At 32.3% G+C, this 72,089-nt stretch overlaps 1 protein-coding gene across 1 annotated transcript; it reads right to left on the reverse strand.

The window, feature by feature from the left end:
- Positions 1 to 4,480: 4,480 nt before the first annotated feature.
- LOC129223104 (uncharacterized) lies at positions 4,481 to 33,197 on the reverse strand. Its single transcript, XM_054857671.1, has 6 exons — positions 28,124 to 33,197; positions 19,147 to 19,284; positions 9,540 to 9,626; positions 7,173 to 7,372; positions 6,209 to 6,722; positions 4,481 to 4,506 (listed from the first exon to the last, which is right to left on the reverse strand). The coding sequence occupies exons 1-6, from the start codon at positions 33,195 to 33,197 to the stop codon at positions 4,481 to 4,483; spliced, it is 6,039 nt and encodes a 2,012-aa protein (XP_054713646.1).
- Between the last annotated feature and the right edge of the window lie 38,892 nt (positions 33,198 to 72,089).

Raw genomic sequence — 72,089 nt, forward strand, 5'->3', positions numbered from 1 at the left:
ATAATCAGCCAAATGCATGTATTATTTGCCTGTCTTGAGCAAAAAATCTCACTTTAAAATTTGACTTGAGAAAAGCCTTGAACAGTCAGATGAAAAGCAAAAATAGTCGACAATACAAAGGTTGTCGCTATCGACAGGGAGTTGAGATGATACCCTAAATACTATATTCTGTTGAGGAAAGCCTTCGAACATGGAACTCAAAAGCTCATAACTCGTTTTTTATTCTACTTAGAAATTTGGAATAGGTGCCATCTTCAGCAGAAAAATCAGAGCTTTCGATGGACATATAATGCTAATATGTGCAAGTATTTTTTCATCCTCATATTAGAGAATTTATACGGAAATTCGGTTTAATCGCCCCCCGGTGGGGGTTTTTCCCCCCGTAACGGGGTGAAAGCTACCCTTTGTGTTATTCTGATGCATAAATTATATTATTGTAAAGTTTCATCAAAATCCATTCAGTAGTTTTTGCGTGAAAAAGTAACAAACATCCACATACATTCATACAAACTTCCGCATATATAATAGTAGTAAGATATATATACACTTCTCGACATTGAAAATGCAACACCATGAAGGAGTGTTTAGAAATTTAGAGTAGACATACATCACTGAGTTATGTAAATGATGTGAAATGCGCAGCTCTCCGAACCCGTGTAGTAAGATGTAAGAGAAGGAACTTGCAGAATGGGCAATATTCGTGTCGTTATTTCTGACTGGAGAATTATCAAAAGAATTTTGTTTTCGTCTAGGAGGATACGTGTAATACGAGAGAATGCCAGGCCGCCGTTAACGAACTTCCAACAGTTAGACGATTTTACGAGGGGTATGGTGATCGGACTGAGAAGGGGAGGTTGGTCCTTACGTCAAATCGCAGCTGATACCCGCATGGATGCGAGCACGGTGCGTCGGCTGTGCTGAAGATGGTTGGAACAACGAAAGGTGGTAAGATTGAAGGGTGCAGGGACAGCCAGAGTGAACGTCAGAACGCGTGGATTGACACATCTACCGACAAGCTGTAGCAGCTCTACAAGTCACTTGTTTGGTCGCACGTGGTCTGCAATCACAGCGTCCGCTAAGAAGACTGCCATTGACCACACAACATAGACAGCAACGTTTAGTATGGTGCCGGAGTAGAGCGACGTGGATGACAGAATGGCGAAATGTCGTGTTCTCAGATGAATTCCGCTTCTGTTTATCCAGTGATAGTTGCCGCATACGTGTGTGGCGTCGACATGGAGACAGATCTAATCCGGCAGTAACTGTGGAACGCCCCACCGCACGACAACGTGGCATAACGGTTTGGGGCGCAATTGCGTACAATTCCATATCACCTCTAATTTGTATTAAGGGTACTATGACGTCCCAACGATACTTGGATAATGTGCTGCGGCCGGTGTCAATCCCTTACCTTAAAGGGCTACCTAATGCAATTCTTAAGCTGGATAACGCCCAACCACCCAGTGCTGCCAACATGCTCTCCAAGGCACACAGATTTTTCCCTGGCCACCATAGTCTCCTGACCTGTCACCAATCGAACATGTGCGATATGTGATTGGACGCCGTTTGCAGACTGTATCCCTGCCTGGTTCAGAAGACGAACTGTGGTAAATGGTTGAAAGGGAATGGAGAGCCATCCCTCTGGACACCATCTGTACGCTTATTGATTGTATGCCTAGACGTGTTTCTTCGTGTATCGCTGACGAACGGTGGTTCTACGTCCTACTGAGCCGACGCCGTTCTGGCTCTGTATTCTGCCTATCATTTTGAAATTAAGATCATTTATTATTCCTTGCTATCTGTGTCTTTTTTATAAATTTCATCATTTTCTGACTACTCCTTCTTGATGTTGCATTTTCAACGTCGAGCAGTATATTATATATATATATATATAATTGGTTAAGAATGCTGTTTACCAATTTTATTTATCATAGTTACCTTTTCAGTTCACTATTTTTTGGGTAGAAAAAGAGCCTGTAATGTAGTTTGAGCATGTAGAAGTTGCTAATCAGATGCCAGAAAACTATCTTTTATAGATAAATCTCTAAAAATAGTGGGGGTATAAAATGGTTAATCTGTAAAACTGGAAATGAAAACTAAAATCCTTTCAAAAATGATCCGAAACATAAGTATTGAGACTCATTTTTATTTTCTACAAAATGATAAGAAATCGATAAAAAATTCTCTAGTGCTCAAATATTGCTAACGGCAGTAAGTATTGCTTTTGGTTTGAAGTGAAAGTACGAAGTGAAAATGAAATTTATTTTCATTTCAAAATGCAATACATATTGTACGTAAAACAACGGAATAAAAGTTTTTCGATAAGTAAAAGCGAAGAAAGATTTTTTCAGACTAGATATCTAAGCTTTATTATCGTGATTATTACATGCTTTAGGAAAGCAACGTGTAAAATATTAATAATGCAATTATTGTACATAACTTTTATTTGTGAGGGAAATGCAACTTATAATTCTTATTCTATAAAAAACGTATTTGTTACGAATAAATAATTTAGTATTCCATTAATCTTGTCATATGAACACTGTTTTGAAAAAACATTTAACAGAACGAATGTTAATCATTATTCATTATTTCTTTTTATTAAATAGAAACGAATGCGAAAGCGCATTTAAAAATCAATCGAAGTAAAAGTGCTCGAAGTTTAAAATATATTCAAGGGGAAGAAAAATGTGCGTTAGAATGTTTTTACGGAGATATTTTTTTACAACATTTTTTTTTTTTTTTTGCAGTAACAGTTAATAAACGAATATTTTATTAGAAACCTGTTTAATACTGCTGAAATGAAATCTGGAATGAATCATAAAATGTTTAGCAATATGGGCATAATATTTTCGATTTATTGAAGAACTTAAGTTTGCTTAATATGTAGTACAAGCAAAAAACCGCTATAGGGGTAAACGTTTTAAAGCGAAAAAAAAAATAATAAATAAATAAACAAAATTAAAAAAACTGTAGAAAATTCATCTTAGCATGTTGAAATGCTGCAAAAAACAAGAAAAAATAAAACTTTTATGAGCTAAATTTTAAATTTTGGAGAATTTTTTTGAAATATTTCCCTTTTTATTTTTTTCTCTTTGTCTGCGGAGAGGAGGGAAGGATCTTTTTAAAGAATTTGAGGGTATTTTTTTTGGGGGGGGGGGAGGGGGGTATCCACTCTTTTCTTTATAGTAAAAGAACTGCTCATCACTCCAGATATGTTTTAAAGCGTATTGTTACCTCTTTTTACCGCAACATTCAATGAAGTTAGTGAAACGCTGTCATAAAAACAATTATTATTTCTTAGTTAAGAATGACTAATTATATTTTAAAAGTATTTCATACTACTTCTGTAAACTCTAAAAAATTATATTATATCCAAGTTCTTTTTTTATACGTATGAGAGAGACCTTTGTAATAAGATACATTATGTTCGTAGGTCTTCGCCTCTTCATTTGAAGCTCTAAATTTTATTATTCAGTTGGGTGAGTCAACATAATAATCGCTAGTTTTATAGCCATTTTAAGACCGCGGAGTGGAAAGTGACTGCAAGTAACAAATCAATATCGGGTAGCAAAGTTTTCAACCAGCCTGTGATGCAGATCCAGAAGTCAAAAATAATCTGTAAGGTAAAATAGTGTTTTATTAGTCGCAACACTTATTAAAAATGGTCAAAACGGAATGCGTGAAGATATAATGCTAAACTTAAAAAGTACAAGTAAAGTTTCGGCTAAATAGCTGCAAAATAAAATGGAAATGCACCAGCTGACATTCTTTTGGGCGGTGACTTCCAAAATACATTTAAGAGATTTTGAAAAAATAAGCAACGGTTCTAAATTTGTTGATAGAGATTCACAGGTTACTCGTTATTCGTTAAATCATTTTTTTGGATTGACTTTTTAAAGGCTTGTTTTAATTTCGTTTTTAGAGCTTTTATTTCAACAAAGTGTCGGGCATCTAAACGCTCCTAAAGATATCCTACTAATGCGATTTTAAGAGTTCAATTTCGAAAATGGCCATGGGTGGGCCCCCGAACATTTTAAACCCCTAATATTCTCCAGACTAAAGATAGATCAAAATGTCTAGTTCGGACTAGAAATTGAGAAATTAAAAATTTTCGGAGTTGAGCCCTAGAACTTTTCCTCCTGCTCCCCCTCCTCGTAATATCATCAAAATGTTTTTTAAACTGTGTTTTAATAGCAAACAATTTCAAAAAATGTCTACGAAACTTCCACCGTATCTCTTCTCTCCCTAACAGAATCAAAGCTTATCTAAAATGCGTTTTTAAAACTACAAGTTTGAACATTTTCCAGGGGAGCCCCATTATTTTCCCCAATGTTTGACATACGTTTGAAATAATTAAGTGACCATCAATTTCCTACACTTTTTGATCTATCGACAGTCCTACATATATGCTTCTAGAGCAAGTTATATAAAAAGTGTTCACAGTTTTTGTCTTTTGTTCATTAAACAACCTAAAAGTTCATTGCAACACAAATGTAGTTGCATCTGAAATTTATATGAATTTCATATTTACATAGAACATTAAAAGGTTCTAGGTACTCATGTATAAATGTGCATAATGTGCCTGTATATAATGTGCGTGTGTGTATTAATATGTCAAAAGCTAAAATTGAAAAATTGCACAACCGTTTTAGTCTCTGGTTTGAGATACAAATACTAACGAATCTTTTGGCTTTTTGCAATAAATTAGATTTTTTTACGAGTATTAGTGCTAAAAGAACGTTGAATATTTTAGTTTTCTTCCATTTTTGATTCTAATTCACATTTTCTGCGTAAACAAAATGATCACGAAAATGTAATTATAACCTAAACTCAAGTTTGAACTTTTCAAAAAAGATTTCCCGATACAATCGTGATCTAATATACGAGCACTCGTTCCCTTCAAAACTACATCAAAACCCATCGCCCGAGAAAGACAAGAAGAAACCAAAACAAAAGGAACAATGAACATAAAGACTGCAATTTAGAGTGAGAGATATGGAAAAGATAAATCTCGGGAAAGATTTCAAAAGAAACTGTACAAATACGTCATTCAAAATCTCCCAATCAATTCCGGTATTATGCTGACATCCTTCAGGAAATAATTATCTTCTTTTGAAGGGTGAGTTTCGATGAATGAATTCCTTTAAAGATAAATATTAAAGGTGGAGCGCAAAGAAAATGAAATCACGGAGACAGAAGTTTGAGAAGGGAAATGTAACAAGCGTGACAGAGAAGCTTATTATAGCCAATATGCGCACAAGAACATTTGTTTTGGTAAGTTAAGTTAGACGGATGCAACATTAAGCGTGAAAAGTTATTCGATGACTGATTTGTGAAAATTTTAGAATTTTGGAACTTTGCCTTTAAACAACTAGGAGGCTCCGCCCCTTGCTCGTTGTCGCTTGCCAACCCCGAAAGATTGCTTTGCAATCTTATTTAATTCGCAAAGATTTAAATCTTCTTTTTTAAAGAATCAGATTAAAAAACACGTAACGAGTTCCCTTTCAAACAAAATGAAAATCCCTCTCTCCCTCCTGTATTGCTTGTAGTAGTAAATTTATCGATATAAGCGTTTGTAGTTTGAAGCTTGTAAAGGTCCCTTGAATTGATCTTCACTGTCCGTATCCGATAAAAGAGATGCGATGAAGTAATGATACTAAAACTGTCTTCACTTTCTTCATGAGGCTGAAACTGCAATTTCTCTCAATCTCTCATATTTTTTTCCGGACAAATGTAGTCATTAATATTTTTGCATTTGCAAGATAAAGTGTCAAATAGCAATTTACTAGCTTGGTAATATGATTCTGATTATCTTCTTAGTTACTTTCGGATAGGACTTCAAAAGATAGCTGCTGCATTTCAAGAGGTGGATTTTTAGCATCTCTTACTCATTTACGTTGACTAGGCAGGGAGCCTTTGACCTAATTCATACATTTCAGCATATTCTAACACCTAAAATGGCAAGTGAATTTTAACCAGGAGTAAATCGAAAGTTTCATCACTTGTTTCAGTAATTTATAATTATTGCAATCTTACATGGAACGTATCCTATTTGGGTAAGGAATTTTAAGCTTCAAACTCAATCCGGAGGCAAAAAGACTTATCAGAATGGAATAAAATTTCACACATGTTAGTTTGAGATCACTTAGCACCTTTTTAATTCCCTGCTCATTAACATTTAGAAAAAAAAATTTTTTTGACCCACACTCCTCCACAGCCTTTTCTAAAAGAATCATATCATTTGGGTCATCCATACTGATCTTGAGAAGCCTGGCCTGAATTGCTGGGCAGGCGAAGCCATACTGAGGAGACAGTTGAAAGTCAGGGCAATGTGGGCAGTGAATTGAGTAACGTCTTACTCCGTCATTTGATATTTTCATGCCCTTTACATATTTTGTTCGAAGCCTGGTTATTATCGATGCTATTGTTCGATTACAGTTTAGGATTACAGTTAGGGCTGGAATGGAAGTTTTAAAACTATTGCTGATAAATCTACGGCTGGCCACAGCATCGGCATCAATTAAAGGGAGGTTCGATGACAGAGGGTAGAATCTAGACTCCTTGGCAACCTCATCGGTTTTCTCATTACCAAGGATATTTACATGGGCTGGTATCCATTGTAACGTGCAAGATTTATTGGTTGCAATGACTTGTCGATGGATTGGATGATTTCTTAACTTAAGTGGCACTTGCCCTTCTGAATGACTTGCAGCGCCGATCTTGAATCAGAGAGGATAATTATGCCACTGGCACTATGGATGCTTTTGGAGAGGAAAATCTCCAACGCACTTCTTATAGCAACCAGTTCACATGTGTGCCGGAAGCTATTTTCCCCACTCGAATTTTTAGACACTTGTGTTTATCGTCAGGACCTATTATGAATACTCCTGCACCTCCCCTATCAAGATTAGAGTCTAAGGAACAGGCAATGTAGGCGATTAACAATTTTTGAGTATGGGTGGTGATTGTATTAATGGTATGGTCGTTTTTTTCTTTTATAACAGAGACAGGTTCTTTCTTAGTGCAGGGTCTTAGAAGGTTTAGATTTACAATTGTCTGCGGGTGAAGGTTCAAAGTGTGTGATGGTTCTTTCATAATTTCAAGTGTATCATGCTAAAGTTTGATGTCATTTCTAATTCTTGGTTCTTTTTAGAATTTTTGCTTCATACTCTGAAAGTTCTGCTGGAAATATGGTATTCAGGTGGGCTTTGTATCTTATTCGTGAATTTAACAACCGAGAGTTTTCTTCTGTTATCCAAAAGGGTGATGCCACATTCTTTTCCAGCTTTGATGTTATTTGTAGATGATGTAATGATTTTCGGGGCCCTGTACTGAATCAAGTCTATCTTTACTTTTGAAGTAGGCAAGGCTGGTATTCAAATGGATGCAGCGTAGTTCAAAATGGGTCTGCCAATGGAGGTATGTGTAGATAGAAGGGTCTTTGGGTTTGATCGCCCGTAGGCATTGCAAAGCCTCTTAAGAATCTTAAGCTTTTTTAGCACTTTGTTTAAAATTTGAACGAGATGTTGCGAGAATCTCAGCTCTGCGTCAAGAATGCAACCGATATACCTTGGATTGGACGTTTGTTTGATTTCCGAGCCAAATAACTTGATGATGGGACGGAATGAGTTTTGATTTTTCCTATGAGTTGAAAAAATGCAATTGTTGGTTTTATCTGGACTAATAGTGAGCTTAAGCTCCTGTGACCACGTTTCAATATCTTGCATGCAGGCATTTAGCGCTATTTGTGAATTTACTAAGCAACCCGCATGCGTATGCCACACTGCGATGTCATCGGCGTAGCACGCCACTTTAACGCCTTTGCTTAGGTGGTGGACAATCGTATTCATGTACAGAAGAAAAAAAAAGTGGGCTAAGTACGGAGCCCTGGAGAATGCCTGCTTTCATAAGGTGGGTGTTCGAGAAGGCCATTCACCTTGACTCTGAATGTTCTTTTCCTGAGGATATCGTTTATCGTGATCAGAACATTTGATGAGATGCCCAGTGAATGACATGTTGATCAATTTATGCCTCCATAATCTGTCGAAAGCAGCATTTAGACTCGGCGCATAATGAATGAGGCATAATGACTGATATAGTTTACATTTTTCTTTGCCAAAGAGAAAACATCCGCTTCACTTGCAAAAAAGCTGGGTTCCGGTAGCGTGATCGCTTGGTGCGTTAGGCTCTGAGCAGTTCAGTCTAGGATTATTGCTTTAAAACAACCATAAATGTAATTCATGGTTTTGGTGATTTGTTTTGGAAGAAAAGACACTTTTGATTTGTTTTTATCCGAGCGAAATGTAAGACATTTTCCCTTTTTTTCTGACGATGATCTTTAAATGTTCCACTGGATGTTTTTTTCCGTTAGACGGATGGATTATGAAAGCGTGGTTTCTGGGCGAGTTTGCCGATAAACAATAGAGTTGCGGAACTATTTTTACATTTGGACGATATTATTTCATGTGTTTTTTGTTTATTAGGCGAAATATTTTAAATTGCAGTAAAAACCGCTTCACTCGCGGAGTAGTTAGCGCAATAGAGTTTTAAAACAACTGTAAATCTTATTTAATGATTTCACGGAAAGTTTTAAATTCCAAAGAAACTTCAATAGGGTTTTTTTCTTTGAAAAGGTGTGTGCGCATTTTATACAAAGAAAAATGATAATTTTACATCAGAGGGGGAGGGAGCGTCAACTTTTTTTTTTATTCAACGGACTTCCATTAAATTTTTAGCTCGGGCATCGCTGTGCGGGTACTGCTAGAAGTTTATAAAAGTGAGATGTATCTTGTTGCTGTTGGATATTGCATTATAGCAATTTAGAAATATGTATATGTTAGAAATTGCAAATTAAATGCCCCGATGCCTTAAAAACATTTTGTCCTAAAAAAGCAGTTTTTTTCAAATAAAAAAACGCTTGAAGTGCAGCAGTAACTTCTCGTATTTTCCTATTTACTTCCAATGATTCGAAATTCATTTCCTACAAAACGCGAATTTTAAGTACCGCAAATGTAACTATACGCTTTTTAGTGTGCATTCGAAAGTGTAATTAATCTTCGAAGTAAAAATCTAGTTCGGAGATGGTATTTACTTTCTTATTTAAACAAAACTAATATGGAAGGAAAAACGGTCTTCTTCTAGAACTGCGGGTATTATTTGCTATGCATTCAGGTGAATGATTCCTCTTTTTATTGGAGTTTAATTTGAAGAGAATTGGGGGGGGGGGGAACACATACAATAGTTTCCTTCTAAAACCATGCATTATTTTTATCTAAGTTAATCCTTTCAGTTCTGTTTCTCTCATTTATGACTCGTGTTGGGTTACAAAAAGTACTCACACATTTTTAAAAAAAATAAAATCTCACAGTTTTATTTTAAAAAATCTTGCAATTGTGTTAGTAGGATTAATAAACATTTGATATACATTGATTACTTAAATACATTTTTAGCCTAATAGGCTAAAAAAAAAAGAATTAACAAACAAATTATTACTTTTGACAGTATCTACTGCTTATCAGTATTTTTTTTTGTCATACCACTTCCTAATATAACAGCAACAGTGGCTACAGTCATTGCAACGTTAACAAAATCAGCAACAATTACATAAACAGCACCAGCAACAACTACATAGACAACATTAGACAGAGCAGCCACAATATCATTCGCATTAAACCATATCAGCACTATCAGTTCCAGCAACCGCAGCAGCACTTGTTACATGTCGTTTTAGCCTTATCGATAAGGTGCTGCAATCGCATCAAAACAGTCGAGGTTCAACGACTGCCGGTACGACATGTACGTTAATGTTAATGGATATGCACAAAATACTTGCAAAATTATTTTACATTAATTTCGATTGACTTTAATTATTTTTCAAGGAAAAAACTAATTGTTTCGAATTTTTAAGTTTATGAGCAATATTAAAATTTCGTTCAAACAACACAATAGTCGAAAATCAACCTATTATAAAATAGAAACTTTTCGATAGCCGATTGTTTTTATTTTAATAAAATGAGCAAAATGTAAGCCGCTTTGAATTTCCAATTAAACTTAAATTCGATTTTTATTTGCACTTAAATACTTAATCTGTGCTGCATTACGAAATTGCAAAAACATATTCAAGTAAAATCGGATCGGACTATTTCATGCTAACTGCTTAAAAAAAAAAAAAAAAAAAGTGTGCCTCGGTGGACAAGTTGCATTTGTTACCCGATTTTTAAGATTAATAACATACTTTCGTAATCCATTCCGCTGCTTTAGTGAGCAAATGTAGTGAGTTGACAAATTCAAGCTTTGAATCTCTTTCAAACCTAGGAAATATGATACGTAATATCATTTCCCTGCCCAAGTTTTCTGAAATTAATAACTTCGTCTCTATCCGTCGAAATTGTTAAAACAAACCGTTTCACCGTAATACGATTAACGGCACAGCCAATCGACTGACATTATCAATAACGGTTTCAATTATCTGCGACTATTTCAAGCTTTACTTTAATGAAAATCGGATTAGAGACTTTACGCGTTCAGCATTTCAAAGTACAATCCTAACATGGATGTTAAAAGTTTAAGACACTAATTCAAATGTGCGTTAAGTAGAGCAAACATTTCGGTGAGTAAATTTAGTTAATATTGTTGAAAATGGCTTTCGAATTTACCATTTGAGGCAAGCGAAGAACGCTGGAACGAAATCCTTGGAACAAAATTGTAATTTTTATGAGAATGTAAGGAATTAAGTAAGACTTAAAAGCACGAGCAGGAAGAAGCAGGGGAAAAACAAAACAAAAAACAAGTTGTTATTTTTATGCCTAACGTATTGTAGTTAGTTTTAATAGGAAGAAAAACTGTTGGTAGGGGAGCCCATGATGCTAAATGTGGATTTACTCGAGCGTTGCAGTCACCTATTGGATTTTGTAGTTTAGGTTAGAAGAAGAAGAAAATGTTGCATAATGTTCAACTTCAGTGGTGGGTAAAATGTCTACTGATATTCATAAATGTAAAAAAAAAATAAAACAGTTGCATGAACATATTCGAACGTGCCAGATATTGATAAATTTGATGCTCCAATGCGTCTCTAATTCTCAAGTCATGTTTATCTGCCGACTTGCGTTGTAAGTGTGGCCATCCGGAAGGATGGAAAATGAAAATATTTTTTTTTTTTTTCTCGAGCGCGTCAGATATTTAGAGGGGAGGTTAAGTGACCTTTAAAAAATCACCATTTAAAAGAATGACGTTTTGGAAGTGACGCAAGCTTGTACCGAATTTTTGAAAATGCAAAAAAAAAAAAAAAAAAGTCATATAGATTTACTCAAGCGCGTCAGATTTTTTACAACTTTGTAACCCTCCCACACCCTTGCATTGCACTCAAATCGTCCGATTTTCTAAATTTGCACTCTTTAACTTGTAATTAACCCACCTCGTATCTTAATCTGAGACTCTTCAATAAATCCAATGATCAATTTTTTTTTCACTAATCTTACAGGCTGTTCTAAACGCATCCACCAGCAAAAAAGGCCCACATTTGGTGTAGTACTCGGCAGGATGTAAGGTATCTCCTCTATGTTTATCTGTCGCGCACGAGTAAATCCCCAAAAATACTCTGGGCTCCCCTACTATATATCATTCGGAATGTAGGAGAGGAATCACGTTGCGAAATATATTTTATCAGTGCGTAATTTATACCACTATGAAAGTTTTAAAAGTTTGGTTTACAACCACCCATATTAGATCAATAAAATATATTTGAAAAGCGATTCTATTTGTAAATATCAGCAGCATAATTTAAATTTAATATATGAATGTATGGAATGGTTAGATAGTTAGAATTATGGTGGCATTATTTAAAAAAAAAAAGTTAAACATAGATCAATGTAAAAACAATTCAGAAACGTTCCTGGAAAATAATATGCAGCTAATGTGACCAATATCTGCCAATAATATATCTTGAAAAACACAGGAACGTTTCCTTTTAAAAGTCAGTAAACCTCCTGAAATTATCCTGGAATATTTCTGAAGAATTTAGAAATATCACCGGTTAAAGCCAGTTATGTTCCTAGAACCTTTAGAAAATACTTAAGCAGGCTTAAAGTAACAGCTTGGCACCTTCCTTAATTACCAAGATCCAAAAGCATTATTATGACCACCGCTAAAGCTAAGACGAAATTGCAAGTAAATACCAGGCATCTATCTTGCCTTCTATCCTTGCAAAGCTTTGGAATCCAAAGATTTATTCACTCACAATGGGAGCTAATTCAATCTAGATGTGTTTGTAATCGAACTGAAGCCGATGCACTAATACGTTTAGTTATATTTTAAATTGGTAGGTAAAATTATCTTTCCCAACGGCGAGAAATCTACATGCTCGCCAAATGTTGAAATTCAGGAAACTTTATGACAAAAATATTTGATTTTCACACGAAGTTGATGAAGATCTATGAAATCCAGAATCGGTTGATGGAAATGATCAGTGACGTTTTTATTTTTTGAATATTGTAGGAGATCATAATTGGAACGGCTGTTGTGTTCAGGTAAGAATGACAGCTACAGAAGTCAGTTTCTTTTCTGATGATTGGATCGTAAGCCAGCATTTTCTGCTAATGCTAATAGCAGTATCACTCACTCCTGATAGTTCTTGCAAAGTCGTTGATCGTTGCTTAAGTAGCGACACGTCCACCATCTTGGAGCTAAATGCCGCTTTCTTTCTACGTCTGCTATGAAGTAGCATGTTTTGCTTTTAGATTGCGGTGCTTCTTCGTTGTAGATTGAGACAGAGTCAATAAGTCATCACAATTACGAAAAAAAAAAAAAAAAAAAAAACCTCTGCTTTACCATAGCAGACATAAGGAAAAAAAATGCGGCATTTAGCCCCAAGATGGTGGACATGTCGCTACTTTTAAGCTACGATCTAGGGTTGAAGTACACTCGCAGGCAGTTTTAGAATGACAGTGGTGTACGTCTTTTGAAGTTGCTTACTAGCGACTGTCTACTAAAGTTGATCCATGATAAAGAAAGTACAGTCTAACCACGGATTGTATGGAATTGGTAAACCTGGAGTTAAAACGAGTTTATCAGAATGAGGGGGGGGGGGGGAGTAAAAATTTTGATGCTCGTGCTCCGCTCATTTGAATAAGACTCTGCTTAATTTAGCACATGCCAAAGCTGACATGTCTGAAAACTAATAAATGCGTCCCGTTCCGCTTGTTGTTGTTGTCGTGTGCCAGCTAAGCTGACAATTTGAGATGCGCTGCTTTACTTTTTCAACTGCACCGTAATTTGGTGTGCGGTCCAACTTCCACACTACACAAATTCCACTAGGATCCGTCCATAGGGTGGACAATTATTCACAGCAAACCAACACAATCACACAAATAATGGACAAGGAGAGGAGAGGGAAATTACATCCATGCCGGAGCCTAGATTCAAATCCGAAACCCCATATCCTAGTCAGACAGACTACTCTAGCCACAAGACAAGGCTAGCGGCATTTCCGCTTGTAAACCGGATGTTTGCTTTTCCATACATGCTGTGATCTAACTTCACATACATTTAAATACTAATCTTGTCGTCCAAATTAAAACTCATGAAATCCTGATTTTTGCAGACGTTTTTACAAAATTTTAATTACTCTAAACTATTTTCGGTAACTTAAAAAACCCTCATTTTAACCACAACATATACGTCTTATAATTTAGCAGGACAGTAAAATACAATTAACTGTAAAACTATTAAGTCTTCTTAATTCAAAATTCAGTTGATTTTCAAACCAGATTTTAAGGAGTATTTTTATTATTCACTGAAAGGAGCAAATCACTTACTATCTTTGCATTACAATTCTTTCAAACAGGTTACTGTTTTCCTCAAAAAAAAAAAAAAAAAAAAAAAAAAAAAAAAAGAGAAAAAAAGAAAGAAATCTCTTTCCTGTTAGTCCAAGCTTCCGAAAATGTTTTCCATGATACATGCAACAGTATTCTACTTCTGAATAATAACTATTTTCTTTAAAAAATTTTAAAATCTTTCAGTGGTTTTTAAATATTTTCAATGATTTGATAACAATATTTCGTAGAAATACTTCGCATCGAATCGAAAATTATAATCATTAAAAGCAATGTTATATTTGTAAATTCTCGAGAAAAGGATTCATTATTTTGTTCAAAACGATACTTTGTAATGGCTAAATGACTGAAATGGAACAATGCATAGTCTTCATTGGGAGATAATTTCACCATTATTAATTTCATCATTAATTTTGAATATTCATATTTTTTTATGGAGACACTCTCTTTTTATTTGCTTGATGCACATATATAACGGTAGATTTTACCTTTGAAATTAAAGATTTTTCTGAAACAGACTTTTAAGAAAGCTAAAAATAAATTTTCGTAAAAACATACGCTTCGTATTATTTTTGAAATTAAATAATAAAAATAATAATAATAAGATATGTTTTTAATGATTATTTACGAATTCACAGCAATTCATTTAAGTGTTTCTCCTACATGCTTTAATGTTTACTACTTTGATAGAAAAAAAAACAACGGGTGTGACTACAGGACTTATTATTATTTTTAGTAGAATTTCTTTAGGTTTTCGGAAAACAGAATATAATAAACGCCATCCACATCGCAGTTCAAAAATCACGATACAATTTTAAACTGCACAGTTTAAAACTACATAGCTTTTATAAATATTTATAAGCTCTTTACAGTATGTCGTAAGTATACTTTGTCTAGTATTAGTTAACTCTCTATTTCAAAAAAGAAAAATTCTTGGTTTCTTGCAGAGTTTTGTTTGCCAAATATTCTGGTATTCCACATATTATAGTTTATCTGCTCTTTAATAATAATTTGAGTAATACTCTATTCAATTAATGCTAATAGCTTAATGTACTGTAAATGTAAATATTACAATTGGGCCCCGCAGACGTTTACTAGACGTGTGTACCAAGTTGTGTTTTTCAAAAACTTTATTTTAATCATCATAATTATTTGTATTATTATTATTGTTATTATTATTCCTATCGTTCTTTTTCTTATTACTATTTTAGCTTAATTTTATTTACTTATTTATTTTCAGTATTTTGACATGAATTAGCACAATAGCGACAAAAAATTTGCATGACTGCAGACAAGTATTTATGTAATTACTTTATTCATCGAACAAGGTTTTTTTTTTTTTTTTTTTGTCATTTCAGTTATCTCATCGTCTTGTTTTTGAACTCACATTATTTCATAAATTGAGCTTAACATTTGAGCGAAAAATGATGAAAAGAAGGATACAAGATTTTAAATGCTTACTGATGTTGAAAAATGAATCATGGAATGTGGGAGCTAGGCTCGTTCGATTCCAGACGTTCTTCTAAAATTTACTGATGGCGATTACTTATAAAACCTTGCAATGATTTGCTAGGAGCGTTTTAGAAAAAAAAAAAAAACATTGAAAATACTCGATTCAAATTAATTACCGAATTCAGTCTTTGTGTCATAACTGTGTTATGTACTATGATGTAGTTTAGATAAGTATCACTTTTTTTCCTGCATATATATTTTAATGTATTGATTTAATTAAAAAAAGTATTTTTTTATTAGCATCAAGATCTTAAATTACGCATCTAATATTAGCCAATTATATCCGCAGTAGAAATTGTTTTCAGGATATAGTAAATTAAAAAAGTACTTTAAAAAAATATTTTAGGGGAGGGGTATTCAAAGTGGGTGCCGCAGCACCACGGGTTGTTAGGAAAAAGAGGCGCGAGGTGCAGCCGAGTGCCCAAAATGTCGTTCCAAAATATAAGCAGTCACGCGCGACTATAACTAAAAAGATATCGTAATAGCCGTAATTTCGTTATATAAAGTTAAATAATACGCAGTAAAACGTGAAGGGTTTTTTACATTCTTGCCAAGAAATTTGCTCTACGCGACTCCGCTATTAACTAGTGCAACTGCATCAATAAAACAAAGTGATTTGAATGAAAATTATAATTCTTCAAATACGCGTGCCACGTATCGGAAACGTTTGGGAACTCGTGTAACATATAAGTTTCATAGTATTAAAACGTTATTCTCATAACTTTTGCAGATTTTTAAGTCAACACTTGTAGTTCTTAAACTGTACTTTTTATTAAATATCATTACATTACAAATACAATTCAGATATAAATTATTTTGGTGTTATATTGGGATTGTTAAATAAGAACACATCTATTATTTTATCTAGCTATAGCTTTTCTTAAATAAACTGCTACATTAGTTTTATAAATACTTCTAAAAAGGATAAAAGTATCTAATTATTAATAGCTAAAATACTTAATAGAATAGATAATGCTATGAATTAATTTTACCTGTAACGTATCTACAGATATGCTATGAAAAATAAAAGAAAAATAGTATTCTTTCATTTATAGTTAGGGTACGTGACGCTAAGTAATTAACTCACTTAATTTATTTTGTAAAAGGTTTCATTTGATTTATTACATTACATTGATAGCATTACAAGCTGTTTCACATGTGCTTTCTGTATATGATTTATCTTTTGTGATTTTTTCGAACAACAAATTTATCTTGTATCTACTTCCTGCGCAAAAAAATAAAGATATTTCATTATCTTCTTGAACAAATACAGCGGTTGTTCTACGCAATAAAGTAATACAAAAAAGATGCTATTAGTTATTGTTCTTAATAAGTTATTCTAGTATTCTCTTAAGGTAAAATGCACGTGCTTCCAAGCCTAAAATCACTCAATAAATGAAGCTAAAATACCAAACTGAGTTCATTATTTCTATCACCATACCCTTGCTACATTAAAATAGTCCGCGGAAAAATGGCGAAATGTTTTTTTTTTTTCGTCAATAGAGTTTACATAATTTAATATGGCAGCACCGAGCGTTTGCAGAGTAAAAACTGTTTATATTTTTGAACAGGCGGTAAAGAAAAAGGACCAAGGCGAAAAATTACCCAAAGGTTTGCTGTAGAGGAGAGAAAGCCAGGGGTTTTGAACTTTCAAACATGATTTTCTCTAACACTGAAAATACAGACAGTTCCATCTTTCTTCTCTTTCCTCTGCATATATGTTTTGTTTTCTACAATAGATTGTAATGTTTCCATCGAGAATTGCACTGTACTGACATTGAATATTACTGTACATAAACTCTAAAAGTACATGGCTGAAGGTTATATATATTCGTTGGTTTGGTAAAACCATAAAAATTAGGAAAAAAGACAATATTAAAAAGTGATTTTGAATCAGAAAAACAACAAACAGAATTTAAACCACTGTAAATAACCGTAGTTTCTATAGTTATAGGCAGCCCTTTCTACTGTCATTTTTGATATTTAACTTAAAGGAATATTTTTTGAGTATGGATCATTCTCACGAAACATTATGCCCAACAATGCGAACTTGATTTCATTATTAAAAAATGTCAAATATTCATTTTTTAATTAATTTTTCACTTGATTATACGAGGGCAAATGAAAAAGTCTTCGCGCCTATTTTTTTAAGCCAAAATATGGCTGAGAATGCAAAGCGAAGATGTACATTCCCAGCAGTGAACATTCCTTGAACTGTACTAGCCGTATCTGCCTTTTGCTCCTATGAGCGGCGATGCTGTGAGTCATTTAAGATGGCGGTTGTTCTTCACAAGTCCACAGCTCATGAACAGCGAAGTGTTATTCGTTTTCTATGGAGCTAGGGACAAACGTAAATAGCAATTCGCAGGGAAATGCTCCCCACGCGTGGGGAAAAGTGTCTCTTTAGGACACTCACTTGAAGAGACAACAAGGGGCGTTTGTCCCTTTTGCGAAAAAAATCTAAAAAGTCAAAAAACTACATTAATATTTCAAAAAACTACTCTATTTTTTTTTAAATTAGCATCACGACGCAATCACTTCACGGCGCATTTTCAAAATGTTTCGCCAAATAAATCGAAACAACAAAGCACTGTTTTTCAAACGTTGCCAACACAAGATTGTTGAAGTTTAAAATGTAATGTTTAACTTTTATCTACAGAATGGGACTTTAACAATACTTAAAGTTTCACTAAAATGAAAAATGATCCATCAAATAATTAAATTCGCAAATCTACAGCTTGAATTCGCCGAAATGTGGTTAAGGATACACGGTGTCACCGACAAAAGAGTTCAGATCTAAACGGGTACCAAGTTCCATAGCATTTATTCATAGAGGTTGGATTTTTCTATGTTCCTCAATTCATTTCGAAAACAATTTTTTACTTTCTTTATATTGAATTTAAAACTTGGCAAGTTACTTTATAATTCGAGTAGACAAATGTCTTTAAATCAGTTTACTGATGGCTAAAACTTGTCACTAGTTTAAAATTCATTATCAAAGAAAGTAAAAATTGTTTTCGAAATGAATTGAAAAAAATGGAAAAATCCAACATTAATTAGAAACTGCTATGGAACTTGGTACCCGTTTAAATCTGAACTCTTTTGTCGGTGACACTGTGTATCCCGAACCTTATTTTGACCGAATTTGGCTCTTTTTTCATTTATGTTTTGATGGGATTTATCGTTTATTAAAATAATTATAGCAGTACAATTGTTACAACATTTTCTATAGTTCATATTGCTCGCTCGGTTACCGCCAGTTCAAAAACGAAACAATTAGTTGCATTGTATCTGGTAATACTTGTAAGAAGTATAAATAGTATTATAACTTCTGTGCTTATTTAATCACTTCGAATTGTTCAGTTCACAACCAAAGTGTACTTAGTTTTTTCCCCCGTAAAATAGTTCGAATTGTTAAATGTGGTAACAATCATCGAATTGTCAATAAATCTTCATCAATCGAATTGTTAAATGCTCTCTTTTACATTTGTAATATTAATTGAATAAAAAAAAAACAAGATTTTTTTAAATAATTGTTTTAAAAATTGATGTTAGATTAAGAGAGTATTAGCTTTAGAGACATTATTTCACTCTATGATTGCTCCATGACTAAGTTTTTCTTACGATTAAAGTGATTTTTTAAAAACTCATTTTTGTCCACACGGTTACTCAAAATTTACCAAATGTCAAAGCAACGCTTTGCAAATAACTTATGTAGAAACCAGTAATACTTTATCATGCACAAATTAATAGAGAATCAATAAAAAATAATGATTATTTGTGTATACTACAGTATCATTACCCTTAATCTCGTACCCGAATACTCTAAATGGTGCGTCTTTTGTACCAATCTGCTTAAATTTTAAACTTGAAGGTAATTTCTGCATAGCTTCTGACTCCATTGCATTTCCAACAAGTCCTAAACAATTTAGCTTTGTCACTTTAAAGAATGGAAAATCATACTTTATGATAAATCCAAATGACTTGCATGATATGAAGCATTCATGATTCGATTTGAAGTCTCGTTAGTGAGGCATATATGTTGTGCCAAATCTGCAGTCATTTCAAATGACGCAGTTACATTGAAATCTGGTAAGATAAGCCACGTATTTGGCGACCTCGCACTGAAAACTCGTTCTTTAATCCTATATCTGCATAATTCTAACCTCTATCGGACACGGATGTGAATATTATTAATAGCGCCAGCTAGTCATATTCTCCAATAATCCCAGTTTGTTTGTAGAGACACATTTTAACGTGTTAAACGTATATGACTGTATCGTTTTGGAAGCACTTCGAAAGACTTCAAATTGCGCTTTTGAGATGGAATTTAAAGCAATTAATTTAGCATGTTATATTTGTTTCAGTGAATCAGATACTGAGGATTAAGAGATAACCTGGAGTAAAAAAGTTATAAATCTGAAGCTTTGATTAAAATAACTGATATTGTAATTGTAATTGAACTAATAGCAATTGGAAAAAAAACCGTGCTTTATTTTTTATAGAAGGGTTTGCATTTGAGCACAGTACTTTATTAATTCTGGGGGAAACTATAGTACCTTGGTCTCATAGTACTTTTACTTTTAAGAATATGGTAAATTAAAGAATGTAATATGAGACTTTATCACCATTGTTCTCGTTGAATATTGGTATTTGTAACACATTATTTATAGTTAATCATGCGTCAGATAATATGCCATAAACTTTAGCGTGGTCTTATTCTGTGCATTTACCGTAGACATAAACCACTTGTTAGTATCAAGTCCAATGTCTTAAATATGGCTCAAGATACTTTACCTTTGGGACGACAGTTCACCGCCAGTGGTGTAAGTTAGTTCTACTTACATTTTTTAAAACTTTCAAATAGATATATAGTTGGATACATTTTTTATGGAATTTCTAGAAATTAAACGCTTTTCAAGCTTTACTATTTTGTGAAGACTTTTTAGTAGCTTAAGAAATTTGAGAATTGTAAGACTTACAGTTCTTGATCTCCCTCCAATAACTGGCATGCTTTTATAGATGGACTCAGGTATATACGTTGATTTGTGCCCCAAGTACGCTCTCAGATTACCTTCTAAAATGTTTCCCAAGATTTTTTGAGCACCATTCATAAACTTCTCTCTTAAAATATTATATATTATTTTGAGTTTTAAAGCGTTTTTAGGATTTTTTTAAAAGTTGAAACATTTGGGACAGTAATTTTGAATGAATACATTTAGGTTAGAATGCATCCTAACTGCTGTCCGGCACTATTGTAAAATTCAGGCACTGCTTCTGAGAGATAATAAAAGGTAGTCATGAATTGAAGTAGTGTCTTAAATTTAAAACAAGAAGTTCTGTCTAGAACTAGACGAGCCTACTTTCCCGTATACCCATACTACTTTCTAGTACCTGATCAATATTCTCAAAAATAGCTAAAATCGCAAATTTTTTAAAACATATTTTTAAATACTTTAAGCTGATTTCTTGGAATAAAATAAACAAAGCAGCTAATACATTTTTCCCATTAAAAAATTCTTTCACATCTTTCAAAACGAAAAAATAATGATTAAAATAAATAAGCTCATTAAAATAAATACATCATATAAAAAAAATCGTCTCTTTGTCCCCTGCTGCAAAAAACAATTTTTTAAATGAATTAATGCACTTACCAGAATAAATAAAAACAATAAAATGTCAACTTAAAGAAATAATTTTCATTGTCAAAAAAAAAAAAAAAAAAAATCGTCTGCGCATGTCTTTATGTAGAATTATAAATGACTTCGAGTTTATTCGCCGAAAATTGAATACCTAAATTAAAACTTAAGCGTAAAAAAAAAAAAAAAACAAGTCAAATCAACAATAATTATTTCACAGTCAAAACTATAGCTGCGGAGTCGGAGTCGGAGTCAGTCTCATTTTGGGGTAAAGGAGTCGAATAGTAAAAATTTTTGTCAAAGCTACGAAGTCAGAGTCGAAGTCGGGGAGTCGGAGTTCGATTAACTGTCGGGCACAGGAGTCGGAGTCAGAGTCAAGTGCCCCTAAATTCTCGGAGTCGAAGTCTGGAGTTTGGCGTCAAGAGCTATTTACAACAAAATTTGTTTGAAATAAATCCGCCTTCAAGTACGGAATCTACATTGACTTTCACTTTCCCCGTAGGAGGTTATATTGAGGGATTTGAACTGTTCAAAATTGAACTGAAAATTGTTCAAATCAAAAAGGTATTTTATATACAAGTTTTTCATCAAACGCTTTTTCCTACAAAGTTTGTTTGAAGCAAATTCGCCTCACAGTTCGGAATTGCCTTGAATTTCCCCGTTGGCGCTAATGTTAAGTTTTTTTGAACTGTTCAAAATTGAACAAAAAATAGTTCAAATCAAAAAGTGAAATACGGGAATGAGGTGTCCTCACTGAGAGCTTTCGAACAAAAAAAAGTTTGTTCGAATCGGACTATTCATTCAATAGTTATTAAGGGGGGGGGGACAGACAGACAGACCGACAGATAGACCAACAGACATTCCCCCATCTCAATACCCTACTTTCCAATTTTTAATTTTTTAATATTTATTTAATTATTTTATTTATTTTTCACTTTTTTTTTGTTTTTTGCGATATTTTTAAGATGTATTAAACCTTCTTTCATGCTTTTTTCTTCTTTTTCTGACTTTTACTAGGAAAGTAGGCTAAAAAATGAACAAAACACAATCAACAATTAAAGTTTTATCAAAATGCCCATTAAGCGCCAAACTTACATTAAAATAAAATATAATCTTCCAGATAAATAAAACACGTCTTAAATTAACATTAAATCTTCCATTAAACTATTAAACTATCTGCCAAATATGTATGAAAAACGGAATAATTACATCAAACGTTAAAATGTTCAATACATGGTAAAATAATTAAGTATTTAGACATAACCATCAAGACTAATTCTGACTGCAACGTAAACAATATTTTTCTGTTTCCACCAAATTAAAAGTATACAAGTCACCATACGCATATTTATCTGTACATAACCTTCTCTTGCATTGAATATAACAAATCCTTCAAGCGTAAAAACGTACCTTAATGATTTCTTGTTCATTATTTATACACGCTATGTTAAAGGTACATATTTTACTTTCGAGAACCTTTAATATCATTACACAGAAGCACATTTTTGAAGAACAATGATACAATTTATGGATCATAACGCATTCCACAAAGGGACGAATCGATCTTGAGTGCATTGTTCAAGGTAGGAAACGCGAGATTGGGTTTCGCTTTATCGCATAACAAATACATGAATACTTAGTGAAGATTAGTGGTCGGATAACAGGAGGTTGATTTCACATAAATTAAGGCACGAATCCACTCTACGGTTTGCAAGTAATGCATAATATAAGTTTCTATTCTGAATACGTTGTGGTTACTTAGTATATACTATGCAGTTTAATGATGTAAATGTGGTGATGTGTAAAACTGGCTATGCATTGTGCTTATGAAAGAGTGATTAATTACTTAAACCATCGTTTGCAGAGAAAAAAGGATTATTTACAGAAAATTCACGTTAATTTGTTATTCCATGTTCAACAAACAAATAGTAAAAAATACCTTAACACACAATTTTAAATGCAATACATGTTAAATGCCTAAGGGAAATGACTTTCAATTTGCTTTTGCTTTTACATATTTCGCATTTTCTAACTTTGAAAGGCCTTTAATAATTTTTTACCACTTGAATAATAGAATCATTAAACCATTTTTCGATAACATGTTGTAAATACTAAAATTAGTCCCAGAAATTATTCAGGTACATTATTAACTACACATTTAGTTTAGTAAATCACTAGTGAGAGTATCTTTATTGCTCCCACTTTTACTACACGGCCCTTGTTCCTAATCTTGCCCCGGGTTACAGATTTGGCAAGCTTATATATATATATATATATATATATATATATATATATATATATATATATATATATATATATATGTGTGTGTGTGTGTGTGTGTGTGTGTAATTTTCTAAAATAGTGTTATTTTGCACTCCAAAGTTTTGAGCTTTTAATTTTTTTAACTTCTCACAAGGCGTGAAGTTAGTTATTTTTTGTAACGCACTTATAATGTTATTAGTAAGTATTAAAATGTTTAAAACAAACTTGTCATGTAATTTTTTTAATGTGTTTCAATTTAACTTATAGAATAAAAAATCTGTAGTTAAAAAAAAGTTTCCAAAATAGAAATTATCCAAAATAGTAGTGACAATGCACTAATATCATTTTATCAATCTATCCTCACCATCCACATGTTTGTAACATTTGTATTGGATGGTAATGACACCTCAACGTATTTTCACCTGGAAATATATGAAATATGGCCACTTTTGATTAAATCCTCTATGTTTTAGACAATAGTTCACTTGATGTGCGCATAAAAAGAAAAAAAAATCCCAATAATGCTAAAAGTAGATCATTTTGAGTTACGATGGTAACGACTGACATATAATTTTTTTCGATTTTATTTGATAGAAAATACACTTAATTAGGAAGCTTAGAAACTGTTACTTAAAAAATCTTATTTTACAAGCAAAGTTATGATGGCAGCTAAACAGAATCTTAAATAACTGAAAGTTAGTCAATAATCTTAAGTTATTTAAGATGCTATTTGCACCTAGAGGTCATGAAAGCCAGTAAAAGCTGCTGGATGGTATTGCCATTCAAGGAAACAAAAAAAAAAAAAGAAACCTTTTATCTTCGTATATTCTTTTTCTTCGAAAGTAGCTTTTAAAGAAATACTGCAATAGTAGCTTGACGAAGACAAATTGTTTGTACTAAACTGTCATCACAAAAGTTTCTATGATTGATGCCCTTTAATTTACATGTAACTCTTAGCAAGACAATCAGCAATATATTTTCTGAAATGATAAAAGAGAAAGCATGAACATCTTGGCATGAGCTGTATCTCTTTCGCTAAAGGAGTAAACGTGACAGAAATGTATGGTTGCAAAGTTTGTGTTCTGATTTCCTCGTTAAATCTTAAGTTTCGTGTCTATAAATTACCAATAGATAGAATAATGAGCAGTTACGTGTATATATATATATATATATATATATATATATATTTATTTTTTTAAGGGGAAAGAACTTCCAACAGTTTCCATAGTGTTTTAATTGTTTTTCAGAACATTAAGAGGACAAACAGGTATTAATATTGAGTGCTTTGGTTTTTTTTGAAAATATAGATATTGTTCTCCTATTTTTCGCGAACAATTTAAAACAAACTGTTTTGAAATTTCCTGTTATAATGAAAACTGTGAGAGGAAACGAATCATTTTTTGTCGTTATTTTGGGGTGAAAAAGTATTTAAAAGCGGCTTATTTCAATTGTGTCTTTTTTATACTACACGCATGATTGCTCAATAAATTCAGAAACATTTTTCATGATTTTCTTACTGAAAATGTATTATGCTTTCTTTAACAAAGTGAACCCCATTTTGTGTGAAAATATTTACCGAAAAAGTAGAAAAAGGTATAAACAAGATGAAGTTTTGACCAATATTTTGACGTTTTAATCTTAATTACTGTGTAAAATCGAAATTACACTTAAATTTAAAAAAAAGTTGTTTAATTTATTACAATATCAGTTTATATAATTTAGATACCAAAAATAATCTGTTATGTCTAATATTTTTTCTGTTCATTCGCGCAAGGTGGAAGACTCAATTTTTATCTCAAAAATATTTGCTCATTTTTATTATTCACTAAAAACAACACCAATTGTTGGGCTTAAATAAATACATGGAGTACAAAAAAAAAAAAAAAAAAAAAAAAAAAAAAAAAAATGAAAAGAAAAATGTGCATCTGAAACGTGTCCTTTCAGTGTTATAGCGTATCGAATTCGACTGTTTTTTTACCCCTTTCTGCAAGGTTAAAAGTTCGTATTTCTCCTAATTATCTACTTAATCCCACATAATATTAAGAGATGTTAAGAGATAACAACTGAACTGTTTGCTCTGATGTTTAGATAACATATACATTTTTGTAAATGAAATTATGATTTTCATCAAAACGTTGTTTTAGTAACGTACACTTTCTACTGTCAATTGAGTTTACAGTGGAATGTACAAAGTTTATACATTATTTTCAAATGAAACAGAGCTACATACTCAGGTAGCATTCTAAAAAGGGAGAAAACTTAACTTTAAATGAAACATAGGCAAGAATTTAGTTACTATGTTTAAATTTTTAACATTACATCAACACATGCTTTTTATTATTTGGTTTTCTACTTGAAATATGCCCTTATTTTTGCCTGAAAATTGGCAGCTTTTTATTTATTTACTGTATTTGATGCTTTTTAATGCGGAATAATATACTGTTGTTTCGTTTTTATAAATATTTACTCATAGTTTTCTTAAGGCTGAATAATTGCGTTCTAAAATTTATTTAAAATTCTTTTTAGTGAAAAAAAAAGAGCTTTGTAATAGTTTTAAACATATATTTTTTAAAATGGATTGAATACATTTGAAACATTCATAATTAATAATTGATAAAAGCAAAATGTAAGAAATTGTTTTTTTTTTTTTTTTGTCTCTATTCTTTATAAACATGAAATATTACATTTTGCATTACATACTTTCTTTTGCTACTACTACTTACTTCGTACTAATACGTTATTGAAAATATTTAGTAAAATGTATGCATTTTTAATGCTCAGCGATTAAATTGTGCTCTAGACTCTATTTTTCTATTTTAAAAACACGTTGACGTGTTAACCTTTTTCTTCTTAAATCTATTTATTCGCCTTTGGTGAAGATCACGTTGAAATTGAAAATTAAGTCAAGTAATCTTTCAAGGATCAAAAGTCTTAAACATTTCTTTTAATTACAGACAAAATGATAATTAGCAAGAGAAAAAAATCTTACTTTATATCCTGCAAATTGCGAAACGGAAATTGAAAAATATTTTTTTCGTTAAATTCATGAAAAGTGGAAGTAAGGAATAAACTGTTTTTAAGGGAAAAAAAGTCATTTTAGAAGAAAAAAAAAATGTTAACTAATTTAAACGCTCTCACATGCATCAATAAAAAACTACCGTCTAATAAATAAAGAAAAAAAATATTTTAGTTACATTTAAAAATGTTTTTTATAAAGTGCTGTGTGTTATTTTATAAGTTGTCGATAACTCATTGACCATTTCGAGCATTCAATTGCTAATAAAATTGCAGATGATTGTTTTCGCCTTACAAAAGTACTCACCATAAAAGAAAAATAATTTGTCCATCAAAAAAAAAAAAAAAAAAAAATCAATTACCTCAACACTAATACTTTTTTATGCTTTATTATATGTTATTATTTTTTATTGCTCAATAAGTTGAAAAAACATACTATAGGTAGGGCAAACCAAAACTGGCAGCCATGTAGAGGCTACGCATATCATGAGCATAGCATTAGGATGCTGCCAGATTAGGTAAGTCTCAACTGCAGGCACAATTGAGAGTAAGTGCAGTGTTTGCAATTTGCTCAATTACAATAACAGATTTTTTTAAAATAAATATAGAATATAGAAAGAATTAACCTTTCAAATAAGTACAATATAAAATATCATATTATAACAAATAATAATTTAAATAAAACTTAGTCATCATTTAAATGTTTTTTTTTTTCATGAAGTTTGGGAGAAAAGGAGTTTTTGTGAAGAGAGAACTACATCTGTACGATGTTCACGGACAAAATCAACGGTTGGAGGGCGGGGGATATTCCCTCTTAAAATCATCGACCAATTAAATCACCGTAAGATATAATTTCTCTTCTTTTATGTGAAGATCCTTTCTTATATCGTCGCCCCGGAGCAATAGCAATATATCTTAGTTTTATTCTTGGGATTAGATATCTTACTGTTGCTCTGAGGCGACGATATATATTTCGTTTGAAATAAACAATAAATTCTTTTAGGCATACATCAGAATAACTAAATCTCTTCAATTGACTTTTCTGATCTTTTATATGTGCTTTAGTATATGTACTTTGCTTCAGCGTAATCTTCTTTTATGCAAGGATATAATATCGCAAACAATATATTTTTTTTTCACTTTTCTAAATATTTCCCATGTGAGTCTGAGTTTAGAGTTACGTCTGGATGTGGGTTAGTTGTTTCAATTTCTATATGAAATGTTGTTTCCATCAATCGAAAGCAGAAATATGAATAACATATAATAATACATAATTTTACATTTTGTACGGTAACAAAATTCTACTTACGTTATTCAACAACTTTGTCATAGTTATGTTTATGATTTCTATTAGAAATGTTTAATTTTAAGTTTAATGTATATCTGCAGAAAAATTTGGTCCGAAAACCATTTTTAAACAGCACTTATTTTTCTGTCTAATTGTTGGGAGACTCCTCGATTTCATTCTGACCATTTTTTATCTGCGAGATTGTACACATAGGTACAGAAACTAACTCAATGCGTTTACATACGGACTTTATTCATGTCTGCCATCCACACTACAACGCGCAGAGTTGCGCTTCTAGTGAAACAAAAAAGCAGTCGACTACCTGTCAACAGAAGGTATTATTTTATCTGGCGCCACCTGCCAGATAAATTTCTTTACATCAAAATTTACATAAATGACGATAAATAAAGAATTGAATAATTAAAAATAGAAAACAGTTCAAAGTTCTTTTGTGATCAGTTTCACAACACTCCCACCTTTTTGATTTGCTTGAATCAAAAATTAAATAATGCTATTGTTAAAACGGGAGCACACTTCTAACGGGTACAATTTTCGTACAGGACGGGTCAATGTACCATTTTGGGTTTTTACTTTAACAACTCTTACCCTTCCATCTCTTCCAGTATACAGTTCTTGAATACGCGCGATTGGCCAGTTAATTCGTTTGAGATTTTCGCTTCCAACCAATACAATGTCCCCTAATTTCAGCTCACAGTGAGTTTGTCCATGTCTCTGCACTAGTTGTCCGAGATACTCCTTGCGGAAACGACTTCGAAGTTGTTCCCGCAACTCTTGGCAAAAGCGTTGGCGTACTAAAAGTTTATCTCGGTCTAACAGGTCCAAATCTGGGGTTCCTGAAAATTTAATGTCCTGTATAAACATAGAAGGTGTTAAAGGCGTTAAATCCTCCGTGTCGTTCGAGACATATGTTAGAGGACGACAGTTCATTACCGACTCCACGTCACATAGGAGAATAAGTAATTCCTCATAGGTTACGGATGCTTGTCCCAAAACTCGCACTAATAATTCCTTAGTGGTACGAACTAGACGCTCCCACCATCCGCCCCACCACGCAGCTGTGGGCGGAATAAAATTCCAAGTGATGGGGCTTAACGTTTCCAGCGATATCACCTTTTTCCATTCTATTTTTCTCAGCAATCTTGACGCTCCAACAAAATTAGTCCCATTGTCGGTGTACACAACAGACGGACGACCTCTTCGGGCTATGAAACGCCGAAGCGCTTGTATGAAGGTCTCTGTGCTTATGGATGACACCAACTCTAAATGTACGCATCGGTATACCGCACACGTAAACAATACTATCCAAGTCTTAGTTTTATTCCAGAGGATAAGCGGACCGCATAAATCTATTCCGGTGACTTCAAAGGCGAAAGCATCACGAACTCTGTCCAATGGTAACTGAATGGATCCAGTAGTTGGAGGTTTTGCAGCAAATCTTTTACATCGAACACAGTTCTTAACAATTGATCGGATTATGCGCCTAGCACCTATTATCCAAAATTCTTCTCTCATTATAACAGTCAATGCTTGAGTTCCAGCATGTGAATATTTCAAGTGATAGTCTCTCACAAAACAGTTCACTATGTAGTGCTTCGATGGCAACAAAATAGGATACCGGAATTCATAGGAATCTTCTCTTTCGACGATTCGTGTTCTTACTCTTCTTAAACCACTTTGATCTCTTATGGTCAAAATGCCGCCAATAGAGTCTCCCATTTCCGGAAAACTTTCCGTCTGAACAAGAGCAAGAAGCGCGATTTTAGATTCTTTTATTTCGGAATCTAGCAAGAAAGGTTCTCGAATTACCGTTACTTTTTGACAATTTTTAATGAATCTTTTTACCCAACTTAAAACTGGTATCATTTTTGAAAATTTAGAAAACTTCTCGTACCATTTAACTCTATCACTTTCTACTACGGCACTGAGATTTAAACATATGCCTTTCTTGCGTTCTGCAAAAACTAAAGTTTCACTTGCTTTAACCTCAGATTTTGGCCAATTATCTTTAGGACTTTTAAGACAAACAGGCCCACTCCACCAATCTGATTTAGAATACTGAAGAGGCAAACAACCGCGTGAAGGTAAATCTGCGAAGTTTAAATGACTTGAAATATGTGACCACTGATTTGTGTTTGTAACTGAGCAAATTTCCCTAACACGATTACCCACAAAAGTTCCCCACGCGTCATTTCTTTGTATCCAAAATAATGCTGTGCTGGAATCTGTCCAAAAATATTTAGCTACATGTAATGCGAGTGCTTCCGACACGTATTTAGAAAGGCGCACACCTAAAACACATGACATAAGCTCTAGACGCGGAATAGTAATTCCTTTTAATGGAGTAACTCTTGACTTGGCTGCTACAAACCTAACAAATATTTCCCCTTCACTCTCAGACCTCAAAAAAATTACCGTTGCATATGCATGCTGGCTAGCATCACAAAATATATGAAGTGACCAGGTACTTCGATCTCCGAACCCTATACGTCGCGGTATTCGCAAATCATTCAGAATTTTCAGTTGATTATACCATTTTAAAAATTTGTTTCTAGTAATACCGGGTAAAGGGGCATCCCAGTCCACTTTCATCTCCCAAATTTCCTGTAGTAACAACTTCGCTTGCAATAAAACAGGTGTCAAAAATCCCAAGGGATCAAAAATTGATTGCGTTAAAGACAAAACCTCCCTTTTAGTCACTTTCTCTGAAACCGCTACGTTCTCAATTTTTACGTGAAGATTATCTAACTTTCTGTCCCACATAATTCCTAAAACTAGAACGGGATTCTCTGCCGGGGAATCTGCGCTCAAATATTCTGGCGCCAATTCAATATCTTTCTCTGCTGGACCATATGTCCACATTCGCAAGTCCATTCGAGCTTCAGCTAAAATTTCAGTAGAGGATTTTACAAAATCCACGAGATCCTTTTCATTATCTACTGAAGTCACGCAATTATCAATGTAAAATGCTCTGTCTAATTTTCGTGCAATATCGTTTTGATCAGGCGGTACTTTCGACAAATGGAAGGAAATAACCACCCCCAGTAAAAATGGGCTCGGCCTTACCCCGAACACGACTCTTGTGCGACGAAGAACCTTCAACTTGCCTTTCTCCCACCATAAAAATCTCAAAAAGTCCCTATCTTCTTTCCTCAACTCAATCTGCAAAAATGCACGCCGAATATCGGACGTAACACCAATACTTTTCTCTCTAAAACCCAACAAAATAGATGGAATTTCTTCGATTAAATTTGGGCCTTTAACCAAGCAATCATTAAGGGATGGTGATCTATTAACTTTGCATGACGCGTCAAAAACGGGTCTTATCTTAGTCGTAACACTACTAGGTTTAAAGACTGGGTGATGAGGTAAATAATGCCCTTTAAAATGCAATTCATTATTTGGTACCGCTTCGACTACACCCTCTTCTAACCACTGTTTAAAAATGTTATCATATTCCTCATATTTTCTCAAAGATTTAAGTCTATGGGTGACATTGAACAATCTCTTTTCGGCTATATGACGATTTGAGGGCAATTCTACATTGCATCCCAGCCAAGGTAATCCCACACTATAACGACCCTCCTCGTTTCTCGAGAGAGAATTCAGAAATTGCTCACGTGCTATTTTTTCCTCTAAAGAATTATTTAAATTGAGATTAGCATCCAAAATTCCGATGGTTTCTAAGCTCCAAAGATCAGAAATCTTGAAATCCTGTATTGCTAAATTCGTACAAAAGGCAGAAGCATTTTTCCCTTTATGAAAATCATCTGATACACCGCAAACTGTCCAGCCCAATTTTGTACAAATAGCGGTTAAACCTCCTTTCAATTGCTTAACTCGCCCGGTAAGAATTTTCCCGTAAATGTCACTACCTATGAGCATTTCTATTTTAGGACAATTTTCACCTAAATCCGACAACCAAATCCGATTTCGCTTTAATTGTTTCAATATCGGACCCTTTGGTACCCGAGGTATATCCCCACAAATTACCTTCTGATCCAAGAATTCAAATTCTAAATTTGGATACCTATACGAGCTGACCGAGCACAATTTTGCTCTGTATTTGTTATGCAACTTTGGTTCAGTTTTAGTACCCCCAAATAAAGTAAGAGCTACATTTTCTTTTGACACAACGGGTAATTCTAGCTCTATGGCTAATGATTCCAAAATGTATGATTTTTGGGAACCACAATCTAAAAGGGCTCTTATTTCTTTACACTCCTTAACTCCTGCTACTTTTACCCACAAAGTCATTAGAGCTACCTCCGGGGTACAAGTTTGCCCGACTGTAGTTGTATGCAATATTTCAGCTACCGTCTTTTCCTCTATTGCCTGAATTGGTTTATTCAACTCTGGGCATAAAATATTTAAATGCGCTTTACCGCAAGAAAAACATTTAATAAACTGTTTACAAAATTTTGCTATATGATTTGGCTCTAAACATTTTAGACAACATTTCTTTTCTTTAACTTTAGCTATCCTTTCATTCAGAGATAATGCACGTGCCCCATAACAATTTTTACAATCATGCATTTTATCACAAAAAAGACAAGCTCGATCCTTAGTGCTAAGAAAACTTGAAGCAGTGGAAATGTGAGCTTGTTTCTGAAACTTAAATTTTCCTTTCAACTCACGATTTCCGTCTTTATGACTAAAATTATCTAACCCACTGCGAGCCAGTTTTAGCCTCTCTTCACCCTCCACTTCAGCTTTCAAAAATTTCATCAAATTGGAAAGGCGAGAAACATCAACCCCTTCAGGCTCGTTAAAGAGCGAACTTCTTTGCCACGCTTTCAAAACATCCTCGGTAAGACATGATTCCACCATCGGAAACAACCAAGCTGTATTTTCGTGCGACTTTAAACCTAAAGATTTCAAGGCTCTCAAATGAGCTTCAATTTTATCATAGAGTTTATCGAGTGATAATTTATCCTTACTATTTGCTTTAACATTAGAAACAATTAACTTAATCAACTCTCTGACATATACTTCTACTAATAGTTCCGGTTTTCCGAAACGTTCTTTCAAAGCTGAAACAGCTTTATCATAATTCTCGGAAGTAACTGGATAACTTTCAATAAACTCTCTAGCTCGAGAACCGAATTTCATACACTGAATTAAATAGGCAAATTTGTCACTCTCATACAAATCAGGGTCACTGTGAGTTTTTTCAAATTGGGACCAGAACGGCAACCAATTTATAAATTCCCCGTCAAACTTTTTTAATTCAATTTTCGGAAGTCTATATTGTTTAATCCTATTCAAGGAAATGTCAGCACTATCGGCTGACCTCGATTCTAATTTAACTTGTTCAGGATTTTGAAATTTCTCATTTACTTGTCGAGACAAAGTTATGAATTCATCAGAATACATTTCACACTGCTCTATTTCTTTATTAACATCTTCCTCTAAAGTATTCTCATCAGAAACCAACAAATCAAGAATTTGATTATCAAGTGTTCTAAGTTCTAACTGTACGTTTGTTAACTTAGTAATTTTATCTCGTACTACATCTGAGGAAAATTCTTCCTCACTTAACTCTACTTTTACGACATTCGCAGTTTTCGTAAAAGAAGTTCTTAAACCAGTACGTTTAACCCTCAATGCTTTTAATTTTAAAGATTCCATTTTTAGCATTCAAAGTTACGTTAATTTGCAAAACAATGTCGACATTACAGAATTACAAACTATTACAACTGCTAAAAATTTACTTTAAGAAACTTGAAAATTCCGAACATTTATCAAAATACAAAAGTATCGGAAAACATCGACAAATACTTAAACACTTCTAAAAATACCTCAAAATTCCTATAATCCTGTCGCGGACGCCACTAATTGTTGGGAGACTCCTCGATTTCATTCTGACCATTTTTTATCTGCGAGATTGTACACATAGGTACAAGAACTAACTCAATGCGTTTACATACGGACTTTATTGATGTCTGCTATCCACACTACAACGCGCAGAGTTGCGCTTCCAGTGAAACAAAAAAGCAGTCGACTACCTGTCAACAGAAGGTATTATTTTATCTGGCGCCACCTGCCAGATAAATTTCTTTACATCAAAATTTACATAAATGACGATAAAAAAAGAATTGAATAATTAAAAATAGAAAACAGTTCAAAGTTCTTTTGTGATCAGTTTCACAACACTGATAAAGCAAACAACGTGTTCCATTTAAGAATGGCATTTTTATTGTGCAATGCTATTTTGGTCCGTCCAATGCAACTTAGTTTCTTTAAGCTACGAACCTATTTTTATCTACTTTAACTTTCTGATTTAAAAGACAAGTTAAATAAACTGAAAACATGCGAAATTTGCAAGTAGAATACTACGGAGCTATATATTTTAAATATTTCGCTTACTTTACATCTTACTGGACATCAAGAAAAAAATTTAATTTGAATATTTATCCAAAATCCAATTCTTGTTGTTATGACTTTACGAATTTTAACCTAAGTAATTCTCAAAAGCCATTGTTCTTCTAGATTTTGTTTTAAATTTTGATATTAAAATAAAGTTTTTCTAAATTCTTGTTCGGATTTTAGTAAATATTTCTAAAAGAATTAGGTATCACACAAAAAGATTCTTTGATAAAAACTTAAAATTATTTTTATAAATCATATAGAACTCTTTGCAATAATTTTAGAGAGTAATAAAATATTTAATTAACTGAGTAAATAATTAAAGGAAGGGAAATACCCAAAAGCTCTTATTGGAAATGGATAAAAGAGTTTTAAAATCGTGAAATTATTTGACTTCAAAATAAGACATAAAGGTTTTCGAAGAAAATAAAAGAATGGCTAATGTTACAAAATTTTTAAGTAGCAAATACAAAGCTAGATTTAAAAAAAAATGCTTAACAAATTGGCATTAAATCACGGAAAATGCAAGCAGCTGTTTGGTAATGTTGTGAATCTAATTGTTCAAAATATTTCTAAGCATGATTAGAAGCCAGTTAGCGTCTTTTAGCATCAATAATATGAGATATTTGATATTTTCCGTAGTTATGTTTTTACAGCTTTAGTTCAATCAAAACTCGTTTTAAGTATGATGCACCAAATGTTATACCTCTAAACGTAGGTATCTGTAAATTTGAAATGTTAAAATGGGTGACTTTTGAATGGTTTTGAATGGGCATTTGGTTGCCCGAAGCAATATAAAATGTAATAAGAATATTAAAACGAAAAGTAATATTTACAGCCTTTGTTTTCGGCATGCTTAATTTTAATTTTTTTTTTGTGATAAATTTGTTTATAGTTTAAACAATTACGATACCATTTATGGTTTACGACAATTATTATTTTTTAATATTATAAATACCTTAAAGCAAATTTTTTAAGGAAACAAAAAACTTCATGCTGTGTTTTACATCCTTTGTTTTTCACACTGCACCCTTTGAATAATATATTTGCTTAAAAACTTTCTCAAAAGATAAAATGTTAATTGAATGGAAAAAGGACTTAAGCTCTCCTCTGGTTCAGTTTCGAAACTAATTACGTTCTTTCTAAAGTTATTCCTTAAGGTTTTTACTTGTCTGAAAAAAAGGAGATGAATTGATGTGTCGGTGCACGTTAGAAGTTCACCTAGTGGTGAGTAAAAGAAGTATTTTTTTTTCGTTTAGTTATTATTAGATCCTATAAAGAACTGAAGAAGAACATTTACCAGAAAAATTGCAAGAAAAAAAAAACAACATATGATGTATAGATAAAGACATTATATTATATGGTGATAAAGAGGCAGTGTAGTTAATAAAAAAATAGCTATGTGAGATGAGAATGAAGAAAAAAGTTAACGTAAGAAGGACACAAAATGAATGCGTCCTCCAGACTTTTCAAAGTTTCCAATGTGTTATGAGGAAAATATATGGATGAAAAAGAAACTTAAATATCAATTATGCTTTTTTTAATATTTTTCTTTCTTCTTTTTCTTAAATTTTCATCCAAGCATTAAATATTACTCGTATGTTGTATGAAAAAAGAATAAAAAGTTCCTCTTTCAGCTATGTTTTTTTTTACATTCTTTCAAAACCTTGTTGTTGAAATCAAGTTAAAACTTTTTGGTAACTAACTACTCTCAATAATTAGGCATTTCAGCAAACTGTTCCTCGGAAATGTCCTTGAATGAATGCAAATGAAATGAGTGCAGAAAAGTTTCTTTCGCTTCGACTTTGAATAATTCAAAGGATGGAAAACCTTTTACAAAATAGTTAATGGGCATAAAAAATAAATCAGCGGTATTTTTCTTCTAGCTGTATGCAAAAAAAAAAAAAGCTGAACACTTTTATTAATCATCATAAGTAAATCACTTGGAACTAGTGTTTTGTCAGAAGACTTTTTTTTTCTTAAATTCTTATTAATATTTTTTTTTTTAATTTATAACCTTATGTTATGTTTTGAAATTAATGTTCTACATTTAGCTCATATTTTTGCATCTTTATTTTATGAAAAGGAGTAGAGAGGTGTGGTGAAATTTATAATTGAAAACCTTGTCGTGAATACTAAAGGCTTGAAAAACGTAAAACTGAAAAGCATTTGTAATCGTACAGAGTCCAATTTAATCCGAAAAGGTCTAGCAGGAATAGATATATGCAAATGAACTAGGGCAGTGGTTACCATCCTTTTTTTTTTTGCTTATACCAAGATGAATCTAGCGAGGCAGAACGCATCTTAATAAAATATATATAAATCTGTTTAGACAACGCTGTAGAAAAAAAAAATGTTACTTTACGTACTTGCTTATTTTATTCATTTGAAGTTTTCAACTGTTTTTTCGAAACGAATTTCTGACTATTAGATGTCAAATTGGCAATAATCATTTCTAATAACGAATGAAGATTAATTGTTTGAGTTAGAAAGACTCTAAAATTATCTTTTTCGCTTTTTTACCATTGAACATATCATTGCTCTACGTAGATCAGTTTCGCGGGACGTATATTATCCACCGGCAGTAGGTTGATCGCTACTGAACTAGAGTAAAATATTTAAATTTCATAGTTCATATATTTCTTAGTTATTATTTCATTCTCAGTGCAGTAGAGTTTATTCTTCAATTTTTCATTAGACAGCAAATGTACTATAAGTAAGTAGTATACTGCCGTGAAATGCGCAAAAGTCGTACCTGCAGCAGAGTTCAATATGAGAAACTGCCGTTTAAAGTTTTGTGTCTCCATGCATTTGATTCAAATTTTTTTTTAAATATTCTCAGTGCACAGTCATAACTCAATTTGATAAAAAGTGCAGATACGACCTTTGTGCTTAGTACGGCAGTATATGTCTTTCGTTTACTCATTGCAAACGAATTTCGTTTTTAATGCGTTCAATTTTCAGATACTTTAGCTTTTGCTTACATGTTTTGAATTTCTAACTAAAGATTCACAATTGCGAAGTGTGGCAATTATTTTTATGTAACTTTTTTTTTTAATATACGATTTTCACATTTTTTTTTTCATGAACATATTTACCAATATGATCGCTTATTCGACTGATGGCGATACTTCAAAATTTAAAGAAAAAATCAGTTTAAGAGATTCGCTAGAAAGTTTTGGAAGGAAATCACTTTAAATCTTCTTCCTTGAAACATATGTTTACATTATTGAACGTTTTCCTTGTCTAGTCCTCCAAAATATTAGGGAAAGTGCTAATGGTTAATGCAATGCAATCTTTCCCATCAAATTAAAAGTTTTGCTACGAAATGATAGAAAATAGGGGGGGGGGGGGCGATTACTGGAAAATGATGGTTGAAGGAGGAAAACGATGGTCAACTGGAAATTTTACATAAATAGCAGCAAAATGGTGTGAAAAGCATGACTTTTTTTAAAACCAAGTAGTTATTAAAGGAAAGCTCAAGTTAGATTTAAAGAGTTGCCCATCGCTAAAAAAATGTTTTTTTTTGGGAACGTCTTTTTATTTAAAAGAGCTGAAACTTGATTTAAGACTCTAAAATATCTTTTTCGCTTTTGATCATTGAACAAATCAACGCTCCACGTGGATCAGCTTCACGGGCCGTATATTATCCGGCGGCAATAGGTCCCCACTGAACTAAGGTAAAATATTTAAATTTCATATTTCATACATATCTTAATCATTATTTCATTCTCAGTGCAGACTATAGATTTAAAGAGTTGCTCATTGCTAAGAAAATGTTTTTTTGGGAGCGCCTTTTTATTTAAAAGAGCTAAAACTTGATTTTATGTATTTAGCCATTTCAACCAAATGCACAATAATAAAATCCTTTTACCTAATTGCTTATTAAGTTTTTGTTACTCGAGCATATGTAAAATTTTACCCTTAACAGGGGAGGTGCGGTCTCACAGACCGCTCAAAACTTCATCCGATTACCCCTATTTCATTTTCAGTCAGATTGAATATTTTTTCCCAATAGCTTTTTGTTTTGCCACCGTGAACACCCCCCTTGCTTATCAATTTCTTTTGGCAAGTGCATCTAGTTTAAATTTAATTGCATTCTTAGAAACGGTCTGTGAGACCGAACCTGCCCTTCAGTGTTACAATTTTCTGCCGTAGTAGACATGGCTCTTCACGTCAGAAACCGCGGATATAGGTTCATTTAATCTTCTCCGCGTTATGTGGAAGGGATGTAAAATATTCTAGATGAGGTTGAGAGTTGTTTGAAATGCTCACAAACGTTACGCAATGATGTTCTAGGGACATAACGGCTGAGTTATTCCTCGAAATGCGACGCGAAATACTAACAGTTAAAGGGCTGTCAAAAATTTCCCGTAACGTGATATAACCAATTTTCTGATACTAAAATCTTTTGTATATATTAAAGAACTAAAATGAAATCATTAATAAATAATAGATTCGTTTTTATTACGAGTAGATAGTTATTTACTTCAGCATATGATTTTTTCGAAGAATCTTTCGCAAAATTTCCTTAGAAAAGGTATATTTCAATTAAAAGTTCAAAAATATTTTTTCTCCTTGCGAAGAAAAGTTCAAAAAACATATAAGGGAAATTAGAGGAATGTATCATAATTACACGATTTTTTAAAAATTTGCAAATAGAGCGATCTCTGAGACAGCACGTCCCCTATTACGTCCTACTTTTTCACCTCCCTTATTAGGGGTTAATCTCAATGATGGAATACTTTAAAAAAAGCTTAACACTGTAAGCAGTTCTTACAGGGATATTAGGGGATTATTGTTAGTCCTTGTTCTACAATTTGTTTTGTTTTTTGTATCGTTAATCTCCCAGGACCCATATTTGTATTTTTAAAAAGTCTATAAATCGTCATATACAGAGCACAATACCACATTCTTTACTCTGCCTTTCTTTTTGTTTCCGCTGTCATCAGTACACGTTCTTGATGAAAATAAGTACACAGTCAAAATATAAGAACATTTGAGATGAAAATTAGCTATTTATTGTAAGGAACATGTGATTTGAAATTCTATACAACTATGGCCGATGGCTAGGTATATGGTAAAAGAGTTCACACATTTTACAAATATTATTAAAAATATCATATGTGCTTACTGTACTGCAAAAAAGTGTGAACGATATTAAATTTAACATAATGCTGCTATTTATTTATTTTATTTTTTTAATTAAGAAAAACCGTATTGAGGAATCAGCAAAAATAAAAACAGAAATATTCCAATATTTTCTTAGAGTTCGATCTAGAAATTTCCTTAACTTTTTGACAAAAAAGTGACATTTTTAATTGCTTTGATAATCTGAGTACTTCTTGTTAGACACAAAATGGATATTCTGGGGAAATTAAAAAAGCTTTAACAAAAATGAAAGAAAATATTTCACAATAATTGCTGTAACCCTTTTTTGATAACGCATGTACATTAACAGAATATTTTAGCTATCTTAAAAAAAATATCACGTTTTAACTTTGATTCAATAGTAAAAAAAAGTGAAACGTAAAATATCGTGAAAAACGAAAAAAAAAAACGTAAAATAACGTGAAAAACAAAAGAAAAAAAAATGTAAAATAACATTAAAAACGAAAAAAAAAAAAACTTTGGGGGGGGGGGGGAAATGAAGAAAACTTTTAAAACTACAAATGTGTTGCAAGTTGCCAGACGAAGTATTCCTTACTTTTCAACTTCTGTTATAGTTCGTCATATTTTGCCGAAATTTGCAGAAAGTCGTCTCAGACCTTAATTCCGGAAAGAATGCTGCTAATGCAAGGAATTTTCTTTCATTTGTTACTTTCTCCACTGAATGCTGTTACGTTTATTTGTAACTATTTATAACTACAGATGAATATCAAATACCTTCTGAGTGTGATAGTTTTACCAGGTTTTATTGTTAATGAGCATAATTATTTATCCAAACACCCAATATTATCAAGTACATTTTGCTAGACCGCTAATTAGAATATTATGCAACAATACTTCAAATTGGATTCTAACTCTTAGTAAACGTCAAGAATACTTATCGAAAATAATTCCCAAGCTTTAGACGGAAAATTAATTGTCTCTAATGTGAAGACAGAATTGCGTATATCTAACTCTCCTTATCTGGGGAATTGAAATATGATTAATTATAAAATTCTATGACTCATGCCTTACCCAGTCTTTGGCATGCACACGAAGAGCAGAAACGGACATTGTGTATGATGGTATTGATTTATTACGTCATTAAATAATCAAGTAAATAATATCACTTACTAATTAATTTATGGTAATTCTTTTCTCTCCCATTAATTTTCAACTGTAACGATTGTAGAAACAAGTATTGTATGTACATAATGACACAAAACCAAAATTGATATGTGTCTTTTGTTATTTTGTATTTATGTATATCCATATTGTACAGCTACTTTTAAACAAAAATACATTGTGCTATTTTATTAGTCTCTCTCTCTCTACACACACACACACACACACACACACACACACACACACAAATTTTTGGATCTTAGAGTGGGAATAATTCCCAACCAGACAGAACCACATACACGTTATTTATTCATTTATTTTTTCATAGTTTTAAACATTTCTTAGATATTTATGCAAGATCTAATGACAAAAAAAGCACAAATGAAAAATATTAAGCCAACTATAAATAATTGTATTCATCAAAAAGTGATTTGATATGCAATAAATGCTTTTCACCGAGACGCTGAGCTTTACGTTTCTTAACAATTTGGCCGCAAATGAGGTCGATTCATTCACCTTTCAGATGCTTTATTTCATTCCTTTCATAGATTTCCACTAATTGTTTATTTTTGAGCAAGTTCATTTTATACCAAACGAAAATCAATAAATTACTTCAGATAACACAAAGGAAAACAATCGGAACAGAAACGACATTTCCTCCCCATTAAAATTATTTTTCCAAAAGAATTCTTAAGTTGTGTTCCGTGCTTTTATCTTAACATGCATTATTTCAAGAGCTTAAAAGATTGTTATAATTTCATATGATAATAGCAAAAGCATATGTAGCAGTGATCATTGTTTCTGCAAATTTTAATTACAAAATGTACGTAAAAGATATAGTAGCATGAACCTTAAAAAAATGTCACAGTCGGATTGTTTTTTTAAATCGAATGTAAAGGTTTCAGTATCTCGCGTAAAATTTAGAGAATTTTCTACTTTCAAATCAATAAATGTATGTTAATATAATCGTATCGGTAATTGATTGAATTTAATAACAATTTAGTTTCTTAATATAAAAGGAATTAGAAAGATTCAGTACATAAATTTTGGTTAAAAATTTAAATTATAAAAGATTGATATTTATTTGTAATTAAAATGTAAAATTAGAAAATAATCAATATTTTTCGTAATATGTGTTCAGATAAATGCTATTTTGCTTGTATTCAGTTTCGGTACTGACGTTTTTCTTGAAATTTTATTTGTCGTGTTCACTAGTAGAAATTAGAAGTAAGGAGCGCTGGCCAAATGAAGCAACGCAGACACGCAGACCAATAATGGGTCATTTATAAGTTACGTAAGGATTCCGAGGGGAAGGGGGATTAGAAATATCTCTACACATCCTTACTTGGAGGAGGGGGGGGGGCAAATTCATTCTCACTTAATATTTTCCGGCTTATTTTACAGAGAAGTTAAAGTGTAAAATACTATAATAAAATAATCGCGTTATGTATGGCATGTTTTATTTATAATTAGTATCGCATCATATACAAAAAATGTCGAAAAAGCATGTACTCTAGATTCTAACGTTTTAGTAAATATTTCTTAGCACAAAGATATTTTTAAAAATCATTACGTAATAGTGAATTTAATAGTGACTCCAGTGATGTGAGATTTGTTATTTCATTATTTTGAAAAGAGAAATGGAGTCTTACGTAAGAATAGGAGGGAGGGATTGGAAAAATCTTACACACCCTTTCATAGTGGTAGGAGGGTGGGGGAGGGCCAAAATTGCCAAAATAATCCTAACGTAGTTAATGAATGGCCTGTAAGGGCTGCCCCATATTTTAATGTAGTACAAAAAATTTGTTAGCTCGTGATTTCACCGTCATGTGAAAGCCTAACTGATGATAGAACGTTGTCAACATTACTCACTCAAACTCTCTAAGTTTGTAAACGTTTCTTAAAGTTTCAGTACTCAAGCAATACCTCATATTTCGATAACAGAGACACAAAGACAAAATTAATTTTGCGTCCAGAAACGTGTTTTTCAATGCCATTTTGATTGCAACTCATTTGTTCTTATTATTTTTTCATCATTATACTATAGTGGGGTTTCCTATTTAGATGCAGTGTACAATATGTTGTCAATATTTTTATCAAGAGGCAGCGATGGATAATGTTAAACAAAATATATTTTATGTTACGGGGGTCCTTCTACGTTCGGAGCATTTTTTTTAATATTTCAAATATTGACTAACTGCATAAAAATGAAAAAAATAACGAAAAAAAAAAACAATTATTTTCGTTTTTTTTTTGTTTGAGCAAAATATAAGCTAATTTTACAGTTCACGCCAAAAAATCTGTACTTATTTAAATTCAAAATATATAAAAAACAGTCTTCTGAACTAAAACTTTGGGACACTTTCAAAATTAAGGAAAATATGGAAATTTTGTTGAAGTTTAGATTTATTTTACAAAAATGTTCCTTAGAAAGCACGACCCCTTAAAAGTTATAAAAAGCTATTCTTAGTTAGAAGTTCACAAAAAGGGGGCGGGGAGGGGGGCAAGAAGTCCACAGTTTTTTTTGAGGCATATTTTTTTCGATTTTCTTTACAGTTACCCGCTTTTTCTAAAAGTTATTATCATTTGTATTTAATACACTGCATTGTAAAATACTGAACTTTAACAGATCTAAAATGTAATAACTGATAATGCCTCTTATTTAGGAAGCTATTAAAGTAATTTAAACTTTATAAATTACATTTAAATAAATGATTGGCATAAACAGCTCAGCGTAGTTTAATTTCAGGTGACAACTTTTCTGCGTTTCTCATTTCTTGTATCTGTTAATTTTAGTTTGTAGACGGAACAGTCTACAGCATTCTGTAATCTACATTTTCCGCTATTTTTCTAAAGATTTCTTTATCACAAAACAAGTTCTTGTACCTGAAAAAAAAAAAACCCTTGTAATTACCATCTCATTAGTGTCTAGAGTAGAGAAATTTGTTAATGAGTCTTTTATTTGTTCTATATTTAGACTCTTCTCTTAATGACACTCTTTTTAATACTGAAATTATTTCAGTATTAACAAGCTCGTTCTTGAAAAGTGATGCTAAAATAACAGGTATAACTTTAAATGATTACCCCTGATTCTTCAAGGTGCATTTTTTAAATAATGTTTGCTAGTATTAACACGATTATTTATGCTTAAATTTGACTCAAAACTTAATGTACTATATTCATGAAACTACTCTAATATTCTTCATATGTTGCTATTGGTTCCACTAAAAGTTTTAAAAAGAGACCCTTAAGATACAAGTCAAACTTTTAAAGTAAGATACATACATATTTGTTTTGTGTACTTTATTTTAAACATTCCACAGTAAAACCGCAGTTTCTTTGGAGAAAATATATCTTTTTAATAACACTACTTTTTAATTTGGTGTATTTTGTTAACGAAAATCATGTTACACAACTTTTTTTTGATTGAAGCATTCTACATTATTATTAAAAGTAAGTTCAAAACTAGATATCCAATTCACCCACGAGAAAAATACATAGTGTTTCATCTCGGCACCATAACGTAAAAAATACAATAACTGTATCATTGTCTGCATATCTTCTTCAATATAGGAATCTTTATAATCCAAAAGTACTATAATTGTTTTTTTACAAAATTTATAGCATTTTAATGGCACCCACACACATGTTTTTACAATGAATAAAAAATGTTTTTCTGTTATTTCATGTTTTTTTCATTTAGATTATAATCTTTTGCAATAAGCATTTGAACTGATTTGCATAAACATCTGAAAAATACAGGATCAAAACTCTGAACAAGCTAATAATGGAATCCAGATGCAAATTGAGACGTATATGAGTTAACATTTACTCAGTTCTGGAGGATATTATGTTTAGTTAAAGCAAAGGAAGATTCAAATTAAAAAAGAGGAAATAATGATGGAATGCGTTTTGGTAATTTATTATTTTTTTAAATTTTTAAGTGGAACAATGTGTAGCACCAAAAAGAACTAATTTTGGGGCTAAATAACTAAATAATAGGAGTTAACTACAACGACATTTTTAGTTGGATAAGATTGTAGGATAACTACCAATGCGAAACGAGCTGCTACATATATATATATATATATATATATATATATATATTTTTTTTGAACCAAGACAAAAGGGGTTTCGCATTCAGGTCCACAGAGAACCAAGGCGGGCCCATTTCCAGTTATGTCCCGGGCCCCTCCCCCCCAGAAAAGAAAAAAATAAGAAAAGAAAGGGGGGCGAGAAAAAATAGGGGCAAAAAAAAAAAAAAAAAAAAAGAGGGGAAAAAAAGAAAAAAATCAAAACTGATAACTAGACAGCAATTAACTCTATTGTATGTTCCATAACAGTAAACTTTGCTTAATCCTTACGTTTTCTCTTATTCGGGAGTTCCCCCGCCCACCTCCCTTTTTATCTCTTCTTTTTTTTCTTTCTTATTTCTTTCCTTCTTTTCTTTCTTTCTTTTTTTGCATCAGTGTTGCCAGCCCCCCCCCCCACCCAAGGTCGATGCCCCCCAGTTTCCGACTAGGCTTACATGGGGTCTCGTCCTGCCTGTTCGCATTTTCTTTGGTTGAAAAGTCGGAGTTTACGAATACTTTTTTTTTAAGTTTTTGTTTTAAATGCATTACGTATAATGAACTGGTTAATTTTTAAGCATTGAAAATTTTTTAATGGAATTTTATTTTTAAAAGAAAAAAAACATTTAACGTTGTAAATGGATATATAATTCCTTGAAATTCAGAAATCACCATTACATGTAAGACAATACAGGAAATTCACATTTCAAACAATGGTTAAAGAATTTGTTTAATTTCATCCCAAGGAATTAGAAAAATTCTTAAATTTTTTACTACGGTGGTTTTTGTTCAGTTGGATAATATGTATATTTTACGAATGAGAAAGTAACAGATTTCTAGTGCTTTATTTTATGTAGCAGCAAAGGGGTCTTTTTATTGTGTGTGTGTGTGGAAAATTATCAAAACAATAGGGGTTAACGAAAACGACTCGTTTTAGGTGTAGGTTTTGCATATTTTACGTATAAGAAAACTTTTTCCTAAGGAGTTTTATTTTCAAAAGAAGAAGAAAAAAAGCATTTGACGCCGTAAATAGTTATATAATTCCTAGAAATTTCGACTCACGATTACATGTCAGACAATACAGCCAAATTTTATTTTGAACAAGGGCTAGGGAATTTATTTAATTACTTTGTACGGAACTACCAAATTTTTCAACTTTTCCAAGCTTGATTCGCGTAACAACTTGGTTTATAAATATTAGCAATTAAATGATAAAACCGCATTTCATTTTCACAATAATTTATCTCTTAGGATTCATCAAACGTAGAAATTTGATTACAACTGCGAAAATTGATTATAGTTTATCTAATTGCATTGCGTTTGATGATATACTTCTCCTGAGGCATTCAGTTGATTGCTTTTGGGCCTTAGTTATGCAATTAAGTTGAAAAGCATTCTCTGACGAAGGCGGTAATTACCTCATTTGGAAAACCTCATGAGTAGAACTACGAGATAAATACAATTATATCAGATCGTAGTTAATAATATGGTTTAATCTAAAATAGAAACACGATATAAGTGAGTTCCTGAATTAATAACATCTTGCTCTAGATTTTGTTGAGGATGCAAATTACTGTTGTTTCCACTGAGTTAAAGTCTTACAGTCTAGTAGAAAACACTGCACGTACACATACATATACGCATGCGTGCATATATATATACACAGTATAACAAAAAATGTACCTAGAAATTCTTTGTATGTGCGTCCTCGGAGTTGTCAGAATGAAACGAAATTTTACTTACGCAAGTCAAACATTCCTAATAAGAAAATGATTTCGAGATGAAAGCAAAATAATCATTTTGCTTTTATCTTGAAAAAAATCCTGCTGGATAGACGCTCTCCCCCTTTCTATCTCTCTCTCTCTCTCTCTCTCTCTGCTTTAAACTTTTTAAGTTATGATACTCTAGCCCAATATTCACAAAACGAATTCCGCCTTAGAAGAAGAAGGGTTTTACCACAGTTGTGGCAAAATAATTCCTCAGTAATGTAAGAAAGTAAATAAAAGAAATAAAGTCAAATATTCAAAATGTCACAGCAAGTTGCAAAAGTTTTGCCTCAACATACCACCAAAGCTAAGAAACTTACATCTCAGTTAAGGTTCTTGATGATGCTATAAATGAAATTCATTTTGTTAAATATCGTTCCCTTCAGTAAAGATTGTTTTGCAAGAAGTATGAAGAATGCGTAGAAATAAGCTGGCTGACAAAAACAAACGTTTTTGGTAGATCGTTTTAACTTCCAAATGAGTTGCAGGTTTTTAAATTGGAGCAAAAATTGTCAATTTCATAGCCGACATGTCTTGCCGACAGATATGAAATGAAGTTTGCAACAGAAGTACCGTTAAGTTATTATGATGTTGTAGATCAATATTAGTGGTCTCTATGTTTCGTGTATAATGGCACCCTATAAAACCACCTCAGCTAGGAGTACCGTGTACAACTAAAAAGCAAAGAAACTATTAGGGCTTCCACAAAGGGGTCTCCATCAGCGTACACGAATGTCATCGTCAAAATTGAACTATGATCCGTTGTTAAAGATAATCTAAATCCATTCAGTTGCAGTTTAATCGCGTCGAACGTGACACTACTCCTAGTGGATACCGTAGTGTGAATCCCTGTTACCCCAGAATTAAGAAAGTGATTAATTTTTAAATCGTCTTTTGCTTTCACCACTTAATCTGACATGTATAAAAATTTATTGTTCGGCAATTAAGAGAGTTTTTGAAGCATATATTGTCAGCAGGAAATATATCGTCAGCAAGGGAGTCGTTCTTAACAGTGTTTGGTAACACAAGGGCATTTAATCAAATGTTAATTAAATATCATTATTGTGTTCTTCTTCACCTTTGTTAGTTTTACCAGATACATTAAATTACGAGCATTTGATTTTTTGTTTTAAATTTATTCTCCAAAGTTTCAATTATCTCCTACACAAACTCTTTTTATTCCTCGTATCAAACATACGCTTACTTTCTCCTTGGAGTTGTAGATTCAATTTCTTCTCGATTTGTCTACCAAATTACAAAATTTCATGAAATAAACTATTTCGAAATTTCTTGCTTCACGTAAAGCTTTCTTTTTAATTGGATATTTTTTTTCTTGATTTGTAAACACATTAAAATAGTTTCAACAAATAAGCATAATAACCATTTCGTTGAAATTTGTTTTGCTGATGCAGGGTAAATAAATAGTTATGGACATGCATAAGGGGCTTTTGTTAAATTTGTATACAGTTGTTACAGTAGTAGTTCGTGGAAAAAAAAGTAACTATCACGTTGCAAAATGTAAAAATTCCACCTTTAAAACATTGGAAATTAGTAATGGTCATTCAAGTTAAGTTCAACTATTTTCAAGAAATACACACAGGAAAATTATTATTTATCTCAGTTCTATTTATTTTTTATTTATTTTTTTTTTCAATAATGTCAAATTTAAAGTAGAGATAGTCGAGGCATCACTTCCCGCCCGATAAAACACCCCAGAAACAGTGTGCGCCTGGTCGATTTTGTCAAGAGCACTTCTGTATAAAACAAGTTTTGCGAGTACAGTACAGCCATTTTCAGCCAAATTTTAGAGTTCATTACACTTTTATAGCGTAGTGACAATTTTTAAAACAGTTTGAAATCTTTAACATTTTTATTTTCATTTTGATACAATAAAATTGATTTTACTTTTGAATTTCGTTGCTCATATTATTATTTTTATGGATCTTCATTATATTAGTTAATTGCAATTTTTCTTTTGCTTATTTTTTCAAGTTTGTTGATGTTACCTCAAGTGGGGCACTTAACCCGATGGAGTGAGGCGAGTTACCTGACTGACAAGGTAATATGTAACAAAACTGCTTTTTTTTCCCAATGAAACATTTAATTCGTAGGTTTTGACCATGGTAGATTAGCATGTGGACCTACATTTAAAGAGGTAGGAGGTATTATACATAGTATTTTTCGAGTAATTCTTTTCTTTGATTTTTTCTTAGGTGGGACGTAGTACACTGACTTACTCTATCTTGACTCACTTATTAAAATTACACAAAAAAAAAAAAAAAAAAAAAAAAAAACCTGACAAATAGCTTTTGAAAGGTTTGTCTGGACAGCAACAGCCACAACAAGTAATAGTATTACAATAAGTCAGCTAAATAGAACTATTCTATTGCTGATTATTTTAGTTACAATTTACCATATTTAGCTCATGCTTGTTCATCATACTATGTTATTAATAATGTAATGAAAATAAGTCAGTTTCATCTCATTCCTTTTAGAACACGGATGAATAGCTTTGATTCTTTTTTACAGAATTAAAGCATTATTAGCATTCCTAAATAATATTTTGAGTAAGAATGGCCAAAAAATAATATTTGGTCATCTGCTTGTAACTAAAATATTTCTTTTAATTAACCAATTGTGGGCACATTAGCATAAAATATCATTGCATATTTTCATTAAAGGCTAACATATACCTTCGTCAAGACAAAAAGATCAGGAACAAGTACATACCAATAAAACTGCGATCTGATGATACACCAATACCATTTCTTTAAGATGGAAACCCTTAAAAAGTTCAAATGCAAGGAAAACTCAGACTGAGAAACGATCACCCAATTACATCTATGATGTGCACAAAAGGAATTGCTATGATGTTTTTTTCTGATTAACATACAATAGTTGCATCCATTGCCATGGGCTGTAAACCAGACAGTAGTTGGCATTAATAAAGAAAACATAAATTAACAAGTGAAGTACAGGTAAGAAACGATCAATTAAGAGTTAGTTGCAAAGTTTTAACACCATTTTTTAATTCAGTTACTTGAGTACAAATTAAGCATTTCTCTCAATAACATATTTTTCTTCAATCCACCACCAGGACAGTGCCAAGTACTAATGTGAAAGTGATGTGTGGTAGCTACATATAGGATACACAGCGACATTTATTTTTATTTTGAGCAATCACGATTGCTTATTGTTCTCACTTGACCGTCCTTGATATTGTGGTTCCTTTTTCAGCTTGATTCAGGGGAATCTGCAGCACCACCGCCCACCGGCGCGGCTCCTCTGGTCCTGAGCACTGTTCCCCAGAATCCACTTCTGCTGGACTTTGGCGTCCATGTCCTACACACGCATGCTCATACATATTCACAGTCACACACGCGAGCGCCTTTACACACACACACACACACACACACACACACACCTACGTGCACACACTTAAGCCTACACGCACACACTCAACTTTACACACATAACCAACCAGGAGGAGAGATATGCTTGGTGGGGGGGCGTTTCTAGAAACAATAACTCCAATGAGTAATAGGGTCTTGTCGCAACTCGTGATTGCGAAAACCATAATTTGAATTCAAAGTTTCAAAATTCAAATTAGAGTTGATTGGGAGAAGTGGGGGTTACAGGTCTTTATTTCTTTTTATGCATTCCTGTTATTCAAATACTACTAGTGAAGTTGTTTATATCCGTTAATGAAATTTTGTTTCCGTAATTTTTCATCGTAAATTTCAACTCTTACTTTAGAAAGTGGCTTAGAAAAGCAGAGTGTGTAAAATGGAACACAATCAAAAAATCTGAGTCTTTTAAAGCCAAGGATTCAGTTATCTCGGTCATTAGGTTTTTTCTCGGTGAAGATAAATTACTTATTTTTTCCCATCTTCTATTAAGTTCACTGTTTTTTTCCCCGTGAAACACTTTAATTAGTCATGTTCTGCCCCAAACTGAGGATGCATTCCATTCTTCCTAAATTAGAAACTAAAGCCTGATGTTAAACGAGAAAGCCAGAATTAATTAACGAAATTCCATCGTTCTGGATGTTAATGGTGCATTAATTACCCTAGTTTAAAACGTAATGGGGAGAAGTGAGTTCTAGGTCAGGATGGGATAGCTCATTAATATAGAACATAACAACGTATCATTTTGATGTTCATTGAACCAAATTCCGCATGGATATTAAAAGCAAAAAACGCTGGCTTATGAACCCGTATAAAGATATCAAGTACTAAATTAGGAAACATAAAGAACGTCGAAAGTAATGGTATTTGGCGTTGCATTTTGCGCATGCACAGATGTTTTTGGAGTAAATATTCGCAGAAAAAACTGTAGGGCCATTCCCAGAAAAAGCCGCTATTTTATCCCGCACGCAACAGCTGATTTATTTCATTAAAAATTATTCATTTCAACGGGTGCTGAACAATTTTTTTGCTTAAGAAATCACACATATGTTTAAATTTTCTTAAGCAACAATATTTTGTTTTTACCGTTTTAAATTATTATTTTTCGTGTACTATATGAGTAGTCACGTGTGGGATATAATTACTGTTTTTGGTGGAACGGCCCTCTAACCATTCTTCTCAAGAAATTCTTGAAGGCATGAAAATTTCGTCTTACACGTCTCTGTACAGAAACGAAATGGAAGTACCTCATGGGAACATTTGTTAAGAAAAAATCGAAAGGGTTGCTTAAAACCACTATGGTTTAAGGAATAGCATAACTTCGTTCCTTTTGCGCTTAATGGTTCAAAAAGCATAACGGAATTCCCACTACGCCAGACCATATATGTTATACAATTTTTGGTAAAAAAAAGTATACTTTCTAGATAATTGCTAAAAAAAAGTCTTTTAGTTTGGAGCAAGGACAAAACCAGGAAAACTATGAGGTAGCATGGAGAGAGAGGATTAGGGGGGAGTGTTGTACCTTGGGACACAGCTAATTGCTAAAAGTCTATTTTTAGCAAACATGTTTTTGTAATCTTTAATAGTAACCTTCACCAGTGACCGGTGCCATAGAAAATATCAGCATCAAATGAGTAAAATTAACGATTTTGTGAGAAAAAAAAAATATGACTTAAAATAATTGTATGTAAATATTTTTTTTTCATTTTTAATTCATTTTTTGTCTTTGTATGTTCGTAAATTTAATCAACTGAATTTTATTTTGTTATAAAAATTAGTACTTTAAATATATTGCTTATGAGAAAATAATGACAGTGCATCGTGATTGACAATCTGTTTTTTCTTAAACAACGTGGTGATAGTACCTTCGGACAACCAAACATTTTATACCTTAAGACACGTTCCAAGGTACAAAATATGCATGATTCTTAATAATTAAGATATGTTTAGGAACATGGAACAATGTTCTAATCTTATGTAGCCTTTTAAACACATTTAATGTTAGATAATAATTTATAATTCATTATACATAATTCATAATGAATTATTCATGATTTAATTCACTACCATGAACAAAACATTTTTTTTGTTTTTTTGTTTTTTGGTGCAAAATTGGTTCAAGTATATGGTTGTTTCCTGAATCATGAAGACTTCCCCATACTACAACAGGATGTGTCCCAAGGTACAATAGGATGTTGTACCTGACCTGACTATCAAGAAGAAATAGCGATGAATGCAAAGCTGGTAAATAAAGTAACGATTTAAAATGTTTCTATCCATTCCTAAAAGTTTACTGCGGATGTTAAATGAGAGATACAACAGTTTTAGCAGCGAGCAAAATTTAAATTATGAAGTTCAAGTACAAGTTCTTAGCGTAATGGAATACTGCGGAAAAGCCAGAGTATTGCGTGCTTCAATTTATTCAAATTGTTTTGAATGTGACTATAAACAGTGACTTTAAGAATAAACAAAAGTGTAAAACTCTTTAAATATAAAAAATGCTTTTAAACAATAAAGTCCGGTTTGATTTTATTTAAAGTTATTTCTACTTACCACTGGTGCTACTAACCACTGGTGAAAGATATTTTTCTTTCAGAGTTAAAAATAAAATCCCAAAACTTGTTTCATACTATTGGCAATTGGGTTGTTTCCCATTTTTCAAAAATATTTTTTCTTTCTGAACGACCGAAAACATGGGGTGAGTTACTTTCTTGATTTTGACACATTTTCTGTGTTAAAAAAATCTTATAAGACGTTTAGTCGATGTTTTCATTTGCGCTGCTAAAGTCACAAGTGAACGAGTCGCTGGGGTTACCAGAATAAAATTTCAAGAAACTGTTAAACTTAGCTAAATTAATATTTTATTAACTAACAATACTCCTTCCGCTAATAATCTTTCGTAGTTAAAAATCACCAAGAGGCGATATCTTGCTGGATAAGACAACCAAGAGCACCGCTTTCAGATGCATTTCTGCACTTGTGACGTCACACTTTTTTTTTTGTTTTAAAAATCAGACATTAAAAAAATAATTTACAAATAAATATTGAGCAAATAGCAGTTTCTTTTTCTTATTTTACCAATTTCATTGTCTAAAAAAAGTAATTTTAAATAATGGAAACGCCTCCATTGTGAAAACATGTGCCTAGCAGTTTTCTTTTGACATTGTTTTTAAAAATCTTCCATACTCTTGTCATGACGATATTTTGCTAAACAGCTCAGCACATTTAACTTAATAGAATTAAAAATTGAATTATTGTCTCAACTTAAGTTTCCATACATATATTTTGAATTGTGTATCATTTTGTTTTCCATGTCCGTGAAATTGCAGTTTAATATTGCGAAGAAAAGTTTCGTAAAAATTCAAGTTTTAAATTGGGTTTCAATTTTTGTTTCGTGCATAAAATGTTTAACAGTTGAAAACACGAAAAATATTGCTACTCACACACTTTGAGAAACTAAAGCAAATATAGACACTCACTATATAAGGAAAAAAATAACGTAGTTTTCATAAACCCGCAGAGAACTTGTCAAACAGTCTGCCATGGAAATAAGGACTTTGCAATCAAAATAGAATTTCTTTGACGTTTTTTACCCGAGAAAAGCAAATAAGAAAATGTTTTATTTTCCTGAGTTGAACATATGTACAGTCACTTTGCTGATGTTACTTGTCAACTAAAGCGCGTACTATCTAAAATGAATTCTGACAAGGATTGAAGTTATTTAAGACTTTTAGAATTGAGTTCTTTTTTATTATTATTTTATTTTCTGTAAAGCAGGAGGGTCTTCAAAAAAAATCCATTAACGCTTCTTGAATTACAAAACCATAAGGAATCTTCGGAATTTCTGAATAAAAATATTTAATGGCAAGAGTTCTTAAAAAATGCCTTTTTTTCGTTTCACTTTTCTCATTCTTTAAAAAACAGGGCTTTTATTTTTAACTAGTGGTACCCACATGGCTTCACCCATGGTATAAAATTAAAGGTCATTTGATTCGCCTGTATATTTTCAATTAATGGATGACGAATTTCTCTCCATTGTGCTATAGTAATTTATCTCGCCCACGTTATGATAATTTGCCCGTGCATGTTATGATAATTTGCTCGTGCATGTTATGATACTTTGCTCGTGTATGTTATGGTAATTTGCTCGTGCATGTTATGATAATTTGTTTGATAAAATGTTCTTAAAATTGGAATAGAAAAAGAACAAATTCGAATTTTCGAAAGAAAAAAAAAACGCTTTGAGATACACACTCTCCCCCATGCTACAAACTAATTTACCAAATCTCAATGAAATCGGCCGAACGGTTTAGGCATTAGGCGCGTCACAGAGTTCTAACAGAGATTCGGACAGATATCCCGACAGAGATCCAGACAAACTTTGAGCTTTATTATTAGTGAAAAAGATAAAGATGAGAGAAAAACAATTAAATTGTATTATTCCCTTGCATGTCAAATTTCAGAAAAATAAAATAAATGAACTTTTTAAGTCAAAAATTAGTTTAGGTTACTGAAACTGAATCGACCTCATTGATTTTGTTTGGTTTATTTATGATCGTTCTCGAGACTAGACATAAACACTTTAATGTGAACTATAGTTTAAGTATTATTTTTATTGCTTAAAATTTAAAGGATTGGTTTGATTTTATAAGCTTTTAATTACATTTAAGAAGCACGTAATTTAATTTAAAGAGGATTATTATTAAAACTGCATTAGGCATGATGGTGTTTTGTACCCTCCGTATTAAATACGAACTTTTAACAGAAGTAGAGGGATAAAATTTACAAAGTAAGGTTTCTGAAGTTTTCTGCTCGCAACACGTGCAAATCAAAATTCAATTATCTGGTGGAAACTGTCTTTATAGTTACTGTGCAAGGTCTACTCCAAAAGTAATGCAATTTTTTTTTCAAAGTAATTTATTGAACAGATCTGCGCAAAACACTTAAAATTCTTCAAAGTAATGTCCTTCGGCCTCTACACATTTTCTCCAGCGTTTCTGCCATGATTGGTAAGCGTCCTGAAAGGTGGTTTTGGGGACTTCTCCCAAGGTTTTTCTAATGGCTGATTGGAGCTCGTCTATGGATGGAAAACAGGTTCCTTTCAGGTCTGCCTTAATCCGAGGGAACAAAATGAAGTCTGCTGGGGCGACGTCAGGACTATAAGAGGGGCGGAACGTTTTCACCTGGTGTTTAACCAAGAGCTCGCGGACTCGCAGCGTTTTGTGGCAAGTCGCTTTGGAACGAAACTTGGCGCACACTTTTCTCATCGCTAAATCTTCAGTTAACAATGCGAAACAGCAGTAGACGACATGTTCAGTTCATCAACAACCATCTTGATATTCAAGCGACGATCAAAGTCCAACAGTTGACGAGCACGAGTCACATTGATGTCGGTTTTGCTGGTTGACGGCTGCCCAGAGCGTTGTTCGTCTTGAACCTCTTCCAGGCCCTCTTTGAACGTCTTTAACCAACTCAAAACTTGCGAATAGGACAGAGAAGAGTCCCCGTAAGCCTGACGAAATAATTTTGTTAGTCTCCTCAAGCGATTTTGATGATTTAGCAAACAAAAATTAATTTAGAACCATTTTTTTCGTGACACGGTTAGTGCGCAGAGATTAATATTAACTGACGTCTGGTCACTTCCACAGCTCGGAGAACACCGAGACCGGTTTTCCGGAAAACCTTAGGGTCCCCCCCCCCTCCTACTTACCCAAGCAGTTTGTTTCCACTCCGACCAAAAAAAGCAGCCCGGGAACTTCAATTGCATTACTTTCGGAATACACCTTGTATATGTAAGGTAAAGCAACAAAGTATTAATAATGAAAAATAACAAGAGCTGCTTATTTCTAGAGAAATTTAATCAAACTAGTATGGTGTGGCCATCACGAAACTTTCTTCTATATTTTTCTTTTTTTTTCTGATCCCTCCCCATGCTTGACAATATGCAATATTCCCAACAAAAACAAAATTACACATGCAAAAAACTAGACGGCCATCTCAATGTCTGAATTATTGCAAAAGCAAAGCAAAGAGCGAAAATTGAAAGTTATTTTAAAAGCCTTGCTTGAATTAATTATAAATATTTTATTTGTTAACAAACATAAGATGGCAACAATTAAAAATTTTAAACCATTGAGATAATATTTCCGATCATTTCCATTCAATTAAAATCAGGAGAAATACGCAGACGACAATCTATTACGATTTATCTTTCTTATTGTTGCATTAATAAAGCTATTTTTATTCACAAAAAAAATAACATCTCTTGGAGCGATTGGCGTCAAAATTGAACCAAAGCCTGTTTACATATGGATTAACATATACTCCGAATTTCAACCAGAACGTAGTATTACTTCTTGAGATAGGGCACTCACAATGGAAGAAAAGAACGGGCGATTGCGCTACTCCTTTTCTAGCTGTTGACACCAAAATAAAATCAGCTCTTATACCCACTAAGGGCTACTTGCCGATAAATTTTTCTTTCATTCCGTTCATTATTTCTTGAGATACATCAGTCACAATTCACGACAAAAAACGTTCTATAGCTCAACCCCCGTTTGCATTATTGACACCAAAATTGAATTAGCACCTGTTCCTGTTGATGGTAACATATGAACCAAATTTTGTTTGATTCCGCCAGTTACTTCCTGAGGAATAGCAAGCACGCGTAACTCAAAAAACGTCCCATTGCTCCACCCCCCTTGTAGGAATTCGCGCCAAAAACCAATGGGCACAAGTTCACATAGGGGCACATATGTGTACCAAATTTCGTTCGATTTCATGCGGTAGTTTTTGCTGTAGAGCGGCCACAAAAAACTGATCACACACAGACGTGACACACACACACACACACATAGACAGACAGACATTTTCCAAGAATAGTCGAAATGGACTCAGCACACCTCAAAACGTTCGGATCCGTCAAAATTCGAAATTCGAAAATTTGCACGAATCCAATAATTTCTTCTATATATTAGTTATAGAAGAAAGTAAAAATGATGGGAGAAAGGAAAGTCCTTGTGAACACAGGGCACATATGAACATGGTATATTTCGCTCTGGTACTTTTAAGCAAAAAATCTAGAAAACATTTCAAGTAATTGCAGCTCCTGTCCTACCTCCATACCAAATTTTTTAAGCGTTTAGCTGTTTTGCTTTTCTAGGGTGTAAATAGTTTGCTTCAGCATGTGTTGTGTACATTAGCGTTCTTTACGCGAAAACACATTTTAAAATAACTAATTACCAAAACGTAATTATTTCAAACAAGTGTATGAACATGCAAAAATCGTGCAACGTTTAACAATGTTCTTATTAAATTAAGATTTCTTTACTTTGGCGGGTTAGTTCTGGGGTAGGCACTTTTGAATCCAGCTTCTGAGGCGCATGTACACTATTCACATATCTTTCCACAAGTATTATTGTTAGTGTAGGATATTATAAGTGAAAAAAAATGAAAGCCCTTATGATTATCATTTTTATATAATCCATCAAAAAACTTATTTTTAATTATTAAAAAAATAATGTATTCATTTATTTAACTTGTTTTCTTTCTTTTTTAAATACTAAATAGCTGGTCAACAATTTAGTGTTAAAAAGAGCTACAGAGCAAAGAGACTCAAAACATTTTTATTTAATAAAAAAATACTTGTATATCATTTTTAAATATATTATCATACTTTAAATCAGGGGTTCTAAACTTTTTTCCTTTTTTTTCCAAAGTTAATACTTTGTATTATGATAAATAGTAGGAGATCATGCTGCATTGACCGGTAAGACCCGTATGCAGGGTCACAGGTTAGATGCTAGCCTACCGAATATCCTCCGTGTTCGTTAATCGCGTCTGGGGCAAGTAAAAAATGTCCGTGGTCGCAAAATCTTTCAAGTTTTCATTCCAAAGCAATTTCTTTTGGAGCTTTAGCACAGGGATTGCTGGACTTCTGGTCTGGATAGAAAAAGAACTGTCACCAGGAATAGATTAATACTAAAATATATATTTTTCAACTAAAAAACCTGCAATTTTTTCTTTCATTATAGAGATAGTTTTTGATGAGATGCTTTTGATGAGATCCTTGTAAAAAATAATATGCCGCACTATTTATTAACTCTTGGGAAATGAAAACCAAATGCCATTGACTAAATAATCAAAGAAATGAAACGTGTTTTTGCAAATTTTTTGATTAATCAAAGAATAGCTAATTACCACCAATTTTCCAGATAGAATAAAACCTTGGAAATATGCAGCAGAAATAGTTTTTCATTCTTTTTACGGACGGTAATTAGCCTAACAAAATAATGTTTTCATTAAATTCTCTCGCTTTGTTGATTGTGTCGAAATTAGTTTCGTCGCATCATCAATTTATCAAGACATATTTTTTACACTTAAGAAAAATGGACATTTGAGATGTTTATTAACACATAATTGAGTATTTAAAAAACTTACTAAACATAAATTTTCCCTTTTTTTTATCATTTCGGACTTGTTTAAAATGTTCTAAAATTTTGTTTAGGCTAGACTTGTAAATAATGTCGAGACTTTTATTTTACTCTCTTTTCGGAGGATGTGGAATAGTCTTACTTTATTAGTGCATCTTTATTAGTATTTTTCTTCCGTCATATTGAATCGATTCGTTTGAAAAAAGATCTGGAGCTACATAAAATTTAGCATCGCTATAGTGGTTTGGTCAGCTGTTTCTTAAAATTATGAGTTTAAAGAAAAATATTATTTAACTGAAAGAACATTTAAAGTCATAGATACTTTTCTTTCTTTTCTTTTGTTTAATGATCTGAAAATATATCATGGGAATTGGCAGAACACAAACAGAAATCAATATATAAAAAAGTATGGCAACCATTAACGAAGCAAATGAAAGTAGTATTAACCAGGGAAAAAAAGTTATTTGCAGTAATGCATCACAAGTTTAATGATTCTTATTTCGAAATGTATACTTCAATATACAACGAGCTGATGTGTTTATCACATGACTTCCTTTTACTCCAATTTAATGCCATTTTCTCATTATTGGCAGTTTTAATATGATTCAACAGTTTACTCTCTAAATATCACCAACAGTGGCCAAATTAAAACCAGATTTGAAAAAAAAAAAAAAAAAAAAAAAATCGCCAAATTTGTCGCCAAGATGGCGACAAAACTTGGCGACCAAAAGATTGGCGATATATCGCTAAATGTCCGCCAATGATTCCCCCCATTAACAATGATTTCCCCCCCAAAAAGGGCAAAAGACCTCCTTTGAAGCATACGAATGCAACCAAAAAGGAAGGTGCACAACTAGACCCCACTAGGAGTCTATGTACCAAATTTCAACTGAAGATCAGTGGCCCTCTTAAAGCTATCTACCCCTTTGCTCATTAACACCTCTTCCGGTAAGCTGTTCGAAGTGCCTACAACCCTACTAAAGTAATAGCATTTTCCTTATTTCCAAGTTAGCCACAGATTTGAAAAGCTTAAAACAATGCCCCCTCGTCCTGCTTTCCGTGCAAAAATTTAATCTATTAACGTCATTCATTTTGATAAATTTAAAACACAAACTCATGCCCCCTCTGACCCTCCTCCGCTCCAGGCTATACATATTAAGCCTTTTAAGTCTAGTATCATAATCTAAATGTGAAAGTCCCCTTACTAGTCTAGTAACCCTTCTTTGAACTCGTTCCAATACACAAATATCTTTCCTCAGATAAGGTGACCAAAACTGTACAGCATACTCCAAATGGGGTCTTACTAAACTCCTATATAAAGGAAGAAGAACCTTCTTTGATTTGTTTGAAATAGATCTATTGATAGATAGAAACATTCTGTTGGCATTGTTACTTGCAACGCTGCACTGTTTACTAAACTTCGTTATATCCTGATTTACTAAGATACCCAGATCAATAACATTTTTTGCCTGACTAATGATTCAACTCTGTAAACGATAACTCGTACGCTTATTTCCATGACACTATTTTATTGTACAAGCTGGCTTCTTTGGTTTCCGCTGAAAAAAAGGCGCAAAAAAAGTCTAATTCCAACATTTCCCTATTTTTAGTACTGAAACCAACACATATCTCATCAAATATCTCGAAAACTCATTTCTGAAAATACTGTCGTTTACCTGCATACGGCAGCATTATGCTCTTTATGGGTATTTTTCCAGAAAACGTAAGTTTTGAACGCAAATATTTTTCAATTTCGAAACCTTTTCTTTTCTTTTTTTTCGTTCTTACAGAAAGTGTTACCTACAAGAAGTAACCATAAAACAATGTCCCAGCTGAGTTCCAATTATTTTACTTATACATAAAAAAAGTAAAAAACCTTTCTCACTTAAATAAAAAAAAGAAAAAAAAACTTCCAATATTTAAAAATCGAGGCCAATTTAAAACCAAAGTAGTAATTTTGTTAATTGTATAAACAATCAGCTATTTTAACGATTAGTGGGACTATAATATTAAGCTCTCGTAATTAAAGTACAGCTTAATTAATTTTAAATCTACCTTAAAAATAGTATTTAGTAAATTTGTGGATATACTGGCAATTTATAATTTTGGTAGAATGCCTATTATTGATGTATTTCACCTCCATCATTTATTTTAACCTCAGAAATAATGACATTGTTAAGGTTGTCACGGAGGTGACTAATTGTTCATTAATATAGGCCTAATAGATGCATTTTTCAGGGAATTTTTTTTTCTTCGTTGCTATAATCTGTACATATTAACTACATGAAAACATGTTCACTTATTTTTTTTACATTAATTTACATCCCTGAAATTCAAGTTCGCGGAGGTGAGAAGTCAGAATATCTATTCTAAGTTTTTGAAACAATATCTATATTTTTGTTTTTGGACAAAAATCAAAATTTTGGACAGTAAAATGTTGTGAACCAAAAATATACTAAAATAAAAATTATGAAAAAAATGTTGGAAGGTTTTAATAGATATGTTTTGGATGAAATAAAAAATCATTGTTAAATGAATTGTTCCTTAAAGTTTTTACGGTAAAAGTCGTGTGACAGAAAAGTTACACTTTTTGAAGAATGACCCATATACAAATAATTGTATGAATGCGTGTGTAGAGTATGATGACAGTTTTTTGTCGGATAAAACTGATATATGATTTGTTTTACCATAAAGCTTTTCCGTAAAAAGAACATTTATTTTGAGCATTTGTTTAAATAACAATGTTACTGGATTTAACATGAATGCCCAAAAACGGAAATGCAAAATTTACTTCTAAATGCGGTTACTTATAGATGTTTTAATTTTTAAATTTTTTTCTTGTACGTACATACTCATACATATAATATCGAATGAGCAAGTAACGCTCCTGACATCATCAACAATGAAACTCGAGCCACGACATGATAATTTAACAATATGTTTTGATAATGCTTGACATGCAGGGTGCTTTCTTTCGACAAGTCTGAACTGTATCCGGTCACTTAACTGTTTTACTGGTAAGACTCATTTTGGGAGAGTGAAGAAACGTAAAAGGGCAAGAGATATTACTAGTATACCTGGTATTTGCTGCTATACAGCATGATGCAGAAAACACTTTGTGATGAAAGCCTACCTAGGATCGGAACTTTAAACTTTTACTTAAAACTGGAAAATGTTCACATATTTCACTTTGCTTTTTACTGACTCATATGTGTGAATTAACATGTATTTGTTTTAGGTTTATTTGTTTAAGTTTTGGTATAAAAATACTTCCAAAGAAATAAAATGAACTTCCCCCCATTCAGCGATATGATTTTAAAACGATAAAAATGTATGTTGGGCATAATGAGAAAGAAAATATTTAATTAGTGACAGAGGGAAATAATGTGGAAAAATGGAAAAGTTGGTTTGTTTTTTCTAGATCAACTTCTTGTTAAGTACTTAGGATTTTTTTTTAAAATTTCGATGAAAATCCTAACAGGAAAAGTAAATCAACAAAATACATTTCATATCATAACAAAATCTTAAAAATTTTACTATTAAAAAAAAAACCTACCCTTTTTATGCTATTGTTTTGTCAATGTGTCGCCAAAAAGACCAATGTAATGAAATGATGATCTAATGTTGCGAGAAAACATTAAAAACATTGAGACGTTTTATATTTATGATTTATGAGAATGAAATGAAATTGTTATTTTCATTTTGACATCAATAACATAACAAGCGTTTATCTTTATGGCTATTCTCACAACTTCTCTCTGCTTCTTTAGGAAAACATTACAATTACATTTTTTCGAGATTACATTCGCTCCATTCTAACATTGCGCGCGTTATTTTGATGGCAACCAATCAGCGTCTCTCCTCTCATTTCTTCACTTTGTTGAAAAATGTGGCTCGTTAATGGATCATTGCGACTATTATCGTGTTGTTTTATTGCGCATGGTGGTATCATCTGCACCTGTGATGACTAAAACTTTATTTAATGTTTATTGCGTCATACATTTCGTCCTTTATCACAGAAAAATAACAGAGTTATTTGTCACGTCGGAAAATTTTATAATTTTGATTGCAACTTTTTTTTTTGCAGCTTCAACATTTTTCATAGTGTTTATTATTATAATTTATTTATATCAACGTATTGACCATTAGGATTGGTGATCTGACTACAAATTTACCCCCCCCCCCATCCCACCTGGTTCTATCTCTGACTTTCAGGGAATTAATTTGTTATAATTAAAACCTCTATTGAAGTATTCAAACCTGTTTTGAATTTAAGATAAAACCCTTTGCTAAACGAAATGTTAAAAAAATTCTAAGAATATGTTTCTTTGATAAAAAAAACAACAACTTTAAAACTGCAAATGAGAATTGCTCTAAAAACATTAAAATCCCCCGCTCCCTTTGAATAGGAAAATATCCCCTCTTTTCAACTTTTCATCTTATTTTTTGAAGTTAGAGCAAAAGTGATAGATAAAATAATTTGTCGCAACATTGTGTTTATATTTTTCAGAAAAACCGCTCAAAATTAAGAATGAAATATTTAAAATGTTTCATAAATAAGTTATAATGAATGTAATATGAGCGAATGCTGTTGAAGATCCTGCGGCCATTACAATGTATATTTATAGTTGAGTTGTGGTTACATATGACTTCAGCTATAGGTTTTACTCCTACATCTGAAATTATGTTCAAGAGTTGTACCGATGGTGCTCAAATAATAAAATAAAATTTTATTTTTTAGAGCACTTCTCAGCTGCATTTTCGAAATCTGTTTAACTTATATTTCAAAAATATTTTTGTTTCATACTTTTTAGCGTAAATGAAATTCAAGAATAGTATGATTTTACAAATACTAAATTTCGCATTGTTTGCTTTTGTGCATAAATTTAAAAAAGCAATAAACTATCAATGCTTCTTAAATTTTAAAAGAGTGGCCCTAAAAACTACTTCCTCCTTGGGATTTATGTGCGAGAGTGCATGCTCATAGACAATAAGGATTATTTTAACGTATTTGTTCATAATGGAGTCGAATATTTATTTTTGATATAGAAGTGGGGGATTTTTTTACTGTTTTCTTTTTCTTAGAAACAGAAGAATGTAATGGATTCGTGAAAGTTTTCGTGAACTTCGAGTTTTTTTGAGGTGTGCTGAAGCCGTTTGAACTTTTTTCGGAAAATATGCTTGCATGTGTATGCTGTGTGATGATCGCGACCGTGTTTTTGTAGTCGCTTTAGAGCTCAAACACTACTGCATAAAGTCGAACGAAATTCAGTACGCATATGTTTTTGGTACCAATTCCTCCAAGGAGGTAAATCAATTGAACGTTTTCTTCGGTATTCTGGACTGCTATATCTCAAAAAGCAACAGGTGGATGCAAACAAAAATTGGTAAATAGATACATCTCAAAGAGCAAAGATGCTAATCTGATGCTGAAAACAATAGCTTGAAGGGGGTCAAAAAATTTGCAATTTGCGAAACATTCTTTAGCAAAATTGTATTTTAATTATTATTTCGTATTATTGTACTGTTAATGTGTGAAATTGCTATGTGAAATTTCTCATTGGGATACTAAACGTATGTGTTGAGTTAATGTCTTGACACTTCATTGATCATTTTATCTCAATATCGTCTATTATGGTGCGATTTCTTTGGGGTATTGAGTTTGTTTAATCCTACCTCTATCAAACCCGTAGAAAAATATTTCTTAAACGTATGTGTTGAGGTAATGACTTTTCACTTCATTAATCATTAGATCTTAACATCGTTTAGAATGGTACGATTTCTTCGGGGCACTGAGTTTCTTTAATCGTACCTCAATCGAATCTGTAGAAAAAATATTTCTTTTAATGCTCACAAAAACAAATATTTGTACATAGAGTACTTTACGCATAGGAACAACTTTGCTTCATAAATTAATATTTCAATGTAACGGGACAAAATTTGTATAATAATTAAAATGTAACAAGTTGTAACAGTTAGGGAGCTTTTCTCTTCTTCCATTACGCAAAACGGGAAGCGTACAAACCTTATTGTTTGTACAAGGCAATGTTTTGAATGTCAGAGTTTTGATAAGCTGAAACCAACAGGGAACACTAGTTCACGCTTCCGCTATTGAACACTCACCGAAAACCCTCTAGGGCACGGTCTAATTGTGTTACAACTAACCATTATTCTCTCGCTACATTTCTGCCTGGTAACACAGAACTACCCATTAGATTATTAAACACATGATTTTGTGTTGCCTCAATCACATTTAAATGTCTAGTAAAGAGCATTTCATGCCTCTGGAATGCAGGAGAGATTATTCGTATCATTGATTCAACCTAATATCGGAAAGCGTCTCATATAGATATCTGAAAAACATTGTTGAAAGCCATTACAATTTAATTACTTTAATCAATCAGGTTACGCAAATTAAACAAGAATTGAATTGGATGTAAAATCTTAAATGACATTTAGGGGAACTTGGTTTTGTATTATCTAGTATTTTATTGTATTTATTGAATCACAACATTGAATTTAATTGATTTGCATAACCTGTAGTGTCAAAGTATGTATTATCTTTCTGGCATTTTTCACTGAATGTTAATGAAGTTTAATAACTAAGCCTCTGGGAAATTTTACTTTAAGCAGTTAGGTTAGAAAGCTGTGTATTTTCTGAAATTAACTCAACGTATTGCTATATTTCTTAAATTTTTTATGCTCATATTCTTTTTTTTCTCATTTTAACACTTTTTTTTAACAAATTGAAATACTATTGATAAAATCATTTCAGTCTTTTGTGAAATATACCTATCTCCTCTTTAAAAAAATATAGAAATAAAACTGAAAATAAAAAATCTTTCGGAGGCAGCACATAACATAGTGTTCGAATTAATTGGAACAAAGAGATGTTTTCGGAGGCTTTCAACATGGTTGTCAGCTAGCTCCAGTGAGCCCCTCTAAACATTCTATCTGTCTTAACGCCATATGAGTGTCAGTTTTGACTCCTTAAACTATTCTAGAAGATAAGTTGGGAATATTGTAAAATTATTCAGTTTGTTTCTGTGAAAGGAGAAATAAGCATTTTCCATTATTTCATTATTGTGTACAAAATAGCGTGATATTGAAAAATCGAACTTTTGACAACTTCTCTTCTGACGAACGGTGAGAGGCTTCCGCTGCACTCTCGAACAATGAATATCTGTTTCAGTTTAAGAACTTATCCTGCTTCGAATTTTTTTTCTTTTTTCCTTCACAGTTGCCCTTTTTTCAAGGAGAAAAGGTTCAGTTAAATGAATTCATTCAGACGCCCGGGGAAACTCGATTTTCTAATACCAATCATAGAAGTAGTATTTTTTACAGCTATAGATGCGTGACTGTTAAGTACGATTATCTTTGCTAACTTTCAAGGAGTTGTATCCTTTTTTTAGAGTACTAAAACGAACGAATGCAAAATCCAACTTTCTCTTCTCACAGAAACAATCTGAAAGATTGTTCAATTATCATAATTTCTCATTTAAGCCAGTTCTAAGAATCCAAAATTGCCATCCTGATCGTATTAAGACAGATAGCATACCTTAAGGGAACCTGTTGGATCCAGCTGGTAATCAACTTGAAAGTCTGCAAACTAAATAATTTTGTTCCAATTAAGTCAAACACAATAGTATTTCGAAAGGTAGGTCACTGTTTTCAAATAATTTAATCGGTATTTTTAACAGATAAAGTTACGTATAGTAAGCATACGTAGCAATCATTGAATTCGCTTATTGGTATTGTCAATAATATCGTTTTATGCTATTAATTTAAAAAAATCGTTTTCTTTCATACCAGGGCATATTTGACGCGTCAGTCACAGTCAATACAGACAACTGAGTATCGAAAAAGTAGGCCACTAAAGAACGTACGATATGACAGCTATATTTTGCAATATATATAATTTTGTGCATGAAGATTGAATGTAAAAAAAATATTCATGTCACACACAGTCAGATAATATTTCTTGTGATCTTCATATCCGGGTATGATTTCTCTAAAATAACTGAAAAAAAAAAAGAATTTTAAGCAAAGTATCTAGTAAATATGTTTTCAAAAGTTGTTAAAGTCTTATGAGTGACTGATAAATCACTAGTTTGCGAACTTTAAATTTCACGAGATTTGTTGTAGATAGTCGTACTAACAATGAAGTTGTGGACTAAGAAAATATAAAAGCTCAAATTAGTTGTCACGTGTACTATATAATGTTTTGTGATGCTACCGATTAATTGTTTGTGATATCCGAAATTAAATCACTGTCCAGCGCCAGTTATTTGTTAAATGTGGCGCTGAAGCGTTGTTGGCGGATGCATAGGTATTTTTTCCAAAGTTAAAAAATACATAACAGCATGTTTTTTTTTCTATTTTTTTTTCAAGCACGAAGGGACAGTCAGACAGAAACGTGTCTCCAGATTTAAATGCCAGCTTCATTAGGATGGTTCAAAAATACATGTAAAAAAGTTTTTTCTAGATAACATGACACCCCTCAATATTTTTAGACTTGAGAATAGTAATATACTAGAAGAATTTTAGTTCCTATTTCAACTGAAATAGGATGCTCAACGCCCTCCCCCAAGCTTCGAGGATATGGGGAGGGGGGTTGAAAATACCCTGAACTGAAAAACTAATGCTACATATTATAATATATACTAGTAACATGCATATACATTGAAACAAAATATTTATTTACAAAAAAAAAAAGCTGTAGAAATTAAATGTTTTTAAATTTGAGTCATTTTTTATGCTATGGCTAATGTGAAAGTAAGGAGTCATTGAGCAACCTTTTAAGATTTAAGTTAGAGGCTAAGACTTTAACAGCATAATACTATTAGTAAGTAAAAAAATAGGGAGTGTATGGACTCTGAAAAAAAGATGTTTTTAAACCATCCTAAGCTTCACACTATTCTAAAAAAAATTCAGTTTTGTTAAAAAAATGTTATACCATGCATCTGCTCACGTCTGTGAAAGCCAAAATAGTGGAAAACAGTCCTCTAATCCATTCTCATTCCCATACCAACCTTAAACTCATTCCCAATCCAATCCTCTCTCAGCAAATAAAGGGCTTGTATCTCAACTGGAAACGTGGAAACGTTACAACAGGACATAATTAGTCATTTTATCAGGAGTTAATTCTGATTATGATGCATCAAACGGGAATAGGGCGACAGTTAAGGAGCTGTTGCATTTCCTCTCCTATGTGTAGATAGCTATGGACAAAGAGGTGGTCGCACTGTGCACCAATGTTATGCATGTAATCCAAGTTTATTAGGGTGCGCTATTAAGAGTGACTTCAGTTCATGGTTGTAACACAGCAGGTTGGTGAATCGAGCTCTAAAACACGGGTCTTCAGTTATCTGAAAATGTGTGCGATTTAACGGTGATGAACTTTAATTTTCTAATACTAAATCTAGTCTTCTAAAGCGCAATGAAGAACCTTAAACTCTGCAGTTGACAATAAACAAAGATTTACTTAATCAAGATGCTGATAAATTCAGTGCAAAGTGGTATGCAGCACCAATGTGATGAGAAAAGTTAAATTGAGGTGTATTTAAGCATTTGCAAATGTGTGTTGTTTTCTTTAGTTCCGTATATTTGAGAGTACCTACTTCTTGTTATTCTAGTAGAAAAAAAAATTACAATCACAATACGATCTTTTTTTACAGTATTATAATCAATTTTATAGGACAGTTTATGGTAAATTGTTTTTTCCTGTTCAAATCATAATACTGCCAAATACTTTTTTTTAGCAAGCCATGAAACATTCTTAATCTCGCGTTAAAATAGGTTCTCATGTTCATGAAAACGCGCACACGAGAGTTTTCTCACAATACTAATTCTCAAGTTCAACAGCTATAGTTTGTCCTTGATTGATTTATTTATTTTAGTCCATTTTCGTGCGCATTTGGTTTTATATTTGATGAAATAAAATGAAATCAAGTTTTTGGTAAATCACGGGAGTACTTTTAATAAAATAAATACTCAAATTCAAGAAACAAAAAGCGTTTTACCAGAACTAGTAAGATAAGAAAAACACTCACACTTTGACCGGCTAACAAACCTCCCTCTCCTCCGCTGGAGACAGAGCAGCATTTTTCCAATGATGCAGAACACCAGATACATTTTTTTCACTTTTATCGTGAGTAGTTTGCACCTTTACGATTTCTTCAAATGATTTTAAATTGAGCTAAAAGCCAAAAAGCATATTTAAAATTGTTTTCATAGAATTAGACATTTATTGGTTAACATTTTCAAACATCAATGCTTAAAATCGCAAAGATTCATTTGCTTTTCTCTAAACAGGAAAGTCTTTAAAATGAGCGTAAGTTAATTTCTTATGCATTTCCGTTAGCATCCACATGCGAAAAAGGACATTTTCTTGGCTGCAGGGAATGCATTTCAACTCCGTAAAATTTCATAGAACGGTTTGTTGTATCATATATATCATTTTAAGTACCTAATACATTTGATAAGAAATGAAATATGTACAAATGGAAAAAACGATGCTAGGAAAAGGTTTATTTCAATAGTGAGAAATCGGCAGAGCAAAAATGTCACAATATGTTTCCGATTTTGAGGCTGAAATATGTAGGTTTTCTTATGCAACATAATACCAACTATAAAACATGATAGAATGAACGAAGGCATATAAGAGTAAGAAAGAGGATCTGGGAAATATAGATGTTAAAAATATAAACAAATATATTTTGAGCAGAAAAAAATATCCAAATGCGACAATTGGAAACTATACGGTTTATCTGCACGTAATGAGCATTCTAGTTTAAGTGGAGCGATGATCAGGAATTTGAATCTACGTTCTATGAGTTTGTATACATTCACTCTAAATTATTATACAGACCTTAACGGAAATATTAACTGAAATATTCTGTTACGGCAAGATATTGGTTGAAACACAAATTGAAAATTCTAGAGTTAAACTTTTTATCAGAAAACAACTGAATTTTAGATATGTCCTAAATTATCTGCATTTATTTTTAACCCCTTCAGTCGGAATTATGAAATAAGGGACCAAAAATGTTGATATTTGGTACACAGTGTACTATGGTAAAGGGTATCGTCTAGACAAAATTTTGAGCTTGTAGGAGAAAAATTAAAAGAGTTATGGCACGTCCAATATTCCGGACTTAAATTTTTTAAAATCATTATTTAATATACAAAAACGATAAAATACCAAACAAGCCTTATTATAAAATGTTCTACAAACAATTATAAAACATAATATAAGTGTTTGAAACGATTAATTAAATATTATATATTTTTAAAAAAATCAGGAAAAAACCTCACTTTTCAGATGAAAATCCATGGTTGGAAAAATGAGCCACTCTCTATCTCTCAACCCTTATATGTCTGTGTTGTCAATCCCAAAACGAAAATTTTTTTCACAGATTATAATAAGTAGAATGTAAAGAATCAACTACAAAAGAAATCAACTAATTAAATCAATTATTCAATGATTAGAAGCTGCTTAAAGTATGTCCGGTATACCGGACACCAGGTCTGAAGGGGTTAAATTTATCTGAATCTACTCGGTTATATCCGTTATTAGGTGATGTGCATGGACATGAAATACAGTACACCGTGTACTTCTCTACATTTTTTTTTTCAATTTTTAAACTACGTATAAATATTCAACCCAAATACTGTGCGTTGATACTCTTATCACATAGGGTGACAAGAAATAACTTATACACACGTAATGCAGGATTCCGCACCTGCACACAGAGCTAAAGGCACTCAAGATTGGTGCAAGACATATTTTTTGGACTGCATTGGAACTCAAGAATGACCACCGTATTTACCATATTTGCACCCAATGGATTATTCTGTATGGTCTATCTTGCAGACAGGAGTGTGTACTTAACCTCATAAAACTTTGGCATCTCTAAAGAAATCCTTATGCTAAGATTGAGATAAAATATCAGCGAGCCATAGGGAAAAATTTTGCGACACGTTTGACGCTCTGTATTAAGGCTAAAGGAAGTCAGTATGAAAATTAGCAAATACATTAGACGAAGTAATGCATTTCTATTTCCTTTGAAGTTTGAATGTAATATTTTCATTTGCATAAAAATTGTAATTTATTATGTGTGTCCAAGTCTTGTCACCCTGTAATAGCAACTTACAACTCGTTGTACTAGCTTTTACCTTCACTATAACAGATGACCCGCACATTGTTTGCGGGCTGTCGCTAATGGGCCAAATGAATTTTAACTATATTTGAGAAGGTTATTTCAGTTTCAATGAATGGGCATCTTCCTCAAACTCAGCTATGGCTGTTCTAGACTGATGATCTCTAATAAGAGAGATCTGAAACTACAGTATTAGGATGTCTTAATCGAGCTGTGGGTATAGATTTACGTTGAATATATAAATTAGTTTCAATGTTCTGCTCAAATGCAGAACACCAAGTAATGAAAAATCAATTTCTCGACATAGATTTCGCTTATTAACTAGTCAAAGATTTATTTTTGAGGTCATTAATGTAAACGGAGTGTTGTAGCGTTACATTTAAATATTTTATGAAGCTTGCATTAACTGGCAAGAATCTAATTTCCAGAAGAATGCTGCTCGCTTCACGTATATTAAGCGGGAAAAAGAGAGGAGAAATTTACTGGCAAGATGGAAGAAGTACTTAATAGTCAAACAATTACATTTACGTAAATATTTCGAGTAGTGCAAACGTAATAATGCTTTGTCGAAAAATTGCAAAGGAACTATTAATCTCTTTACCATTGTTGAAAAGGTACTTATTTGTACTAAAATACGTAATTAAGTTAAATTATATCCTGTCTTATGAATAACATTAGAATTGCTTGAAGAATTTCCCTCTCTAGTTCTTTAGGGAAGAATAAGGAACCTTGTTTTTTAAGTAGGACTTTGAAGTTTTGTTTTAAGTAAATCACAGTTTTAAAATATGGTTAACTGTATTTTAACTATATTTTGCAACTTGTAAGTTTTGAAATATATTTAAATTTACAAGTTTTAATATATTTTAAAATTAGCAGTACCCGCACCACGATGCCCGTGCTAAGAATGTAAAAGAAGTCCGTTGAATTAAAAAAAAAAAAAAATCCACGACCCCTTTTATTCTTTCTGATGTGAAAAGATCATTTTTCTTCAACTAAAATGCGTACACACATTTTCAAAAACCTATTAGAAAATCTTTGGAATTTAAAACTATTCGCCGATACACACAAAAATATTAAAATTAGCTCTAAAACTCAAAATGATCCTTCAACTGTATAGTTTATCGCTTAACGCGACAAGCAACACGCTACCGTAAATCTGCTCTTTAGCGAAAAAAACAAGTTTTTTTTTTCTGCAATTTACAATGTTTCGCCGAATAAACAATACTTTAAAAAAAACGTTATAAAAACAATCAGATTTAATTAATACGAAAAATGAAATTATTTATTTAGATAAGTAATATATATATATATATATATATATATATATATATATATATATATATATATATATATATATATATATATATATATATATATATATATATATATATATAAAACAAGTGTTGTAGAAGATTTTGTAAGGAAAACAAAATCCAATAGAAACATGCCTACAAAATCAAATTATGAACCTAAATATCAAAAAAAAAAAAAAAAAAAAGCGCATTCTAAAATCGGGGAATGATTTTTTAATACTGACCACAACAGTCCCACAATAGGGTAGCTATCGACACTGTCGGCCAGTGCTGTCTCGAATTCACTTACCCCTCTCATTTATTAAAAATTCTTAGAACTAAACTTACCTCGCCATGTATTCGGAATTCTTAGAGCTAAACAATTAATTAAACATTTAATTTACAATTACAAATATTTCGGAAGCGCTGTCGAACGGATAAAAGTATCACATGTCCGTCTCCTGGTTCTAAGCTGCCTCCCCACCCCCACCAATTTTCAGCCAAATCGGTTCTTGAGGTATAAATAGGGTAACTAACACACTAACACGACTTTCTTTTATACACACACACATTATATATATATATATATATATATATATATATATATATATATATATATATATATATATATATATATATATATATTGTAAGTTTTTTGTAAGTTTTAATATATGTTAACCAAACTAAAAAATTGCGATTCATAACGTTCTTCCTCGATTAAAATTCTCAAACAAGTTATTCGCAATGTAAGTC

The sequence above is a fragment of the Uloborus diversus genome, chromosome 5 (assembly GCF_026930045.1).
Source record: "Uloborus diversus isolate 005 chromosome 5, Udiv.v.3.1, whole genome shotgun sequence".
NCBI classification, from domain to species: Eukaryota; Metazoa; Arthropoda; class Arachnida; order Araneae; family Uloboridae; genus Uloborus; species Uloborus diversus.

Coding starts and splice junctions, on each gene's coding strand:
- LOC129223104 (XM_054857671.1), bottom strand. CDS start 33,197: ATGGAATCTTTAAAATTAAAAGCATTGAGGGTTAAACGTACTGGTTTA. Junction 19,285..28,123: donor TAAAGTAAAAACCCAAAATG/GTACATTGACCC, acceptor CATTCTTTAAAG/TGACAAAGCTAAATTGTTTA. Junction 7,373..9,539: donor TGCTGTTATATTAGGAAGTG/GTATGACAAAAA, acceptor TTTGAATACCAG/CCTTGCCTACTTCAAAAGTA.